The sequence below is a fragment of the Antechinus flavipes genome, chromosome 2 (genome assembly GCF_016432865.1).
Source record: "Antechinus flavipes isolate AdamAnt ecotype Samford, QLD, Australia chromosome 2, AdamAnt_v2, whole genome shotgun sequence".
NCBI classification, from domain to species: domain Eukaryota; kingdom Metazoa; phylum Chordata; class Mammalia; order Dasyuromorphia; family Dasyuridae; genus Antechinus; species Antechinus flavipes.
The window spans coordinates 86,670,117-86,742,205 of record NC_067399.1 but is presented as its reverse complement, the minus strand read 5'-3'; the positions used below and the strand labels follow the sequence as shown (position 1 = coordinate 86,742,205).

Below are 72,089 nucleotides of genomic sequence, written 5' to 3'. Positions count from 1 at the left end.
GAGAGAAAAGTGATTACCAAACTTTTTTGATTGTACACTCATATCTACAAAAAAATTTGAATATATCCCCTGAATATACATATGTATATTTATTTATTAAATAAATCATATATGTAATATTATATTTAAAATATATGATGTGTATTACAAACATAAAAACAAATTAAAATAAGATAATGATGAAATAAACAATATTTTAAAATAAATAATTTTTTAATAATAGAAAAAAATTTTCTCTTACTAAAAATAGTGACAGTAATGTGATTGAATATACTTCATCATCTTATAAAGCCTTGGCTTAATACTTTGTCAAAAAGATATTCAAACATTTGATTTTTATTGGAGAGTATTTCGTTCCTTGATTTTGATGGTTATGCTATCTGGAAAAGATATTTCACCAGGATGCATCAATTCAAATGAAGAAGTGCATTGTTCATGGTACTTATCTTAGTTAAGCTACTCCTTTTTTAAACCTGTGTGCCAATTATTAAAATATTTTTGTTGAAATTCTGCTAGTAAATTTTCATCTTCCCTGATGTTAATCAGTCTTGTAAGCTAATATTTTGATTTACTTTTTATAACAGTGGCTTTAAAGCCCTCTGAAACTGACTTTCATATGGAAGGTTTTAAACAGGCCAGAAATTTATAAAGTATGCAGATTATGAAAATTTATGTTAATGCCATAATTACAAAATTTTGGGAGGCAAAAACCAAATTTTTAAATGTTTTGATGATTATAATGACTTCATACCATAAGTAGACAACATAGAGCGTTCCCAAAGTTCTAGTAAAGTTTAAAGCTCAATAGTTTTAAAACTATTTAAATCAAACCTAGGATAAGACTAGAAGTGGTGGGAGGGGAAAAAAAAAAAACTTTATACCAAATTTCTCTGATAAAGATTCAGTATCCAAGATATAAACAATTGATAAACGTGTGTGTGTGTGTGTGTGTGTGTGTGTGTGTGTGTGTGTGTGTGTGTGTGTGTACTAGCCATTCCTTAAGAAAATGGTCAAAGATTTTGGGATGGGGATAGTCAATGTTGGAGTGATTATGAAATAATAGACACAATAATGTGTTGTTATTGTAACTGGGAAAACAATTTGGAATTATGCAATATGAGTGACTAAAATGTCTATATCTTTTCAATCAAAGACTCCATTACTGGGCTTATACTTCAAAAAGCAATTGATAAGTAGAAAATCTCTATACGGGGAACCGCTAGGTGGTGCAGTAGAGTGCTGGGCTTAGAATTAGGAAAATTTATCTTCCTGAGTTCAAATGTGGCCTCAGATACTTACTAGCCATATGTCCCTGGGCAAGTCACTTAACCATGATTGTCTTAGTTTTCATATTTATAAAATGATGTAGAGAAGGAAAGTTACTCCAGTAGTTTTGGCAAAAAAAATAAAAATTCAAATAGGGTTATAAAGTTGGACACAATTGAAAAACCACTGAACAACAATATGATAGCACTTTTTATGCTAGAAGAAAATTGGAAACAAAGTAGATGTCCGTCAATTGGGGAATGGTACATGAATACAATAGAATCTTGCTGTGATATAAGAAATGAGGTTTGTGATGAATATAGAGAAGCATGGAAAGAACTATATGAATTGATTTATAGTGAAGTGATCATAAGTGAAGAAAGACCTTTATAAATTGATGCATAGTGAAGCCAAGAAAATAGTTCTACACACTAACTACAACAAAGTAAATGGAAAGAACAACTATCTATCTATCTATCTATCTATCTATCTATCTATCTATCTATATATACATATATATACACTTCAAATTAATTAATATAAAAATAAAAATGAATATGACAAAATTAAGATCAAATAGAAATTCAATAAAGAAATGTGAAATGATACCCTCAATCTATTCCTTTGTGAAGGTTGAAGATCCTCCACACTGTGAATTGTTTTCAGATTTTTTTCAATGAATTAATTAGTTAAGCTGATTTTTTTCCTCTTTAAAAAAACATAACTACTTGTAATATGATACGGCTCTCTGTGAAGGGTAAGGGTAGTATATTTGAGAGAATTATGATGATGTAAGAAACAGAAGACAATCATTTCATTATTTATTTATTTAAATAATATTATTTATTTAACTTATTTAAATTTTTAATCATTACTTACTTAAAAACACAGGAAAAATAAAATAAATTTTCATTGCTACCTTTTGTTTACAAATCTTCTAAATTTCCTAATCTATCTCATATGTCCTTTCCCAGAGGTATCTAAAAATGTGACACACTTTTACCTTTAATCTGTATTACAATCCTATTATAATTTGCATTACAACATTTTCTCCAATCTAAATTCTGGACAATCAATAACAAAAATAAATCAACCGTTGATTTGTAGTCCATTTCTGAGGTGTAAATGTTCATGCTGAAAATTAACAGGCCTGTTAAGGAGCCTGTTAGAGATCACTCTAGCACACCCACTTGTCCCTTTCTATTCCAGGGACCCATTCCATATATATATATATATATATATATATATATATATATATATATATATATATACCTTTTGACAACATTAATCAATAATCAATCAACTAATCAATAAGCATTTATATATACCAGGCACTGTGCTAAGTGCTAGGGATATAAATAAAAAGAAAAACAAAACAAAACAAAACAAAACCCCAATCCTTGTCTTCAAGGAATACCCATTCTAATGGAGGAAGAAAACATAAACATATAGCAGTAAACGAGATAAATATGCAAGACAGCAGTAGAGGAAAGGGATTGGGAATAGTAGGAGTCTTCAAGTCTGACATTATACACAGTATTTCACACTCATAGTTTCTTACCTCTGCAAAGAAATGGAGGGGGAGTGAAAGGGGGAGAAAATGCCTTCTCATAACACTTCTTTGGGATAAAGATTAGTCATTATGACAAAGTTCAGTTTTGATTGTTTGCTTATTGTTCTTTCCAGTTGTATAGTTGTAGTCATTTGTGTGTACTTGGTTTTCCTTGATCACTTTTGCATCAATTCATATGCATCTGCTTCTCTGTCATCTCTATCATCATATTCATTGGTTTTGAAGCCTGGTAATATTCCATTATATCTGTGTTTTATAACTTGTTTGTCCATTTTCCAGTCAATGGGCATCTACCTTATTTCTGATTCTTTGGAACCACAAAAAAAGTTATAACATGTGTTTTTTGTGCATCCTTTCCTTTTGTCATTGGTTTCCTTGGGGTACATTTCTTAGAATTGGTTCTCTGGGTCAAGGGGTATACATATATATATATATATATATATATATATATATATTTGAGTTACTCTTTTTGTTGTCCAAATTCCTTTCTAGAACTGTTGCATTAATTCATAAAAGCAGAAACAGTTTTCAAATAGGGATGTGAAGACTGAACATTTAACTAACACAATGTATTCTGAGGCAGGAGAGAGAGAGAGAGAGAGAGAGAGAGAGAGAGAGAGAGAGAGAGAGAGAGAGAGAGAGAGAGAGAGAGAGAAGGGAAGGAGGAAGGAGGGAGAAAAGAAGGGAAGGAGGGAGAGAGAGTTTTTGTGTCTGTGTGTCTATAACTATCCTTTTGCTACCATAGTCAAGGATTTGGAGGGTTTGAAATTCAAATTACCATTTGAGAAAGGAGAATTAGATTCTAAAACCTAGGGCTGCAGATGGTGATTGATTACTGTTGCCTTGTTATTCATTTTTGTCTAAGTGAAATGTTTTACCCTTCCAATGCGTGTCTTATCTGGCTTTGTTACTCACTGAATGAATACTTATAACTTTGTTAATTGCACAGGTTCTCAGATTTTTAACTGAAAAGTAGTCCAGATAATTTACTAGTGAAATTTCCTCAAAATTTGACCTCAAGCTCTAGAGGTTCTAAAGTTGGCTAGGCTTTACTCTGCTAGTGAATGACTATATGACTTTAGCATTAAATGGAAGAATATGATTTGAATCCAGGCCTTCTAAGAGCAGCCCTTTTTCCACGATATTAATTGAAGGAGTCACCTCTTTCTCAAGCCAAGTATTCTATGTGAATATTTGGGGCCAGAAGGATGAAGGGTCCCCTGGGTGAGCTGAACAGTTCTGAAAAGAGGGGAGCATGTGCTTTTTCTCTGATTAGAATGGGGGAGAACATCTGGTGATCATCTGGTTCCCTGAGTGGCCTGGAAAAGAGAATGAGGAAGAAATGGGACCTAGAGCAGGGTCCCAGGGGGTTGGGCGGGGGATAAAGGGTAGGACATTTGTCCTTTTCTACTATTCTGCTCTGTGTCTGATTGTGGGGGAGGGTGACGTAGACTTGAATTGCTGCTTTTCACTGTGATAGCAATAATGATACCTGACATTTATACAACATTTTAAGATTTTTAAAGAACTTTACATATATTATTTCACTTGATCTTGACTTCATTCACATTTTTTCCTGTGTCTCTTGGAATTAGAAGAAAAGAAAAGAAAAATACCTAGGATCTTAGAAGCAGTAGATGAAATGAAATGGATTCATGGTTAGAAGGCTGATAGGCTGCTGTAGACCTTGTCCAGAGAGTTCCTGAAGGAGTCTATTCAAAATTGGCACTAAATGGGACCCAATTTCTTTTTCTTTTTTAATTTTATTATTATTTTTTATTTATATAGCTTTTTATTTACAAGATATATGCATGGGTAATTTTTTTCAGCATTGACAACTGCCAAACCTTTTGTTCCAAATTTTTCCCCTCCTTCCCCCCACTCTTTCCCCCAGAAGGCAAGTAGACAAATACATGTTAAATATGTTAAAGTATATGTTAAATACAATATATGTATACATATCCATATAGTTATTTTGCTGCACAAGAAGAATTGGACTTTGAAATAATGTACAATTAACCTGTGAAGGAAATAAAAAATGCAAGCAGATAAAAACAGAGGGATTGGAAATGCTATGTAGTGGTTCACACTCATTTCCCAGAGTTTTTTCTTTGGGTGTTGCTAGTTCTTTTAATTATTGAACAAATGGAACTGATTTGGTTCATCTCATTGTTGAAGATGGCCACAGCCATCAGAATTGATCATCATATTGTATTGTTGTTGAAGAATATAATGATCTCTTGGTCCTGCTCATTTCACTTATCATCAATTCATATAAGTCTCTCCAGGCCTTTCTGAAATTCTCTTGCTGGTCATTTCTTATAGAACAATAATATTCCATAACATTCATATACCACAATTTATTCAGCCATTCTCCAATTGATGGGCATCCATTCAGTTTCCAGTTTTGGGCCACTACAAAGAGTGCTGCCACAAATACTTTTGCACATACAGATGGGACCCAATTTCTTCTTCCTCCTTCTGACAAACTGTCCCAAATCCCATATGGGGGAACTAGAGGATAATGACATCAAATAGGACCATCTTCTCTGGTCTTTGTTCCAAAGAGAATCCTTAAGTCTCCATCCCTCTCACCTTCCTGGTCAGAGCCTGATATTTTGGAGTATATAGGACTTTCTCACTTGAAATATTAGTCCAATAATAGAGGATCTGACTGAAAGAATACAGACATCTAAGTAATTTAATTTGCATAATTCTAAATTGCTTTCCAAAATGGTTGTGCCACTTCACAATTCCACCAATAGTATATTCATATGTCTGTCCCACCTTCTATTCCCACCCCTGTGGGAGGAAATTAAGAACTCCTCACAATTCTCTTTTAGGTACAGTCCCTCATTTCTAATAGTGCTGGGCTCCTTCTGTGAGGAAGGATATGCCCTAGAAAATCTTAAAGTCTCTTGAACATTTCTTTTTTATTTTAAATAATTGTTATTCATATCATCTGTTTCTTACATCATATCGTTATACCAAGTGTTCTTCCCTTCTCTCCTGAAAAGATATCCCATATAACAAGTATTTTTAAGAGAGGGAGAAAAAATTAGCACAATTAATTGATCAATACATTGATAAAAATCTGAAAGCAATGGGCAATGTGTAACACTTATGGACCTCCAAGTTCTACAATGGACTGAGTTGAAGATATCCTCTTATATTTATTTATTGGAGCTCTATTTGATCTTTATAAGTTTGTTACACTGATTTTTTATTTTGGGGAGTATGTTGGTGCTTTCTATTTACCTTGTTGTAGTTATTGTGTAGCTTGTTTTCTTGGCTTTGATTATTTCACTCTACATCATATCTTTTCATACTTCTCTGTTTCATCCCACACATTGTTTCTTGGAACACAATAATATTATATTATATTAATGTATCACAATTTGTTTAGCCATTCCTCAGATGATGGGCATCTACTTTGTTTCTAATTCTTAGTTATCACAAAAAAATTCTGCTATAGATATTTTGGAGTAGGGGCTTTCTTGCTTGAGGTAGTAGTCCACTAATAGAGGATCTGATTGAAAGGATATGATCATCTTAGTCATTTAATTTTTTATAATTCTAAATTGTGTTCCAAAATGGTTGTGCCATTTCCCAGTTCCACCAGTAATATCTTAGTGTGCCTATCATTCCATAACCACTGCAGCACTGACTATTGACATTTTTGTTTCCTTTGACAATTTTCAGGCTGTGAGGTAAAACCTCAGGATTATTTTGATTTTCATTTCTCTTATTATTAGTGATTTGGAGCATTCTTTCATGTAGTTGTAGATACTTGGCGTTTCTCCTTTTTGGAAACTATTTGTTCATATCCTTTGACCCCTTATCTCAAATAGAATGGCTATTATTCTCTCTCTGTCTCTGTCTCTTTCCACACACACACACACATACACACACACACACACACGTATGTATATAGTTATACATAGTTTATATATCTTAGATACCACAAACCCTTATCAAAGAAATTTGATATATAGATTTTTCCAATTTGACTTACTTTTTACCTTAAGTGCATTTTTTTTTGCATAAGCTTTTTCAATTTGAAAAAGGTTCTAATATATTTCCTTTGCATAGAATCTATGCTTGCTTTTGTTTTGCAATAGAGGGTCTTTTTATGATATTAAAAAAGGTTCTTCTATGCTTATGTTTTGTAGAGATTTTAGTATAAAAGAGTGTTGTACTTTGTCAAAGGCTTTTTCTGTATCTATTGAGATGATCATGTGGTTTAGGATGTTTTGGATTTTAATATGATTGATTATGACTATTGATTATTTTCCTAATGTGGAAGTAAGTGTCCTTGCATCTTTGGTTATATATATTTCACTTTTTCATTACTTGCTAAATTTTTTAGCTATAGTTTGACAGGACTGTCGTCAATGTTCATTTACTCCATTGACCTTTAGGGGTTTTTTTCCCTCTGAGTTTTATCTTTCTCTGATTCTCTGGTATTAGGAGCACATTTGTCTCATAAAAAGATTCTGATAAGATGTTTTCTCTCTTAATTTATGAGAATAATTTATGAAGTGTGGCTATTCTTTAAAACTTTGATAGAATTTTATAAATTTATTAAGAACAGGAAATTTTTTCCTTTAATAATGCATCTACAGCTAGAGCTGTTTTCTTCTCTGAGACTGGGTTATTTAAGATCTTTATTTGGTCTTTTGATAGTTTTAGTATTTTATATTTTTGAAGGCATCCATTTCTCTTTTTTAAATTTAATTTTTATTTTGTTTTTTCAATTACATGCAAACAAAAATTTTAACATTTTTAAAAACTATTTTTAAGTTTTCAACATTTGCTTTTTTAAGATTTTGATTTCCAATCTCCATCCCTCCCTATTTCTCCTCCCCCTTCCCAATCTTATATAGATTATACACATATAATTATATTATATATATTTCCATATTAGTCATCTTATGAAAGAAGAATCAGAACAAAAGGGAATAGCCACAAAGAAAGAAAACATTTTTTTAAAGTGAAAATAGTATGCTAGGATCTATATTCAGACTCTATAGTTCTTTCTCTGGATATGGACAGCATTTCCATCATGAGCCTTTGGATCCTTGATAGTTTTTGTTGGGATGTGGGGGGTGGTGCTGAGTGAACTAAGAGTTAGGTTCATGGGATTTATCTTTTTCTTTTTAAACTTCTTTTGGATTCTGTGTCTCTTACATCATGAAGACAGCTGAAATTCCTTTATCCGTGGATGCATAATTTCTGTTCAGGAGAAGTTTGAGAGATTATGGGGATCAGAGAAGATGTCCAATCCTCTATTTTCTCTCCTGTACATTTCTATCCATGACTGACTTCTCTTGCATATTGTGTTACTTAATTAAAGTGTGAACTCCTTGAGAGCAGGGACTACCTTCTTTCTTGGTGTTTAGTATTGTATTTGACAAGGAATATTCACTTTCATGCTTTTTATTCATCATTCATTTGTTTATTCATTCATAGGAAGAGAGAAAGAGATAGAGATAGAGAGGTAAACAGATGGACTGATAGAATGACAGGAAGGTGAATGGAATGTTTCTCATTCTTTAGCAGCAGAAGTCAATATAGTTTAGGACAACATTGGGATCAGTAGGAACTCTCTTCAAAAGGAAACAGAAGGAACCTAAAACTCTGACCAACCATGGGAAAGATGGGCCACCAAGCTTGACCAACAGTAACAAAGTACTCGTTTCTTCAAATAGCAACAGGCTTTGCAAACAGAGATATCCTCTGCAAATAGTACCAGGCTCTACAAACAGAAAACATGATTACAAGCAGTAAGTCATTCTGTGTGAGGATCCTTGAGGGAGACCTATGACTATATACTTACTACATAGAGAATCTTAGCTCAGAATAAAATGCTAAGATTGTATTTTACTTTGCTTTGGAGGGAGTCGTCTGAAATATGAGAGCTGAAAAGGGCCTTTGAAATCTACTTCCCAGCCCCAACTCCTGCCATTTTACTGATGAGGAAATCAGAGAGTGACTTGTTCAGGATCATCCAGCTAAATGGCAGAACTAGGATATGACCCCTAAGCCTCAGTGACTTTAAGGTCAGTAATCTTTCTAACCCACCATGATGGGGGCATGACATGTTGTTATGAAATACTTTCCTCTAAAAGTTGGAAATCTCTCTATTGTTAGATCCAGAGCATGACAGTCAATGCCACATGCTGACATCTCAAATATGCCATGTGTGAAACCCAGACTCTGGTGATCCAGAGAAGCCTGAAGGTGCTGACCCAGCAAATCTGATCTCCATCAAGGAGGGGCCTGGGACAATCTGGATGGGAGCTTCCCTGTGTCTAGGATATGAGTAGCTCTCTTTATGTCACTCAGGGTCCCCCACAGCCCCGTGCCTGCTACCCCCTGTACACTGTAATTTTCTTGATGTCAAATAGTAAACATCTGGCAACATCTGCATTGCCTAAAATAAACCAAGAGATAATTGGAGCCGTTTGTTACTATGACTAGCCTTGGATACCAATGAGGGTATAAGTGGGGAAGTGGGCTCTGGGCAGCGCCCAAACTGGATCCTGGGGGAATTATGACTCATTCTTTTATTAATCTCCTTACAATTGATTGATAACAAGAAAGTCTAATCAGCTCTTGCCGATGTCATTAGCTCAACTTAGAGACAGGAAAGAGGATAGAAAGAATAGAGTTCCTTTTAACTTAAAACACAGGGTCAGTTGGTGAGGCCTGAGGATGGGGAAGCCCAAGTGCTGTAGAGCTGGGAAATGAAAAAGTAAGATCAAAAGATCATTAATCACTTCCATGGAAACTCGGAATAAATATATTGGGGAACCTCTTGGAGTAGGAAACTTCATATAGTTAAGGAGCCACCTTGAGGGAAAAAGGATTGACAAAATTGCCACCTTTCAGATTTGACAAGAATCTCAGAGAGCTGATAGTCCAACTCTTATCTAAAGCACAAACGTCTCTGGCAAATGGTCATTAACTGAGATTAAGCCACTACTTGAATACCTGCAGTGATTAAGAATTTACTATCTTCTAAGGCAGTCCACTGGATTGTTAGATAGCTCTATTGGAAATTTCCTCTTATATTGAGCCAAAATCTTTCTTCTACCTCCCAGCCATCAGTCCTAATGCTCCCCCATGATGTTATGCAGGGAGAAAAAGTCTAATTCTTTTTTGCACATAATATAACAACCTTTCAAACATCTGAAGACAATAGCATCTCCTACCTTAGTCTTTTCTAAGTTTATTTCGCCCAATTCTTTGAACAGATTCTCATATGAGAATGACTTTCATATGACATGGCTTTAATTTAATGTCACCATTCTGGTCGCCCTCTGTGGTAGGTCAGGATATTGGTGGAATTAGGGATTCAGTTAACCCTCCATACTCCCACAACACCATTTGGGACTGTAAAGAAAAGTAAAAGAAGTTATGGAGCAGACATGAGCAGTTTGAGTTAATTTTGTCTCCAGGTGGGCCATTTGGCAAGGAGGATATAAAGACAGCTTTAAGACTCTGTCAGGGAATTCTCTGGAGATCCCAGAGAACTTCCCTGCTCGTTGCTTTTAACCTCTTTAGTAGCAGCTTTTATCTTCCTGTAAATTGCTTTTTAATTGCCTCGGGAACTGCTTTTACCTGGGGGTATTGAAACATGTTTTTAGTAAAAGGACTGTTTATTTGAACTCTCATGCTCTGAGTGATCCAGACAATGAACCACAATCTGGACAACTGGTGATGAGAATGGGATCTGGTGCAAAGGCCTCTCTTTTTGGAAGAGCTATAGAGCAGAGTGAGAGGCTGTCCCTGGGCAGCACAGGAAGCCATAACATTTGGCTAGCAGGTAGGCTCACAATCATTGATTTGTGGCTATAATCTTAGAGATGATCTCATCTGATCTAATTATATAGGTAAGAAAACCAAGACAGGAGTCAAGTGAATGAGCCAAGTATATGGAAGATCCAGGATTTTAATCCAGGTCCTCTTATTCCAAATTCAATGCTCTTTCCAACTGCTTCCCTGATGCTGTTCTCCATATCTAATGTTCCAAACACCTACTTTGGTGCCTTCTCACAGGCTGGGATATTCCTTCACCCCCTCAACTGCACTGTCTAGAATCCAGTTAAAGGGATAACTTTTGCAAGAAGCCTTTCCAGTTTCTACCTTCCCCTTCCCCTCAATTCCTCTGCATCTAATTTGCATGCATTTTGTATATACCATTCATCTTTCCTGCCCCCAAGTGGAAGTTTTCTGAGATCAGGCCCTCTTTTGGACACATAGAGAATGTTCAATAATTGTCTGTTAAATTGAATTGGAAGCATTTATTTAAGTAAATAAGGGGAAGGAGAAAAGAAAGGAGGACATTGGTTATAGTTCCAAGGGAGTACCAAGAGATGAGAAAGAGACTGTTGGCCTAGAAAAAAATTATAGGCTCCCTTTAAGTATGACAGCGAGATTTTCAAACTATCCTCTAAAGTTGGAAGACAAATCAGGGCTGTAAACGGATGGTATGTTTCTGGACCTTGTTGATAAATGAAATATAAATAAACCTTGGGATAGTTTTTTAGATCTGATGATCAGAGTGCTATGAAAGAATTCCAGAATGGAATTGTGAATATTTGCATAGCCATACACCCAGGTGGCAGCTGAGGAGTAGAGAAAAGAACATTGGACCGGATCTCAGGAAGCCTGGATGCAAGTCCTGGTCTGTCTTTGTGACCTTAAGCAAGAGATCCAATCTCTCTGGGCCTCAGTATTTTCACCTATAAAATGAGGGTCTGGATTGAGCAATCTCTGGGGTCCTTCCCAGCTCTAACATCCTGTGAGTCTGATCTACACTAAATGTATGGGACAGATGGAGAAACATATTCACATAAAAAAGGTCACTAGCTTTGACATTCTTGGAACAGAAATGCTTCCAACCAGATGTAAATCCCCAAGCCTTCAAAATTTGGAAGAAAAATTCATTTCATTGCTCTCATCAAAGAGTTTAAAATAGTACAAGGCTCACCAGGAAAGAACTATGGGGGAGGAATGTTTCAGGTAATATGGTTTGCAGGATTATAAATTAAGCAGTTTGTTGTAAACATTACTTTTAAAAATCCACTAGAAGTTATTTCCAAACTCAAAGTTGGAAAGAACTAAAATGGCCAACTAATTCAATTTCTCCCTGATTAAGAATCCCTTCTAAAGTAAACCTGGAAAGTTGTCTTCCAGGTCTACCTAAAGGCTTTTGCTGTATCCTAAGCTAACCCTTTCCAATTTTGAACATCTCTAATGGTTATAAAACTATATTATATGTTATAGGGATTTAAGAACAGATTAGCATTTGGGTAGTTCAAAAGGACAAGCATTCCCCTTCTTAGTTTTGGGAGACATGTGGAACTGCCTCCATCTTTAATTTTTTTTTTTTTTTTGGAACTGAGTCTCCCTTTCTTGAATGAAATGTAGTGATGAAATATAGGATGAAAGTAGCAGTCACTCATGGTCTGAATTTCCTATTGATTGACATACTCTACTTCTTACCTATGCCAAGTCACAGGTTAAGATAGCCTAGTGGTCTCCTGCTCCCAGTTGCTCACCATATTGATGCCAGACTTTATAAATGCCCAGTTAGCTTTAGCCCTACTTAAGCTCAGAACTCCTGAGCTACAGCAATCTGCCAACTTCAGCTTCCCCAGCAACAGGGATGTTAGGGGTTTGCCACTGTGACCAGTGACTATCGCCATCTGGATGGATATCTTCCAGCAGAGGGAGGAACTGTGTGAACCTGAGGAGCCATTATATGACCACAGCCTAAAACACAGAGTTAATTATTGTAATAGGGTCTGATTAAAACTCCAGAGGAAACTTTTAAGGAGGAGAAGGAAATGATGAATATTAGCCACCAAATGCACATACCATAGGACACCCACAACCACCAATGTTAAAGTTATTTCCAGGTGATAGTTGTCTTTCTCAACTTAATAATAAAAAAGGCTATTATTTATATAATGCCTTGAAGTTTGAGAAGTATTTATAAATATTCTCTCATTTGATTCTCATACAATACCCTTGAGAGAAGGATGCTATTATTATTTTCATTTTACAGATAAGGAAACTGAGGCAAAGCTTAAGCGACTCATTCACATCACAATGTTAAGCAGTGTCTGAGACAGAATTTGAATGTAGGTCTGCCTGAATCTAGGCCTAGAACTCTTATCTCTTACACTATCTAACTAAGTTCCATCCATCTAAGTTTCAACTTCTGATTTTGTCTAACCTTAATGGTGAAGCGGAATTAATAGTATTGTTTTTCCATATGACTGCCCTCTAAGTACTTGTGATGATAATATGCTGACGTTCTCTTTAAACATAAGAACAAGAACAGCAAAAAGCATCAGACAGCCTGGTGGTCTCTGACTCTCAGTGGTTCTCCATATTGTCTCACCATATTGGTTTATTTATAGGCTTACTGTCAGTAGACATTGCTAAGAAAGGCAAAGGACAGACCTTGCTCTGTCCTTTTCATCTACAGACATTTAGACAACCATGCAGGGACAAGATAGAGACATGATACATTGGAGGGATTCGTGGAGAGAGTACTTTTATGGCATATATGTATGGGAAGTTGGCATTTAATATACCAGAAGATCAGAGATTAAGAACTGGAAAGTCTTAAAGTCATGTGGTTCAGCCCTTTAACTTGAGAGATGAAGAATCTGAGAGAAAGCTTCATCAATTTGCCCAAAGATGTCATACCAGGACAAAGAACAGAATAGGGATTCTAACCCAGCTCCTCAGACTCTGATACTCTTGCTCTTTTCACTTCATTAAATATGACATCTTTCTAGTTCCCTCATCATCCTACTTCCCTTTCTCTTGTTGCTTCCCAGCTTCCAAATGTCCTAAAATGTGGTACCCAGCACTGAACACTTCAGGTGCTCCAAGTGTGGTCCTACTAAGGCAGAGGATGGTGATTCTATTCCCTCTTGGGGTCTAGACACTCCCTCTCTTTCTTACTGAATCCTAGGATGGCATTAGATTTTTGGCTTTGGGGACTTTTTGGCAGCCAGGAGAAAATTATAATGGATGGAGCTAACTGTTCATTGTGTTTACCTTATACATACAAGTATAGACAGTGACAATAGATAGTGTTATTTAGAAAGAGATCCTATTTGATGATCAGACTTTTATTCATTTAGTCTGTGGCTCTATAATCAAACTTGTTCTTGAATATTTACAAAATTAGTCTGTCAGTAGTGAATGCAATGGAACACAAACCAGCAGGTCTATTTCACAGAAGGAGCTCCATCTCAGCAGACTCCTGGAGAATCTGTGGTTAAGGGAAAATCATTGTGATGCTTATATTCTGTAAGGAAAAGGATTTCTTTCTTTTAAAAATATATTTTATTTCCCCCCATTTCACATTAAAACAGTTTTAAACTTTTTTTTTTAATATTTTGTGCTCAAAATGTTCCCTTTCCTTAACTTCCTTCCATGTTCCCTGAGATGGTGAACAATGAGATATAGATACAAGCACAATCATGTAAAACATTGAGGAAAAGGATTTCTAAGACTTTGTTGATAGACTACATTCTGTTTCTAATGTCTTCTTGCTCTGAGCATTCAGCTCCACAGATATGAAGTAGGAGGGAAAACCAGTAACTTCCTTTAGATTGTAAGCTTCTTGAGGGCTGGAACTATTGTTTTTTTCTATCTCACCAACACCTTGCATGTTCTGGACCTTGTTGATAAATGATATATAAACCTTGGGATAGTTTTTTAGATCTGATGATCAGAGTGCATTTTATACTGTTTTTCAGTTGTGTCCAGATCTTTGTGACTTCCTTTGAGGTTTTTTTTTTTTTTTTTTGATCCTGGAATGATTTACTATTTCCTTCTCCAGATCATTTTTACAGATAAGGAAACTGAGGCAGAGTTAAGTGAGTTGCTGAGAGTTCCACAACTGGTATCTGAGGCTGTATTTGAATTCAAGATGACTCCAGATTCAGAACTTTATGCACTATGTTTCCACCAGCAAGTTTTTAAAAAATGTTCACTGCATTGGATTGGAGGCATTGATACAGGAGAAAGAGGTCTAGATCTGGAGCCATATATTTAAGGCTGAAAGGAACTGTTTGTCCCTTTGTTACTTAGTAACTATGTAACCTTAGTCACATTTTGAGGCTCAGTTTCCTCATCAATGAAACAAGAGGGTTGCAATAATTGACTTCCAAAGTTCTTACAGCTTTAAATATATGAACCTACAAACTGAATTCCATAACTTTAGAGTTAGAATCAAAGGGCTTATCAATGTCAGCTTCATAAGTCATATATGATAATACATATGGCTAAAAGTTAAAGGCAGATCAATATAAATCAAATAAATATTTATTTGCATCTACTTTATGTAAAATAGTTAGACACTGGGGAAAGAAGGCAATCATCATTTATTTAGGACCTACTATATCCAGTGTGCTAAGTACTTTACAAATATTATCTTGTTTTATATTAATCTTGGGAGGTAGGTACTATTGTTATTCCCATTTTATAATTGAGGAAACTGAGGTAGACAGAAATTAAATGACTAATTACTAATTAAATGAGCTTTTAGCATCAGTGGCTGGAAGAGGAGTGTGGTGAAATATATAGAAGAGAGCCTTGGAATATTACTAACATCACCAGACCTGTCCTAGAACTCTGAACATTTTGTTTTATTGAGAGTTTATTTTCTTTCTGTTTCCTGCTTCCTATGGGCCTAACATGAGATTAGTGAAGTTACTTTGAATCTATCTTGTTTCCAAATGATATGAAAAGGGTATGCTGAGGGATTTCTCACTTCTCTTAGGAGAGACAAGTCAATCAGTGAATTAAACATCTATTGTGTCTATTTATATGTCCTTAGTGATGAAATATTAAATATTAAGGATGTTAATGTCAAGGATCTAGGATTTCCTTGGTGGTATTATTCCTTTGAACAATGCTAACTATAATCCATCTCTTAATAGCAGATTTGAATTCCAGACTTTCTGTTCCATTGCTGGATGCCTTTAAGCAGATTCTCCTGCCATGTGAATTTTTGGGAAAGCTCCTGACAGGTCACTCTGGATCTCATACAATCATCAATAGTCAGTGGTCAGGGACCTTCTTTCTTCTTCATTGTATAGAATAGACCCTCTGCTCCTTGGGGTACCTGCTTCATTGAGTCTCTTCCCCCAATCCTAAACTATCAAGATTGATCCCTCACATGGAAGGGTCAGTGTAAGCCTGTGGGCCTGTAACTACTACTTATCACCCATTATCTTTCTTTCACAGATGAAGAACCCACTGGCACAAAGATGGAGTGATTGTCCAACATCACATATCAATATCAGAAACAGAATATAAACCAAAAGCTCATGACTCCAAGTCTTTATCATTAGGTTGGGGGTAAGGACATGGAGTAAATTCCTCAGAAATGCCATGTTGTCACTGGAAACCCTTCATCTTGACTGTGGGGACTATAAATGGTTGGCTAAAAGAATAACTGTTCATCCCTCCAATTCTTCTTCCCCTACTTTTCCCTCCCTTAGTCAAGTTTTCCATAGTGATGTTCCCATTTCTGTGTATCATGGACCCCTACCCTGGGAGACAGGAAAGAAATTTAGAAAATTCCAGACTTTTTAGGGGAAAAAAATTAAACTTTTTTCAGTCTCTGAAAGAAGGTTTGAGGTCTACTGGAGAGAACAGTGAATAATTAACCTTGTCTGTCCTAAGCATTTAAAAAAGTACCAGAGTGACTAATAGTGACTCCATGAGCATTTGTTTAAACAAAAGTTTTCCCCCAGCTAAAATCCCACCTTTTACAAGAAACCTTTCCGGATACTTCTTAATTGTAGTACTTTTTCTTTGCTGATTATCCTAAGGCTTGTTTGTATATGATAGTTTGCATGTTGTTCTTTGAAAGCAGAGAAAAGTTTTTGCACAATGCCCAGCATAGTGCCAGGTACATAGTAGGTGTCTAATGTTTGTTGATTACCTAGTTGACTTTCTTGGAATCCTATAACAATGTCTGAGGTAGGATTTGAACGAATGTCATCCTGATTCTTGAACATTCTATCCACACTGTTTGGTTTTTAAAGCCATTTCCAGCCTCACTGTACACTGGCTATATAGAAGAGTACAGGAGGGAGACCAATCTGTTTTCTTTTCCTCACACAGGATAATCTCCTAGTCTTTTGAACTGCTTGTCTCTTTTGTGCCTTGAATATACTCCCTTTTGACCTTCCGGTTATAGAATCTCCTTTATCCTTCAAGATGCAGCTCGCTTTCTATATTAAGACTTTGATTCTCCACAACTGTTAGCACCCTCTCAAAATGACTTGTATTTAATTACTCTGTATTTCATCTGAAATACATACTTATGCAAGTATATGTTGTCTCTCCCAATGGAATACTGCTTCCCTGCAGTAAAATATTGTTTCTTTCCTTTTAAAAAAAATCTTTGCATCCCCAGTGCTTAACAGTATAGCCAGTGCCAGGCACTGAAGGAGAGAGTTGATGTTGAAATGTATATGGGTTCAATTCTGCCTTGGGTGCAGGTCTGAGCAGGAAAGTCTCACCCCTTCCTCCCTGCCTTAAAAACAGGATGGAGAAAAGTAGATGGGAGAAGATTCAAGCTATAACACAAACACCTGCATCATCTTGTTTTATTTTTATTTTTTTCTTACAAAAATAAACAATTTAATTAACAAGAAGTACAAAAGCTTCTGGATGTACAAACTCCAAGACAGGGAAAGTTTGGGAATTGCTGCTCTGCTGCTTTCACTGAAAGCAAAATGAGGCAAGGTCTAGTCCCATGTCCCGGCTTGTGGCTCATGCTGCAACCCCGTTCCCCAATCCCCCCACATTTCGGCTCATACTGGTATATTTCCCCCATCCCTAACCTCATGAGGTCATAGAGGGCTCCCACAGCATCCCCTTAGGAAATAGCTCACATACATATTTACTTATGGCCCACCTCTCAAGGCCAAATCTCAATTCACAGAGAGCAAGTGAGGTGGCTGATTGTCCACACACAATCCCCACATGGGACAGGCAACCAGTCAGAAGGGGGGAAGCAGCATGGCCTCCACCTACATTCTTGGGTTATAAAGGCAGTGACTGTGACATCATGGCTGTGACACTGGGAGAACAGAGCCACCCACAGGATTGTCTCAGCAAAGGGAGAAAACATTCTCCCAAGGTCCTAGCAGGCCAGCCCAACCCTGATGTCGGGCCCTGAAGGGTCATTCCAGGATTGCCTGTTTCTCTCCCCACCCCCAAGTCTGTGCACAGGGTTCCTGGCAGGGAATGCCGCCATCGCCACCACCAGTCTGCTAAACTCACATTTTTACATTTTGATTTATTGCACGTGTGTCCTGGTAGTTCAGGTCTGCTCCAAGATGTCCTCCCGCCCACTGTCAGCTCTGGGGCTGATGGCCAAGGTCAGTTAAGCCCTCAGGCTGGTCAAGCAGACGCCCTTACATAGGTGATCTTGTTAGGATCCGAGACTATTTGGCTCCAACCTGTCTTGAAGAAGACAAGCTGTCGACCTGAAGGGCAAGGATAGAAATGGTGATGAGACAGGCTGAGGAGAGGGAAGAAAGCTCTATATTCCCATCAGACTGGGGGAGGGGAGGCTAAAGGGAAGGAAATATTTTTCTCTTAATCTCTTTCATTATCCAGTCTTTAAAACTTGTTGGTCCATAGTTGTTTGCATATTGTCTCCTTCATTATAGTGTGAGCTCCTTGAGAACTCAGACTGTTTTTTGCTATCCCAATTCTTAACACAGTACTTTGTACCCAGCAGGTATTTAATAAATACTCCACTGGAAAAGAAACCTTGTCTTGATATGACTCCAAACTCAATAGGATTTTCCTCTATGCATCTGCAGAGGGATAGTGTACAGTCTCTCTTCATCTCTACCTTCCAGAATTTTCACCTTCTTTCAAGGGTCCCCTCAGGTTTAAGTATGTCCTCCTTGAGAAAAACCTTCCACTTGTTAATATTCTCTTCCTCCTCAGTTTACTGCATATTTACTTTAGGGATCATAGATGTATAGGTCATCAGGGACCTCAGTCATTGTACAGAATAGGGAAACTGAGGCCAAGAGGAATTAAGCAAATTACTCAGTCACAATAGTGTCAGAAGCAGGATGTGAGTTCCCATATTCCAGGACTAGTCTTTTCTCCCACTGTATTACATTGCCTTTTTTGTATCTTTGTTAGATTTCTTTTCTACAACCCCAGCAAAATATAAACTCAAAGCAACAGCCTATCATTTTTGCCATCTTCTTAGTGCCTCACACAGTGCCTTGAATGTGGTAAGTGCTTAATAAAGATTTGTGGAATTGAACCGGACTTGTTGCAGCCTTACCTGTCCAGGTAGTCTGATTGGTGACCACAAAGGCCCGGCACTGGGAATGACTTTCACAGATGTCCATTGCTTCAGCCAGGCTGAACACAGACAGGAGACAACCTCCATGGTGATAAGAAGGCCAGCAATGGTAATTCTCTTGTGGGATTGTAGTGTCTGGGACCCGTCGATACTCTAGGATAAACATTTATAATCATTTTCCATCATCAGATTCCTTGCCTTCAACTCCACAGAACACCATGCTCCATCCCCCTTATCACCTTCCTCCTACAGGACAGACTGATCACCTGAGATGTCACTCCTGTGGGACTGACTCAAGTTTTGATACCCAACACCTGCTCAACTCATCTTCAGTTGCCTCTCTCCTTTGACTAGGAGACTGGAGGACTGGAGCATTAAATCTCCATTCAAAGCCTTCTTTTATAGGAAGCTCACAACTTTCCTGGTAACCACATTATCTAACACCATCGAAACCCAGCTTCTGATCCACCTCCCATTTCAACTTTTGTGTGTATGTGTGTGATGTTTCCCTTTATTAGATTGTAAGCTCTAAAAGGGTAGGGAATATCTCTTTCTTATCAGCATATCCAGCACTCAGAATAGTGCCTGGCACATAGTAGACACATAACATTTATTGAATTGAATTAGGATGACAGGATTTAGAACTGGCAGCACCTTTCTAATATGTAGTTCAACCTCCCTGTTTTTATAGATGCACAAAGTATAGAAGGACAAATTTGGTCAAAATCATACACATAGAAGTAAGAAGCAAGGTTAGAGTTCCAAATCTCATGCTTTTCCCACTAGAATTCCTTGTTCTAAAGAAGAATAAGAAAGACAGAAGGAAAGAGGAGCTACAAAGGAGGAGGAGGAAGGACTTGTCACTCTGGAGGGGAGGTCCACCTGTTCTCATCCAGCTAGTGCCGTGTTACATGATCCTTGGGCATGAATAAGTCCAAAAACCAAGGGCACAATTTGTTTACCCAGGCTGAGAATGAAGAGAGAGAAGGGAAAAAAGCTTGTCCCAAGCAGGAAAACTGGGGCCAAATTATAGCCTTCTCCCCAGGGCAGGGATGACAGCATCTGACGCTCTGCTGAAGCTGAACTGTGGGGTTAGCCATAAAGTCAAGTCACAGAAAGGTCAAAACTCCTTCAATGTCCAGACTGGGGATGCTGGGAACCAATAACAAAGCAATCAATGGACGCAGTCCCTCATGCCCTCGGGGTTGACAACATAGTCACAGGAACACAAGATGGCTCACATAGGTGAAGAGTTTTATATATACACATGCTGAGTCAGCTGGATACAGGTTCTACTCCATCCTGAAATGTGATGGATTTGTGGCTGAGGTTAAATTATTTAGGACATTTGGGGCCTGCCCTTTCTTCTCCCACCCCACAGCTTTCCGGGGCAGCTTGAACTTTGGGCTCCAGGCCTGATTATCAGAAAATAATCAGGAAGGGTGGTTCTAGGATCGTCCAAAAGATCAGGAGGGTAGGCAAGAATTTTGAAATAAGGAAACATATAAACTATAGGCAAAACATGCTACTCAATATTTACTTTGGAAGCAATAGCATGGGCATTTAACAATGTATTAGAGTCTGTCCTGTTTTCTTGGTGCAATGAAAAATTGAGGAGATACTCATCACAGCTGCCTCCTGGTTCAGCTTCAGAGCTCAACATTATAATAATTCATAGAATTTTTTCCCCTTTCTTTCTCTTTTCTTTTTCTTTCTTAGAGCTAGAAGGGATCTTGGCTAGAAGGATCCCATTTCTGGAATCTATGAATTAGAAACTTCTTGAAATTCACTCCTTTCTTCTCTTTCTTAGCCTAACCCTCCTTCCTCCAGAGAGGGGACCGGACCAAAGTCCAGGGTTTGCTGTGATTTACAACCCCATAAACTGAGTCCCTGGGGACAGAGCCGGCTATTGTTCACCTCGTTAAACTTTATTTACAGGGCTAATGAGCCCCTCCCCCTCTGCCATCCTTAAGACAAGCCAGAGATCCCAGAATTTTGCTCCCTGTTCCACGTAGCCCTGGCCAACCGTTCTGAGAATTTGGGGAACCAGTATCTGGTCCTGCAGCTGAGGCCCATGATCCAATCTGTCCTTCCAAATAGACTCCAGTCTGATTTCTTGGAGGGAGTGGGGGAAGACAGGTCTAGCTGAGCCTTAGACCAGGTGTGATTACAGGGCAAAGGTTACCAGTACTTAGTTTTTGTTTTTTCTTTTCACCTGTTGAGGCAGTTTGGAGTTTTACTGATTTCTCATCTAAGAGGGTTCAGTGAGACCAGTGTTTTGGGTCCAGAGTCTGAGGCTGGGGGAGGGGATTTACCCTACTTATGAATCCATCCTGGTTTCTTCCAGAGAAGTCTCATTCCCTGTTTGGACGGTGGCAGATCTATGAATATCAAAGGTCAACTAATAATAGCCATTGGATCAGTCAGTGCTCATTATGTCACTCCAACAGTCTTGCATGTGAGAGTTTCTCTTCTCAGGCATATTTTATACTTTCCTCCAATTTAGTCCCCAGTCCTGCCTACTGATGTCATGCTTTCTGTATAAGACTCTGAAAACTACTTCTTCCACAAACCCTTCAGCCTTGGGACCAATTACAATTGGGACTCCCAATGAGCATTACTCACCAGCCCGAGGAGATGTAGTTAAATTCTGTAAGTACTGCCCGCTCCGGTAGAGATGCAAAACCTTCTCTAGCTGGACCAATGTTTCATCAACTCCCCAGGTGAGCTCTCCTGTGGGGCAGAATGTGGCTTTGAGATAAGGCTAATGGAAGCTGTTAATGGCTTTATCTGCGATGGGAAGGATGGCTAACCTTTCCTCAGAAGGTTTCTGAGTTCCCTTCTGAGGTCATGCTCTTAGTGAAGACATGATTGGTGGGAGAACAAGGAATTCTACAATGGATACAGTGCTTTGGAATCATCTATTTATTTGGAATTATTTGTGCTATTGATCCACTGCCCTGACGCAGGTAAGTGAATAGTTAGAGGTCACAAGGGAGGGGACAGATCTCATAGAGGAGCTAGGGTGCAGATATTTCCAAGGCATCACCTGTAGCATTGACGATGCTGTCCAGCAGTGGCCGAAGGGAAGGAGGGGCACTGTGGGGTAGGAGGTATGTGAAGAAAAACCTGCCAAAGAGAAACCAGCGTGATGGTCAGTATTCCAGCTTTCAAGGACTGGTCTCCTTCAGAGTCTTGTTCCTCAAAGATTCAAGGATGTAGTCACCTCTGCAGGGGAAGTCAGTCCTTTAGGACTATGGTCAAAGTAAATCATGAAATACATTCAGATACATGCTAAAATAATGTGCCTTATGTCAAATAGAATTCTCCCCACTATGCCTCCTCTATTTTACCCTCCTCTCTAAGAGATTTTTGGCTCCTTTTTGCCTCAGAATAATCATCAGAATCAGCTCTACCAGCTGGGCCAAACTTGTAGCGTCCAAAGGGCAAATATCTGAGGCCAAAATCCACAGAGACCAGGGGAATGGTGGCCCTCGTGGTGAGGAGTGTTGATGCTGGCAGTGCTCCCCAATCCTGCTTTATTCCCCTTCCTTCACCCTCCCCAAATCTGGAGACTATTTTAAGAAGTCTCCAGTCTGGCTTCTCCTCCGATCAGATGATCTTTCTTGGAACTCAAGGATCTATTTTTAGTTTCACTGTCCAGGGCTGGAACAGCTCCCTGATATGAAAGGAGGCATGACCCCAGCCCCATCCAAGACCAGCCCTGCCCAGAGATATATCCCCCTTCCCTTCCCAGATTTTCCATCCCTGACATCCACAGTGTTTTTTACTTTCTGCTCTCCAAACCCTCATTATTCTTTTCTTCTCTCACATAAATTCATGGGAACTCTACCTGGGCCTCTCTGCTCCTCACCCTAGGGTACCAGGTCATATCTGTATGGATTCATGGACCCCAAAAGACTGGAATTTCTAATCCTTAAAAGTAGCAAAACTTCTAAACTTTTAGAAAGTATTTGTCATAAGTTCTAACAAAAGAGAAAAAAAGTTATAAGGGAATAAGAGAGGGGATAAAGAAGTCAACTACAGCCATTGAGTAGTTTCCCTTGTTTCAAGTTTTAGTCTAAATAACTGACAAACAGCCATAGCAGATAATGGAGGCAAATTGTGAAGGAGAAGCAGACTGGATGTGAGGAGGAGTGAGGGTGACAGGGGAAGGGTCTCTCTCACCTGTAGGCATTGTATAGGTTCCGCTTCTCATTCATACCCTGGCACCAGCCCTGGGCTGAGCAGGGCAGGGTGAAGTTCCTGGCTGGAAATTCGAGAATACAATCCCCAGAACTTTCACATGGCGTCTCATCTACACGAGCATCATCCAGGTCGGTCACCTTCAACTCCCCATCCACAAGTACAAACTGCCTAGGCCGAAAGTCCAGAAGGGTCACTGAGCCCAGAGGCGAATGAGCAAGATGGTGGAGCAGGCGGCCAAGGCTCAGGCAGATCTGAGGAGACACAGGGGAGGGTCTAGCCAATCTACTCAACTTTGTCCAGGAGGAGTGGGGACTTTGCATTCACTTTTTGCTTATTCTTCTATCTCTGCTCTAGCAGTACCAAAAGTAGACATGGGGATTGGTTGGGATTAGGGAGAGGTAGTATTGGGAAGGAAATTGAGACACAAGAGGTAAAAGACTTTTTGAAGTCCTTTCTAACAGGAATGGCTTCAGTATTGTGTCAAAGAAGTGAAAAGAAAGGTTTTGAAATCTCTTCTGAATCTAGAATGCTAGCCCTTGTTAGCCCAGAATAAGTTTACTTAGCAGAAAGAACAGGTTTCTTTGTTGCCTTTAAGAAACAAAACAAAACAAAACAAATCTTTTTGGCCACCAGCAATATAGAACGTTTTTCTTCTCTATTCTGGCTGGAAGTACCAAGACTATCCCTAGAGAGCTGTCTTCTAAGGGAAAAACATCTGGGAGAGTAGAGGAGGTGCCCCCTTTTTCATGCCCACTCACTCGGAATCGATCCTCCCAGGAGGTCTGTAGTAACTGGATCATCTCTACAGGGGAGCCAAGTTCTGTGATGGTGGTCAGTGTGTCTGGGATGTCCTCACTGTCCTGGTAACAATATCCATAGAGCTGGAGGAGAAAGTGACAGGGGTCATGAGGAGCAAGCACCGGTTGTCCAGATCTTTCCAGCTGTCATCCCAAAGCCCCAACTCCGAGCTAGGTTTCTTCCGCTTACCATGGAATGAGAAAGACATGGGTGACCAAAGGCGTAGAGAGTATCAGGTGGCTTTAGTTTCCTGAGCAGTTTGAGTAGTTGCTTTCCTTTTTTTTAGGCCAGGTGTTAAAGTAGGTCCAACTCCTTCTTCCCCATGGAGTCTGGACCTTGAGGTTCAAATCCTCAACCCTAGGACACTAAGGACTAACTTCAACTCACCTGGCAGGATGATTGGCTTTTCATTTATACACATTTCTGTAAAGTGAACCCTCCTCTCAAAGCCCTGTTTTCCCCATTCGATTCTCTACCCCATGTCAGGATTCTTTATTCCTCATAACCTATACAGATAGATAACTATTGTGAGTTCCATTCCTCCCCTTCACCTCCAGTTTATGAATTTTACATACATACATACATACATACATATATATATATATACACATTTACATATATAAGATAGATAACTATTTCAATAATAACCAGTTTGCTTTGTAATCCAACATACTAGGTTTTATGCCTTTTAAAATATTACTCTGATTATTCGGACTAGTTCCAATGATCTTGTAATGAAGAGAGACATCTATACCCGGAGAGAGGACTGTGGAAACTGAGGGTGGATCACAACACAGTATTTTCACTCTTTTTGTTGTTTGCTTACATTTTATTTTTTTCTCATTTTTCCCAGTTTCATTTGATTTTTCTTGTGCAGCAGTATAATTGTATAAATATGTATGCATATATTAGATTTAACATATATTTCTCTCATGTTTAACATATTACTTGCCATCTAGAGGAAGGAAGAGGGGATAAAATTGGAACATAAGATTTTGCAAGAATTTATGTTGAAAAATTATCCATGCATATGCTTTGGGAAAAAAAAAAACTTTAATTAAAAAATAGTACTCTGAGAAGAGGCATATAGCTTTTAACCAGATAGCTAAATGAACCTATGACCAAAAAAGTGAGGAACTAACACTGAATAGGTAACTAATAAATGGTTTTTTAATTAAATGGAAATGGAATAAGTAACATGTGAGCAAGACAAAACAATATTTCAGAGTGATGATCATTATAAATGTAGGAGTAGGGAAAAAGGAAGATGATGACTTAAGCAAATCTTCACTTGGATCCCTAGGGACTTCAACTTTGGGGTTGATAGTCCTTTCCTGTTAAGTTTAAGATTCTGCATCCCTGAAATATTGTGGATATTAAGAAAGAAGAATCTCTAGTCTCTGGGCTTCAGTTTCCTCCTCTGTGAAAACTGGAGGTGGTATTTCTCTAAGTTCTCTTACAACTCTAAATTCTACATTGCTATGACGAAATCGGCAAGTCCCAGGAAGCAACAATCCTTTCCTAAGGCTCCTTCCTTGGCAATTAGGCCCTGTTCAGATAGGTGAAGTAGGCTAATGTTGATGGTTATTTGCTTTTGAATCCATGGAGCATAAATACAAAGGCAGAACATTTAGGTTGCTTAGCAAAGCAATCATACATCTGAGAGATGAAGAGACTTTTGGGACATCTGCTTTAGCCTCCTCAACTTTGTAGATTAAGAAACTGAGGCCAATAAGTGTTCTGCCCAATGTTCTTTCCATCAGAGAATAAATACCTGAGCTAAGGTTCAAATCTAGCATGTGAGAATAAGGAGCTAGCTCAGTATCCTTTTTGTGTGGCTCTAAGGGTAAAACTGGGAGTGATACGTATAGAAGTAACAGAGGCAGATTTGGAGTTGGTATAAGGGAAAATGTCCTAGTAATTAAAACGATCCCCAAGTAGAATGGACTGCTTTGGAGATCCTTGGTTCCTGATTGCTGGAAAGCCTCAAACGATGGCTATAGAGAGAACCCTTTTATGGGTCCTGGTTGGACTAGAAGGTCTCTGCCTCTGAGGACCATTTCCAGCTGAGATTTTGTGATTCTGTGACTCCAAATCTGATGTTCTTTCCATTTTTCTGTGGGATAACCATTGCCCAAGTCACAGACTTGCCTCGTTGAACAGTTAAGGGCATTATCTCACACAGACACACACAGCTGAATTTCACAATCCCGTACATGGTTCTCCTCAACAATCCCACAACCACAGTCACAAGTACTCCAAGTTATACAGTCACACAGAGCTGCTGCCTCACATATCGAGTCCCTCACATACCTCACGGTGCTATTCTAGCTGGGATCACTCAAGTCTCCGTCGGAGCTAATATGTTTCCTTATTTCTAGTTCAGAGTTTTCCTGTCCAACTCAAGGACAACCAAGGGTCCCCCTTCTCTCTCTCTCTCTCACCACTGTCTCCCTCTTTCCCTCAGTTCTAGACAGCTGAGTCCAGCTAGCCTGCCTTCATGTTGGGCCTGAATGAGAAGCTAAGCCTACTTCACTGAGTAGCTCGGGCCAGCTACCAGTCACCCCTCCCCCTTTCTCCCCCCAATCAGCCAGGGAAGACACAGCACTGGGAAGGGGGGATTTGAGTTGGGTGAACAGCCTGGGCCTGGTTCTCATTTTCTTGCCCAGCATCTGAGTCTTTGTGGGGAAACTTCTGAAGGTTATTAAACACCCGGAGGTCGTTAAATGTGCTGTTAACGAGGTATTAATCAACACCCCTCAGGAAAAAAATAAAAAGATGCTATTAACCCTCCCCCCTCACCCCCAAACTCCCCCCCAGGAAGCATGAAGATGGCCAGTTAAGTTACATCTTTTGTTCCTTTCGAAAAAGGAAGAGACCCAGAACCAGCAGGCAGGCATACAGACAAGGGGCAAGAGTAGATGAAGAGCACAGGCAGACTTAGAATGGGAGGGGGGGAAGAGGGGGAGAGGCCCCAGGGATACCAAGGGGGAGAAAGGGAGGGGGGAAGAGAGGAGGCGAAAGGGGGAAAAAGAGGGGCAGAGATGGGAGAGAAACAGAGAGAGAAAAAGAAAGAGAGAGAAAAAGAGAGAAAAGGAAAGAGTGCCTTTTGCCCTCTGACCCTGGGCTGAAGCAGCAGCTGTCACGTGGTAGGAGCCCCTCCCCCCTTCTAGCTTCCTTCAGCAAGTATGGTCAGGGAGAAAAAGGGCTGACCAGAGCTAAGCTAGTGGGGAGGGAGGGGAGAAGGAGAGGTGGGGAGGAGGAAAGGTGCAGGACCATTGGACCTTCCCTTCCCAATTTTTCTAGGTTTTAAGGGGTCAGTCTTGGGGGCCTAGGGAAATCTGAGTCCTGTTCTAACAGTTACCTGCAGTGTGACCCTAGATAAGTCATTTCACCTACATTTTGGTGGCTTTATTCACATAATGGGGAATCATAATGTTTACTATGTTTTTACTTTTCCTTGTAGGTTCAGCGCTTAGCAGCGTGTCTAGTATATAGTAAGCATTCAAGAAATAATGATTAACTGCCTCATTGGTTTGTAAAAGTTTAGTTTTGTAAATCTTATTATGCTATATGAGGTTTAGTTTTGATTATTTCAGGAGTCAGCAAACAATCAAAGCTTGTTTTTAGTTTTAAATGATAAAATTAAATAATTTAAAGATTTAATTTAAAGTTGTTTTTTTTTTAATCTCCAGAGCCTACCCAGGTAGATTTCCTTTTAGGATGAGTTAATCCCGCTCCATCACTATATTTAATAAACAAAGTGCCAAAAATCCTGACCCTATAATAAACTTGGTGTGAGCCCCAAATGGACAGAGTAAAGGTCAACTCAGAGGATAGAAAAAGTTCCTGGTTGAACTTTCACGACCTCTTGACCTCTCAGAGTAGGCTTCTTAATCTTTTTTCTCTCTTGGACAGCCCATGAACCTCTTCTCAGAAGGATACTTTTAAATGCATAAAATACATAAAACTACAAGGAAAACCAAAAATGAGTAAAAATAAAAATGGGATTTCTTCTTCTACCCAATCCAAGTTCATATATTTCCTCTGAAATCTACAGAAGGATGTCCTCAAAGTCGTAGTTTAGAACCTCTTCCTAAGAGATGGATTGGGAATATGTCCCAGAGTTAACACCAAAGACTAAAGAAGAACCGTGGAAAAATTAAGGGAGTAGAGAGTTAACTCGGCTTGTCATCATGCCTGAGGTGGAAGTGGGGGTAGGGAGAGAGAAGTTCCTCCAAATAAAAAATTAAAAAAAAGTCCTGATCTTTCCCCTTCTCCCCAATCCATCTTTGTAACAGGAAAATAGATCAAAGCTCACAACAAGAGTTCCTTCCATTAAACTAGAAGGGGAAAAACAATAGCAACAACAAGAAAAAAGCTCTGCTCTGATAGTGTCCAGTCTGTTGTACCTGAAGGTTTACAAAAAGATTCCCTGGAAGTTAAGGGAGTGGGACACACCCAAATGAAACAGGCCATACAGCGCATTGAGTGCCAGCGACAACCCAGCCACCCGCTCCATGGATGATCAATTGGGCCACACCTCAAGGTGGACAAAGGAAGATTTTGGATGAGCTTTCTAGGGCCAGCTCTAACCCATCAAGTGTTAAACTATTGCCATCAATATCTCCCTTTCCCCCCATTCTCCTAGTTGGGCTCTATTCCCCTTTCCTCCCTTTGCAGTTTATTGCACTGTATGAGAGGAAACTTCTGTGCCTCAGTAGAAAATTGGGTTGGTTAGACCCAGGGGGCCCAAGCTCCCCCTTCTCAGACTCCAACTAGAAGAGACAAGGGATAACAGGTCCATTTAGAAGGGCATTCACTTGTGTCCCTGGGAGCTTGGGCAATCACCAAGGGTGGGGATTTTCTCAGCTGGAGTATCTGTTCCAATCCTATACACCCCAGGAGCCAGAGATAAATAGTTCCCCTCGATTAATTTAACAAGCACTTATTAAGCACATCTCTGTCCATGCTTTGGGTTGGTAAGAGGAACTTTTAGGGGGAGGCATGCCCTAGGGGAGGGATAGATGGCATAGGGAGGCCTGAGATTATGGGAGACTGGATACAGTCTCTATTTGGAGGAAACAAGGCAGTTCTGTCTTTCCCCTGTTCATTTCTACTCAATTCCCTGTCTTTCTCCCCATTCCCTGCCCCTAGTAGGGTGTAGCAGACAAAAGATAGGCTTGGAACTCAGACTTGGTCTTCTCTTTCTTCTGGTCACTTGGACACAGTTAGCTATCCTTGCAGTCCCCAGGCTGTTCTTCCCTCCTCTTCCCCCACCAGGACCCCAATTCAGGCCCTGCTAGGAGACCTGAGCTGGGGGTGTTTGTTTGTACTCTTGGAGTTCTCAAAGCTTAGCTCTCAGAGCACCCTGAGCTCTGGACACAAGACCCTCAGTGTTGCTGCTCTGTCATAGTCAGACATGGGGCAGGCTTCTAAAGTCTCTAAATAAACTCTCCACAATTCCCTTAAGTTTCAGAGCTACATGATTTCCTCCTCCTTTAACCCTCCCAAATACCCTTAAATCTTAGGGGCTCCACAGATGCACATAAGGGCTGGAAATCAGGGGGGAATCTGGCTCCTCAGGCAGAAACTGAAAGTGATGTGAGGTCACTTCTCGAACTTGCCTTGGCACTGGGGCCCCCTTCTAGCTCATCCAGATTCAATCACTGCTCCTGACACCTGACTACTTTATAGCTTTAACAAGGTCACTGGCAGAGGGATGAGGACTCAGGTCCCAAAGAAGGACATGCTCTTCCCCCACTGTCACCCTTTTTAATTCAGCTGACAATCCATCAAGATTGAGCTTTCCTTAGATATGTACTGTTTACAGGTCATTCCCAAAGCTCAAGGCTCTTTGACTCTGCCTGGGAGTGGGGCACACAGCCTTAAATCCTTAAGTCCCTGGAAACCTGGTGTAGCCTGGTACTTAACTTCTCTATCAAGAATCCCAGGGCTGGCAAGGACTTGCTAGATCAGGACCTAAGAATCTAATGGCTCCAGCCAGAGGAGGCATATAGCAACCAGGGAACAGCCCCAGAGAAGATTCACAGCAGAGCAATCCCATAGCCCTCCTCCAGATTCAAACTATGCCAGGCCCACGCCTAGCTACCTGCTGGGTTATGTCCCTAGTTAGGAAACACGTTGTCTCTTGTCAGCCGTCTATCGGGCATGTGTCCCATCCAGTACTCACAGCCCACTAGAGGTGTCCTGTCTGCAGCACGCTGAGGTGTCCCCAGCCCGCAGTCCAATAAGTGGGTGCTCTTGGACTGCGGTGGTGCTCTTGCAAGATCCACTGCCTACTAGGGTGCCCCGTCCCTTGAAGCCCAATACCTGTAGCACGTTGGGGTGTCGCAGTCTCTCCAGCAGCACCATCTCCTTGAGCAGCTTGTGCGCTGCCAGTCGGTAACAGCCCCGCCGAGCCCCGAATTCTCGGACACAGCTGCCCAGGTCGTGGCCGCTGAAGTCCACGGCCTTGAGCGCTACGGCGACGCCGCCAGGCAGGCGGACCCGATACACTGCCTTGGTGTAGCCCGAGCCCACGTACTGAGCCCCGGACACGTTGCGGAGCGCGGCGCAGCCCAGCCGCGGGGGGTCAGGGGCTGGGGGCCAGCCCAGGGTGCCGTCGGGCGGCGTTCGGGCCCGGGGAACTCGAGGGGGACGGGGACGCTGCAGGCCCGGGCCGCTTCGGGCCAGGTCCATGAGGCGCCGCCGTTCTGGCCGGCCCGCGCCGGGCCCGGGTCCCCCGCGAGTGTAGCGCTGCACCTCTTCGTAGCGCGCCCGGATTTGGCGCGCCAGCTCCCCGCGACCCCCGCGACGGCCCGGGGCCGGGGCTGGGGAGGGGCCGGGGGGCTGGCCTGGCCGAGGCGGCTCCGATCCCGGCACGAAGAGCACATTGAGGACCGAGCCAAGCAGGAAGGAGGCGCAGAAGCCCGCGGCCACGGCGGCCCGCCGGCGCCGCATCACCGCTCCCGTCCCCCTCTCCTCCCGGCTCTGCTCTGCTCTGCTCAGCCCCGTTCTCCCCCCGGCCCCGTTCGCGGATCGCTCAGGCTCCGAGGCGACTGCGGTCGGCGCCCCGCCGGACCCCCGCCCAGCCCGCGCGCATGGCCCCGCCGGTCCCGGTCCAGCTCCCGGCCCCTCGCAGGCGGCGCATCAGCCTGACACTTGCCTCCCTCTTGCTCCCCCCCGCTCCCCCAGCTGCTTATAAGGCCCGGAGCTGCCCCCGCCTCTACCCCGCCCCCGCCCCCGCCTCTCTCCTCCCGGGGCCCGAGTCCGCTTCCCGGCACCGCCCCCTCCGGCCGCCCAGCCCGTCCTTCTCCCGTTGACTGACAGCGGGACCTCCGCCCCCCCTCCCCTTCCTCGGCCTGGGAAGCGGAGCTGAGGCAGCTCTGGCCCTTCCCAGCTCTGTGGCCCCAGGATGCGGGGAACCGGCCGGAGAGCTCGGGGGAGAGGGACAGAAAGGGCAGCGTATGACTCTCTGACCCGGCAGCGAGCAGGGTCTGTGGAATAGAGCTAGAGGGTGGATAACGGAGCTAAAGCAGGCGGATAACGGGACCTGGGCGGGAGGCGGGTAACGGGGCTGGGAGTGGGGGAGGGGGCGAGCTGCGGATAACAGGGGAGGGTCACATAAAGGTGTAGAGAACAGGCAGCAAATTAGAATGGTGTTGAAGATAGGAGACTTGAAAGCTATTGGGCCCGGGAGCTGGAGTTCCCCTTCTGGGAGGGGAAGGCCCCAGACAATACTCAACGCTGTTAACTCAGCATTCCATCCATCCTCCCGCTTGTGGCGAGGGTGAGAGTACTGGGGCCCTCGTCAACTACACGAGCGACTTCAAGCTAGGGGCTTAAGCACCTGCGTGTAAGGTTGGGGAGAAGAGGGGGTGAAAGTTGTTCAGGTGTTTGAGGCTGGGGTATCACGATACCATCGGGATTTGAATCTTTCCACCCATCCCCACTACCATAAGGTCCTTTCAAGGCCTCTCTAAAGCCACCCGGACTAAAGGAGGAGTCTCCTTCTAGGCACCCCTTCTATGATCGCTTCTATGTAAAGGGACCTATCTTTTAGCTATCTGGAGGATTCTGGAACTAGAACAGGAGCTGTTTGTGCATATCATCCTGTGTGTGTGCATGAATAGAACTTGGTTGAGTTGCTTAATGTATGTACAACTGCTACAGGTGTGTATGCGCATATTGAAGTGCATTTTTAAGAGTCTCTTTTCTATGATAGTCCACTTTTCTGGATGTCAGTGTATATGAGTTTGTGTGTTTAACACTGTGTATGTGTATATGTGTGTGTCTGCCTGAGAACTAACTCTACTGAGATGCCCAGTCCCTCCCCCTCCCTCCCTGATTGCATCATTAGTGCTAATTGAGGGGCTTTCACACCCCAGTGCATTAGCTGTTTGGAGTGAGCTTCCCCCCTCCTGAGAGAGATAAGCCGTTGCTCCTCCCCCTCCTCCGCTCCTGCACTCCACTTCCCGACCACCCTGGGTCTGTTCACCCAGCCCCCATCATCTTTCTGGTCACCTTCCTGCCTCCCTCCTGAGCCAAGTCTGGCTAACCTCCTTCCTTAGCTGCACCCCTCCCCACTCCAACCCCCAAGGTGACAGGTACTGGGCCTTCACCGCTGAGAGGGTGGGGTAAAAGAGTTTAAAGAAGAAGGATATGAGGAGAGAATGAGGAGCCTTTTTGGGTGACTTCGTTGGGGCCGGTTTTTTTTAACCCCCAAAGGTCTTTTTGTTGGAATGCCCAGGAGTTGGGTATAGATTTAAGTTTATCTGCAAACTCATTTAGGGGTATGAGGACCTGGTATAATTGCATAATCATTGCTTCTATCCATGGGAATATGGAACAAGATTTCCTCCGTTTTTTGCTTTAGGGTGGGGGTGGGTGGGAGAAGAAAGGCAAAAGCTGTATCAGATTCTTTCTCATTGCTCTCCCAGCATGTGATCCTCAGAATGCCATTCCCAGCATTGATTCCCCGAGATTTCCTAGATCCAGAGAAACCCCAAGAATCCAGCCTCCCCTGATCCAAAGAACTCTAGCTTAGCCCTTTGGATTCCCAGTTTTGGAGGATAGGAAGTGACAGAATTGGAGAGGCAGGCTTCCAGTAGAGGCCTACGGTCTGGCTGGGATTGGGGTCTGGTCCTGATTAGGACTGTTCTGTCCAGTCCGAGCCCCTTGGCTGCAGTGGGGGGAGGGGAATGGGGGTGGGGTGAGTAGTGAAGAGAAAGAGGGGAAGGAGCAGATGCCCTCCCTGGTCCTCACACCAGATGTCTTTGGTCTGTCTAATTAACTGCGCTGGGAAAACCAACCTGGGTTTGTAAACAGAGCTACTGGCTAAAGTCAACAACGAGCAGTGGCAAACAGCAAATACACTCCTCACACTCAAGCCTCAGTCCAATTCAGTGTGAATTGGCTTGGGGAGGGCGGGTAATGGGAAACTGTTTGATACCAGGACTCCCAAAATCTATGGATCATATACAGTGGATTGTATAGGGTCAGCAAAATCTGGATATTTCCTTCTCCCTCAATGAATCAGGATCACAGAATGTTAAAGTTAGAAGAATGATTTTTCTTAGTGATTTGGTTCACCTCTTCCCCACTTCCCACTCTTTGATAGATGACCTAAATGATTTGCCCAGAATTTATTAGCTCATTGGTGGAGGAAAAGGAATTAGAACTCAGATCCTTTTTTTTTTTTTCCTTTTTCTTTTTATCTTCCACTGCCAAACCTATTCTGGGTCGGGGGAAGGGAAATCATTACCTTTACCTTTAAGTATTCCACTGCCTGGTTCCTAGTCATGCCCACAAATTTGCATAAAACTCTCACTCCTGGGAGAAGCTTTTCTGAGTAATGGGTCAGAATTGTCCTAAGGATCAGATCAATCAAGAGGTTTGAGGGCCCACTTTGAAATAAAGGCTCTAACTTTTTTTTCCCTGGCTTTGCGGGTCTCCAGCTCCAAAACTATGAGCACAACTTGAACATTGTTATATTCCTTACACATCATGTAGGTATTATAATAACATGTTCCAAAATTAGATAATTATTCCTATGATATCTTTGCCAAGATACAATGTTTCTGTTATGGTTATGAAACTTCAGTGCATATTGAGGCACAGATACATGTACATGCATACGCATAGAGACCAAGACACACATTATATCCCTCCTCCCTACATCTAGATTTTGTCTTGGAAGACACAAAAGCACTTAGGCGTGAAGATGCACACAGACATGTGCATGTGCACACATAAAATGGCAAATGGGTCTTTGGGCTCAGAAAGCAGAGAGTTGAACTTTGAACCACTTTAGAAGCTCTGAATTGGTAACTGAGCTCTTAACTGAATTTAGCTTGCTTGCTTTTGCTACCCAGGGAGACAGACATTTCAAAGAATTGAAGGAATCGAAACATTGCAGGCACACATCTCTTCAACAGGGAATCCTTAGACTAAAATGCTCCAACCGAAAGTCCTTAGGATTTTTCCTCCCCATCCCCACAGCTGAACAATTTTCTCTATAAATGTATCTAGTTCCAAAAGAATATTGTGCCTGGGATTGTGCAGTGTGAATTTTGAAATGGTATATTTTGTTATCAGAGCTAGCATAATACTCTGCATACAGTAGGTGCTTAATACCTATTTGTTCAATTGAATGGAATAGATTGGAATTAGAATTCTCCGACCTGAAGCCTTCTTAATCAGAGCCTCCTTAAATTAATAGGAAGGCAGAGTGGGCCAATAATTCTATGAGCTGCAGACTGCTGGAGGAAAGGGTTAATGAAATCCTGTGCTTTGCTCAGAGACTGGTCCAGGGCTATGACCATGACCTGTCTCTGAGAATGCCTCAACGGGAAGGGGCTTAAGAGAGTCCCAGTGGAAAGGGGGAGAAGAAGAGTTATAGACCATAATCCTCTTTCCCTTAAAATGTCTCAGAATTTGTAATTCTGGTGCTGTCACTGTTAATTATTTCTTATTTATCCTGTGTACAATTCACTTTGAGTATATTTACTTTCATGTTGTCTCCTCTATCAGATTGTGAGCTCCTTGAAGACAGTTTGTTGATTCATTTTTTAGTATCTTTTTTTCTGATTCTACCACTGCAGTCCTAATTCAGCTCCCCCCATGACTGATCACTGATTACAGTAGCCTCCTAACTGGTTTCTTGTTTTCTAAGCTCTTTGAGATCTCTGATTTGACATATAAATTCCAGAGAATCACCTACAAGGAAGAAGGTAATTGACTTCTCCAAGGCCTCACTGATAATAAGTACTAGAAGTGGAATTTGAACTACACTTTACCCACTAGATCAGGCTACTTTGCATGGTATTCTAATTTGTATCTTATATGTTTTCTATCTCTTCTTTCAGAATCTGAAGACGGGGAACTAGTTTGTCATTTTTTTCTCTCTCTCCTAACCAGCAGAGTATAATACATTAAATAGATGTTTAATACATATTTATTGAATTAATGCTGATGGAATAGTAGACACAATCCTTTATTAAGCTTGCTGCAATTATGCCAATTTAAGCATTGATAAGCCAGCATGGGACATTTGCTACATGCTATTTCAACAAGAAGTAACTGTCAACTTTAGATCTGAGCAGAGTTATTCTCATGTTGGAAGGGCAGAAAGATCCAATAGTAATTTCAAGATTGCAGATTAACAGCATTTGATTTGAATTAAATTGAAGATCAGTCTCATTTATGAAGCTTTCTCTACAGACTAGATACCTTCCTTATTGTTATCTACTAAAGCATTTAACATAATTTTCCTGTTGGTGTTGGTTGTGCATGAATTGCCCAGGAAGACAGCCTCAGTCTTCTGTTTCTCCTGTGGCATCCTCAGCTTTATCAATCAACAAGATTTTATTAAAATACCCATTACATACCTTTGAGGTTACAAAGACAAAGTTAGCATGGTTACTGCCCTCACAGAGCTTAAATTCCCTTAGGAGAGACTATATGTATATATATATTGTGTAACTATATGCAAAGTAATTGGGGGCTGGGTGACAGACAATAAATCAATTCAGAAAGTTTACCTCAAGTTCCCTTATGTGCTCACTTCTGTGTTCAGTTTTATGAAAGGCATTAGAGGAATTCTCTGAGAGGAAGGACTGTTTTTTATTTTCCTTCATATCATTTAGCATAATAGGTACTTACAAAAGTTATTATTTGATTTCCTAAAGGAGGAAGAAAGACTAAATTCTCTTTCCTCCTCCCAAACCAAGCTATATTGGTCAGCTTTTTTCATCTATCTCTTTTCTCTTCCTCTCCACTTTCCAAACTTTAGTCTGGAGGCTGTTCACTGAGAGCCAGTTTTTCATTCTTGACCTTTGACTGAAAGAGAAGTTGTCCAGTCTACTTTGGATGAGTTCTGATTCGTTATCTATCTTCATTCCACCACCCCCTTCTTCCCAGGCCAAAGGTCTCTTTGTGATATCAGGAGCCTCCTTGGCTCTGCTGAATCCCCTGAACTCCATCCTGGTGAATATATCCAACCATCTGTCCATCTTTCTTTTCAGTCGTAGGGATCCCCAGCCCTCAGTCTTATCAGGAAAGATATATCCTTGGGAGTTTTAAATTGTGTGTTGGAGCATCCAGGGGATAGATCTCTTTGGAACACTGAAGACTGGGGGTGGGGTGGAGGTCAAATTACTAATCTAGAAACCCTAGGATCTTAATTTGCACCTTAGTAGGGGTGAGGGGCTCTCCTCTCTCCTCCCAAGATAAACCAGCAAGGCTGGCTCCTCCCCTAACTATGTGGCTAGGGGCTCAGGCCCCTTTTACTGTCCCTTTTGCAAAGAGACTGTTGGAGCAGGCTCCCCCATGAAGGCTTCTATCTCCTTTTCTGGGGAACCTGAGCCCACCCTCTCAACTCTCTTAAACAGATGCTTCCCCCTCTGTGGGCCATTAGACCTGGCTTTACCAGCTCCAAAGTCCTCCTTCCTCAAAGGATACAGTTAAGGGGGAGAAAGGGAAAGGGGGAGAAAGGGAAAGGGGGAGAGGGGCACATCTCAGGGAGCCAGGAAATGGGCTGAGAAAGAGAAACAATGTAACAGAATGTATGTGTATTGGTATGTGAACATTGATGAAAGGAGGACGGAGAATAGGGAGTATGTGTGTGTATTTGTGTGTAGGGGTGGAATGTGAAAGACTGAGATGGGAACACAGAGTGAGAGACAAAGTGACAAAACCAGAATGAGCTCTGCGATTTGGTGAATCCCCAAGTTCCTAGGCTCTGGAAAGGCTTCGCCCTCTGATAGCCCATTTGGGAAAGAAATATCTCATGTTCCCATCCTGAGACCCCACGGAGAGGAGCTAAGCTTTTTTCCAGTAACCGGTGGAATTCCTCTCCCCCCCCCCCCCAGTCTCTGTGTCTCTCAATCTCTGTCATTAGGTCTGTCTCTGTTGAATTCTCTTTTATGTTAGTATGGGGAACTATTCTTCGAGCTGTTTATGACCCTCCAACTATGTCTCTGCGCCTGTATCTCTGAGTCTCTCTCATTTTCTTGGTCTTCATCTCTTTCTATGTCGGATTTCCTAGGGAGTCTGGGGCTCTTGCTCTCACTAAGGAAACCCGACCTTCATCATCTGTTTTTTATATTTGGGACGTCAGCTTTACTTCCTACCTGGGGGTAGTAGAGAATGGGGTAGTGGGGTAAGCTGTTTTGTTTCCTGATCCCCCATTCCAAGGAGCCCATTGCCTCCTTCTCTCTTGTTCTTCCTTTCCACCCCCTAATTCTAACCCCAGATCCTTTTTTTTTCTTTTTCAGGGACTCAGAGTAGTCTCCTCCCCCATTCTGTCTATATGCAATTAAGAGAAGGTAGAGGACCAGGCTTGTCCAAGTTTATTGCAAGGGAGTGGTTCTCCACACTATTGGAGAAGCTGGTTTGGGAAAAAAAAAAAAAAAAAAAAAAAAACCGAAAGTCATAGTGACAGAGAAAAAAAAAAAGATTTTTTTTTTTTTTAGCTGTATTAAACAGGGTAGGTCGTTATCTCCATTTCTCTGTTTTCAAGAAGAAATCTGAACAAATGAGACTTTGAAAGATCTGTTGCATTATTCTCTTTCTGAGGTGTGATGGGATGAAGTAGAGGGCAATTCCAGAGGTCTTCAGTATGATAGGGGAGACTTACTCTCTGAAGATTTCACAGCCGTGGCAGTCCTGAAATCATTGCTCTTTCCCCTCTACTCAGTCCAGGTTATAGGCTATGAGGCTAATGATTACCGAGAAACGAAGTGATCCACTAATCTAGACCCATGATGAGAGATGGGTTCTTCTCACTAAGGAGAAAATCAAACTATAACTAGCCATTTCCTTATTAATGGTCAAGTGGTTCAAAATATAGCCCTCCAATCATCTTTGGAATTCATGATATAAAAAATAATAGAATTAATTAAGACAAATTTAGTCAAATGGGAGGGGGAATGAATTATTATAATGAGTAAGGGCATGGAATCTCAGGTATAATCTTGGGGACCTCTGGTAATCTAAAAGAGAGGCCTTCAATGGTACTTTCCCACAGAATAGGGAAAGTATTCACCCTTTCTAGGTAGAAGTTTCATTGTCTTTGGGTATAGGAGAGAGCAATATATATAAGAGAACAAAACCTGTTGAAGTAATGGGATTGAGTGAATCCAATTTTTTGGAATGGAGGGAACAAACAGGCCTATTATCCCCAAAGCAATGCAGAATTAGAGCTGTGTCTTGACTCTTTCTTGGAAAGTATCTGACCTCTCACACCCTTTACTTCCTTCTACTCTGCTGAAGAAGGGCAGGGGTTGGATTTTTGTGCCTGCTTCATTTCTTACCTTGGGGCAAAACTCTGGTTACCCAATCCTGGCTCTGGGAAGGAGGATCAGAGGGAGAGAGGAAAAGTGGGGGGAGGGGAAGTTAGATTGGGCATGTATGTGTATTTAGGTCCAGTGGAAAGGGAGACAACCCTTGCCCTGAGGGCAGCCAACACAATCCATCCAATCCCAGTGACTCTCAAAATTCAAATGGTTAGTATCATTCTGAGTTTCTTTGTCTATATGAGTGAGCTTAAAGAACATTAAAAGGATCACATGTCCAAAATAGCAGCATTTCTGCATATAGATTTTTTTTTTGGTACAACTCACATTTTCATGGCTCTTTAAGGTCTCCTAAGAACTTTCCTTACCAAACTTTGTGAAGAAGGTAATGCAAGTATTATTAGTTCTATTAAACAAGTGGAGAAATGGAGTAGACTCATGGAAGTTAAATAATTTGCTCCAGGTTACATAGCTAGGAAAACCTGGGATTCAGACCTAGGCAATTGGACTCCAAGACCAAATCCAATCTTTTTCCTACTATGCCACCATTTTTGTATTTTCTTAATACAAAATATTTGGCTTTTCTGACTCTTTAATTCCCAACATATAATCTGTCACTAAATCCTATTGTATCTTCTTTTGAACTAACTCTTCCATTTGCCCTTCCTTTGCATTCTCATTTCTATAATTGTAGTACATGTCCTCATCACTTCACTCCTAGACTGTCACCCTTCCCACCCATCTGGCACAGTACTTAGCCTTGCATTCTACTTTTACCATTGAATAGGATGTAGAGATGTCCATTAGATGCCAAAGTGGATTCAGAACTGGTTAAATAAATTCAAAAAGTAGCAATTAATGGTTATTTTGCCAACCTGAAGGAATTTCCATGGAGTATCACAAAACTTTGCCATACACTCTACTATTCTTGTCAACACTTTTATCACTGATTTGGATGGAGTCATAAGTAATTTATTAAACTTGTAGGTGTCACAAAATTGGGAGGGATAACTAAAATATTGGATGACAGAATTAAAATCTAATTTTGGAATTTGCCTGAATTTGCCTACAGTTTGTTTTAATCTAAGAAGATTAGTTTTCATGGGAATGAATTTAAATTATTATACTTGTGCTTTAGAATATTCATAGATTTTATCATCTCTTCAATGTGATTGCCCTAATATGTAGAGAACCAAATCCATCCATATCTCCACATTCTTTGTGATTTTTCTACATACCATCCCATAAACCTTCCCAAGGAGTTGGAGGGCACTTAGTAGACCGAAGATTTTCATCTAGATGGCTTGATTTAAGTAAATACTAGTGGAGCATGTAGATGTTCTTCATCCTTCCTCTTAAAGAGAACCAATGACATTACAGGTGATGTTTTAACTTGCACATGAATTGGATTTAAATGAGGCAAAGTTGCACAAAGTCATCAGCCTCACTTTCTCCTCCAAAATCACTGAAGACCAATGGCAAGACAAAAGTCACGATGACTGGCAGTCTCTTCAAATTGGAGTCTTTTAGATATCCTCTATAAGAGTGCAAATATCTTTGGCAAACATACTATTTGGTGCTTCACCAAAAGACCATTTAACAAGTTATCTCAGTTGTCACATCTTTCAAGGAATATAATCCTGAATATTTTTGTATACTGTATGCTTTTTTCCACATATGGGAGATACTTCATTAAGGAAAGAGAAGAGGACAAGCATTTATTAAATGCTTGTTAGATGCAGGTATCATACTAAGTATCTTACTAATATTTCATTTGATCCTTACAACAACCCTATGAGGTAAATGCTATTATTTTTCGATTTTACAGTTGAGGAAACCAGATCAAATACAATAGAGGATCCATAATGCTAATATGTGGTTTTCAAAGTCACAATGTGGCCTTCATTTATGATGAAGGCTTCTTTAGAAAGCTTCTGTTTCTATTTAAATTTGGCATCACTGATCTAGAATCTAGCCAAATCCACCTTTTTGCCATTTCTCACACATGATGTTCTAGAGCACATCTCTGTGCTCTGTGCAGGTTTTACACATGTCAAGAATGAACCCTCATCTGGAGGTTTACTAGAAAATTTTTTTAACAATTAGCTATCTGGAAGAAAAAAAAAGAATGATCTGCAAACTCATAAGTTTAATTTTTGCTATTAACATGTTCTCCATTATTTCCTGAAATCTAGACAGTCAGTAAAAGAGTAAATCAAACCTTGATTTGTAGCTTTTGCTGATTTCTGAGATGTACATGCTCACATTGAAAACTTAAGAATCAGCTCTCAAGGTCTATTGATCCCAGCATTCCCCTGCCCTGTCCATAGAAACTTTAGTTTTCTTCTCACTAAGCACAAACTCTATCTCTGACAATTCTCTTATCTGCCCAGCTGCTATGTCCTCTGTCTCTGTTTATATTTATTTTGTATATAGTTATCCACGTTAATTTTGTCCCATTTGATAGAATATAAGTTCCCTAATGATAGACTCTCATTTTTATCTTTGAGTCTTTTGTACCTAGCAGAAAGAAGCCATGCATGTATATATACACACATTATATGTATGTATATATATGCAGAGAAAGAGTTTTATATATATATATATGTATATATATAGAGAGAGAAAGAGAGCTATGTAGTTATTTATAATTATGTGTTTGCATATATACACATGCACATCATATGTATTATAATATGTATGTGTATGTAAATATATATTATATGTATAGTAGGTGCTTATTAAATGCTTGCTGATTAATAGATAAAGAACATCTTTTGTCAAAGATTGCCTATTTGTTCTTCAACCATCAACAAGAATGACCTTGATACATGTGTAGATTATACCACTATCACTGTAAAATCAGAAGAGGACCACACAGGATTAAGGATCTTTAATTCATGAGTAAGTAATTAGCCTACTGGGGATGAACCTCCCTGTATCAGGGAAGGCTGGTTCTTTAATAGAATGGGAAAAAATCTTGTACTTGAGTTGAAAACATCAGCTATACAAGGACTGAAGTGGAAAACAGGTTAGAAAATTCATGTGTAAAAGATGTGGGGATGCTAACAGACCATAAACTCAATGGGAGTCAATACTATAATGTGGGTATAGGGACAAATTATTAATTTATTTAATAATTTATTATTTAGAACAAGGGAAGTGGTAGTTCTGCTGCATAAAAGTATAGAGACAGTTAGGTAGCATAGTAGAGAAAGCACTTTGCTTGGAATCAGGAGGACCTGATTTTGATTCTAGTCTCAGAAACTTATTAACTGTGTGATACTGGCCGAGTCTCTTATTCTCTGTCAGCCTCAGTTTTCTCATCTGAAAAATGGGAATAATAATAATAGCACCTATCTCCAAGTATTCTTTGTGAACATGAATATGAGACAATTATGCATTTTGCAAACCTTTTTGTTGTCTATTGTTATTGTTGTTATTATATAATGTACTGGTTAGATTACTTTTGGAACACTGTATTTAATTCCAATCACCACATTGTAGGAAGGACATCATTTCATTTTCAAAAGAAGGAGAGTAGGAAGGTCAGGGGACTTCAAATCACTTCTATGAAGTATTATTGACAAAGAACTAGGCAGGGGTGACAAAATAACTGAATCACAGAATCTTGGAATTGGAAGGGGCCTCAGAGGCTATCTTATATGACTTTTACCTGAAGAACTATGCCTTTGACACATACCTGACAAGTAGTCACCTACCTTCTGCTTGAAGATCTCTACTGAATGGGAGGGCGGGACAATCCATTCCATTTAAAAATTAATAATATCTTCCTTTATATCAAATCTAATTTTACCTCTTTTCAACTTCTACTTGCTATTTCTAGTTCTGGCCTCTGGGGACAATGAAAATATGTCTAAATCATTTTCCACATGATAGCCCTTCAAATACTTGAAGGCAATTATTGCATCTCCCTTTTCCCTAATCCTTTCTTCTTTAGGATAAACATCCCATGGTTACTTCAGTCTGTTATATAGCCTTATCTTGAGATCTGTCCCCATTCTAGCTTACCTTCTTGGGACATGCTTCAGCTTTAGGCGGCTCTAGATCTTTCAGAAATGTGGTACCTAGAACTAAGCACATTCTTCAGCTTTAGGTAGCTCTAGACCTTTCAGAAATGTGATGTCTGGAATTAAGCACATTTTCCAACTTTAGACAGTTCTAGAGCTTTCAGAAATGTGGTGCCTAGAACTGAGCACAAGCTACGGTCTAATGTTATGATATTATGAAGTTGTTACCTCCCTTGTACTGGATACTATTTACTGGATACAATATTGTAATGTTGTATTTATTTCTTTTGTTGTCATATCACATTGAGCTTGCTTTCCACTAACTCCTCTTTACCCAGTAAATCTTATTGACCCAGCCAATAAATGATTTATTAAGTACCTTCTGTGAGCCAAGTATTGTGCTAAGAAATAGGGATATAAAAAGAGGCAAAAGATATTCCTTAGTCTCAAGGAATTCACTGCCTACTGGGGAAGACAACATGTAAAAATCATGTACAAGAAAGCTATATGTAGAATAAATAGAATATAATTAAAAGAGAGAAGGCACTAGAATTAAGAGGGATGGGGAAAGGCTTCTCATAGAAGAAGGGATTGTAGTTGGGACTCGAAAAATGTTAGGAAAGTCAGGAGGTGAAGATGAGGAGGAAGAGCTTTCTAGGCATGGGAGACAGAGAAAATGTCCAGGACTGAGAGATGGATTGTTATATTCCTAGAAAAGTTAAGAAGTCAGTATCACTGGATCAAAGTATACATTTCAGGGAGTAAGGTGTAAGAAGACTAGAAGGGCAGGAGGGGGGGAAGAATTATGAAAGGCTTTGAATACAAAACAGAGGCTTTTGTGTTTGATCTTGGAGGTGATGGGAATCCACTAATGTTTATTTAGCAAGAGTGTATATGACATGTTTGGACCTCCACTTTAGGAAAATCACTTTGGTGATCGAATGGAGGATGTATTGGAGTGGGGAAAGATCTGATTCAGGCAGACCTATCTGCCTTACGACTTTCAATAGTCCCACAAGAGGTAATGAGGGTCTATCTCATCAGTTTCAGAGGAGAAAAAGGGTTGTATAGGAGAAGTGTCACAAAGGGAAATTGATAGGCTTTAGCAATAGATTGGATATAGGGGTGGGTGAGAGAAAGTGAAGAGTTGAGGATAACACCCAGGTTGTCACCTCAGTGAACACTGAGGACTAGGAGGATGGTTGTATCCTTTATTGCAATAGAGAAGTTAGGAAAGGGAGAGGGTTTAGGGGGGAAACATAATAAGTGCAGTTTTGGATATGTTGAGTTTAATATGTCTACTGGACATCCAGTTCACTCATGAACTGTCTAGTAATGTCTCCCTCATCATGTACTCATGAAATTGATTTTTGAATCCAATTATGAATTTGTATTTATACTAATTTTATTTTATTTTATTATTGGTATTCTTTTTCTCCTCAAACCTCATACATGCTGACCTATATCTCTTGTCTTTTTCTGAGAAAAAGAACCCTCTTCTCTTATTCTTTTTATCTCAAAATCCTTTGAAATAATCTCCTTTTTATTTTTTCCAGTCTCTGACAAAGAGGGGTCTTTTTCTTTGCAAAGGCCAACTCCTTTGCATGTATGCTTGATCCAATTATCTTCTTCTTTTGCAGATTGCCTCATAATTCATATTTTTCTCAAAATTTTCTACCTCTTCCTATCTCTTGACTCCTTACCTAAGTTTTCCCTATCCTTAAAAAGCACTATATCCCCTTATCCTTTTAGAACTACCATCATATGTCTCTTCTTCCTTTCTCAGCCAAACTTCTCAAAAAAAAAGCCATCTATCATTGTCTCTACTTCCTCTTCTCTCACTAACTCCTCAGTTCCTTGCAGTATGTTTTCTGATGACGGATTCAACCCAAACAGCTCTCTCCTAAGTTACCAATGATCTCTTAAATGATCTGCATTTGACATTGTTGACTATTCTTTCTTCCCAGATGCTCTCTGCTCTCTCAGCTTTTGTGACACTCGATTCTCTTGAGTCTCCTATTTGTCTAACTCTTTTTTACTCTCCTTTTCCACCATGAATGAGATTGTAATCATAGGCTTTCTCTTCATCCTCTATACTCTCTGAGTAACTTCTTCAGCTCCCATGGATTTACTTACCACCTCCAAGAAGTTGCAATATACATGTATAAGGACTATGTATAGGTTTGAACACACACACACACACACACACACACACACACACACACACATCCTCAGCCTTTCTCTTGAGTTTCATTCCTGGCATTAGCAATTGCCCATTGGACCTTTCATACTTTATATCCCAAAGATATTTCCAACGTAAGATTTCTAAAACTTAATTCAATAGCTTTTACCCTCAAGCCCTTATTCTTTCCTGATTTCATTATTTTCCTTGAAGGCACTGCAAGCTTTCCAATCTCACATGTTTGTAATCTTGGTGTTATCCTAACTCTTCTCTCTCCCTCCCCCTCTACATAGCCAATCAGTTGCCACATTTTGCTGTTTCTTCTGCCACATTTCTCATCTGACTTCTTCCACACACAGCTACCACCCTAGTTCAGGTCCTCCCTCATCACCTCTCACCTAGATTACTGTAACAGCCTCCCATTAGGTCTCCTTGCCTCGAGTCTCTCAGTGTGCACTGCTGCCAAAGTAATTTCCCTTATAAGCACAGATTTGACCACGTGATTCCCCTACTCAGTAAATTCCAATGACTTCGTGTTGCCTCTAGGATATAATATAAACTCCTCTGTTTAATTTTTAAAGCTGTATACCACCTGGCTTCAAGCTATCTTTCCAGCCTCATTGGACATGATTCTCCTTCCCAAACTCCATGATCCCATTAGACTAGCTTCTTTTTACTTCCCATGTGACACTCCGTGCCCCATCAGCATGCCTTTGCAATGGCTTTCCAAATGCACATCTTTCTTACCTCATAGAGCACCTGTTGAAGCCCTTCTTATTTTCCCTAATTACTAGTGCCTTTTCTCTTGAAGTACCATATATTTAATTATTTTTTACTTATTTCTACTTATTTGTTATATATTTATGCTTTTTACAATTACATATGCATTTGTTTCTCTCATTAGGATGTAACTTTTTGAGGAGAATAGATTTTTTATTTTCTGTATTTATATTCCCAGTACATAATGCAGTGCCTGGAATATGTTGTTGTTGAGTCATTTTTCAGTTGAGTCATACTCTTCATGAGCCTATTAGGAATTTTCTTGGCAAAAATACTGGAGTGATTTGCCATTTTCTTCTCCAGATCATTTGACAGATGAGGAAACTGAGGCAAACATGATTAAGGGTCTTGCCCAGAGTCACATAACTAGTGAATGTCTAAGGCTGAATTTGAACTCAGATTTTTATTCCAACTCTCTGTTCACTGTACTTTATTGATTGATTCAGTTTCATCCAACATTCTAGCCTAAGATCTTTTGGAATTTTCATTCTGTAGTCTATCATGTATGATATCATCTATAAATGTGATAAGACTTAATCCAAGTGAAGGAGAAAAATGTTTAACAACCATATACCCTTTACAAGAGACTTCCTTTCAAACTGACAAAGAAATACTTAAAATCCTGGTCATTTCACTGGTACCAAATCATTGAATTGTGCTGTCATCTAGCCTCCATTTCCATCTTTTCCAAAAGAAGAGGATTATAAGTTTTGTCAAATATTTTGCTAACTACATGTATAACATGACACTGACTTACCAGTCTATTCATTCTGTCAAAAAAGAATTTGAGGTCCATCTGACAAGACCTGAAGAGTTGAAATCATGCTGACTTTACTTTCAGTGATCTTAATTTCCAATTCTGAATGTCCACCAATCATTCCTTTAACAATATTTTCTAATCATGCAATTTCTTTCAGAGCTCATTTTTGGTAGGTGATCTGAATTCATCAAAGGCAGTTAGGTATTCTACTGCTATCTCCTTCCTTATTGTGGTTATCAAATCATATATGAGCCATTTTTATATGTCCTTTTTAATCCAAAGAACATTCTCTTTGGCAGAAAACAAACAAATAAACCTGCATCAAAATGAGAGTTAGACAATCATGCCTTCTATTTCCTTTTATTCCATCCTTTGTGAACAGAGATCCCTCTCTTCTTTTTTCCATTATAGCTTAGCCACCCCTCCCCTTACTTTCCTTGCCAGTCCCAGTTCATTCCAGGTTTTTGCATTGTATACACTATTCTTACAGTACCAGTTGTGATTTTGCATTCATGTTTTGTTCTATGTCATTGCTTCCCATCTCAGGTCTGTTGTTTTATAATCTAAAATGGCTGGTGAGTTCCCTATGTATCCACATTGGTCTCTTTAGCTCAAAGGAGATAATATTTATAAAGCTGTTAGGACAGTGCCTGGCACAAATTAAATTATATGCAAATGCTGTTTTTCTCTTTTCTGCATTAAAGCTGTTTCTTATTGTGTTTTTTTGTTTGAGTACCTATTTTAATCTTGCCTGCTTTCTATTTCTCTTGACAGGATGTCCCCCAAAGAATTTAAGTCCGCAAGATACTTCTTATGCTTTTTCTGAATGCTTTGAAATTTGTTCTTCCAAAATCTAGGATAGATGATACACTATTCCCAGTTTTCTTTTCTTTTATCATACATTTGAAGATAGAGTGCTCACTACTACTTAGAGTTTTCCAAATTTCCATTCTAGCAATCAGGACTGTATTATTCATGATCAGGTCCAGAATAGTATTTCTCTTTCTTTGTTCCTTTATCTTTTGAAGGATTAAATTATTAAAGTGAATCAGTAAGTCATTTATGTTTCTACTTTTGGCTGAAAGCATTCTATCTTTAATAGACTTCTGGATAATTGAAGTCTTCAATCACTATTAGGAAAGACCTCTCTGTGCCAGGACTGTGATTTTTTTTTATATTGCCTATTTCTTTCTTTGGTCCAAATGGTTGTAATATATTCCCGTGATAATATTATTTCTATTTTTTGCATCCACTGATCTTCACCTATGTGATTTTTACCTTACTTTCCTTCTCTGATTCCTTGATTTTTCTCATTTAATTATCTTCTTTATATGCAATTCTACTATGATCCTTCCCCATATCCCCATCTTGTTTCTTTTGAATAAACTATGACCTTTGAAAGGACAACTAGGTAAGTAATATAATAAAGTACTGAATCTGGAGTCAGGAAGATCTGAGTTCAAATTCATATTCAAATACTTCACTAGCTGTGTGATCCTGGTCAAGTTACTTGACCCTGTTTGCCATAGTTTCCTCCTCTATAAAATGGACTAAAGAAAGAAATGTATAACTGCTCCAATATCTTTGCCAAGAAAACTTCAATGGGGTCGTGAAGAGTCAGTGAAAAATAACAACATCAACAGCAAGAGCATATCCTTCTAGATTAGGAGTTCTTACCCTTTTGTGTGTCATGGATCCTTTTGGCATTCTGGTAAAGCCCATGGATCCCTTCTCAGAATTATATATATATATATATATATTAAATGACATAAAACAAATAGAAGGAAATACTAAATTTCATTTATGGGATATTGAAATTAAAGATATAATTTTTGAAATCTATCTATAGATCCTTTAAGGAAGGGTCTATGGATCCTCAGATTAAGAATTCCTATTTTAGAGCTATATTATAGTATTAATTACATTTATGGATTCACATTTCCTTTCTTGCTAGAATCTTCAGTTTATCTTGCTTATTGCAAATTCAAATATAGGAGAAAGATTAGGCCTTTTGTATTTGCCTGGGTATGGAAGAGCTAGGACAGATGATTAGAAGTTTCAACTTGATGTAACTATAGGAGGGATGCAATTAAATCACTCCCTCCTTACTTATTGGGTCCCTTTTGGATCGAGTGCCCTAGACATCAGCTTGCAGATATGAGTGAAAGTAGGGTCTGTGAAAAGAGGAGACATGGATGTTGAGCTGCATGGGAGAGAGAACTGCACATTCATGTAACCCCTAGAGGGAACCATGAGCACTGAGGAGCCTACGCCAAATGATATTGCTGAAATGGTGACAGAGTCACAATGGGGAAGAATTAACCTGTGGACCTGGCCCTTGTATCAACGAGAAAATTAGGTCCAGCAGGGAAACCACATACTCTAAGGAGCCATTCCTTCATAGTTTACTTTAAGTCATGTCAACTGGGTAAATCTCGGGAGAAAGGTTGAATCTCCATTGACCTCGGGCTACTCAGTGCAATTCTCTAAATCAGATGGCTGTTTTAGTTCTTCTGGAAAGGGGAGGGAGTTTTCCTGATGATCGAGGGGCTGGGGTTCAAGCTTATTCTGCAGTTTTTTTGGTGAGTGTGTGTGTGGGTAAATAAAATCTGTCTTTTAGTCAATCTCATCTATCTGATTGCTTCAAGGGATGCTGAGGAGTCTTTTATTGAGAAAGAAAAATGGACTAGTTGATATTATTTCTTTGGGTAGAAGGATGAATCAATGATTTTAAAAAAAATCAGTCAATCAAACAATGGAAAAAAATTATTAAATGACTACTATGAGCCAGGCTCCGAAGTAGATACTGGTAATATAAAGACAAAAATGAAACAACCTCTGTCCTCAAGAAAATTACAAAGGAAGGATGTTAACAGGCATCAAGGTGGCATAATGAATATAACACTGGGCCTAGAATTGGGAAGAGCTGTGTTCAAATGTAACCATAGACACAAGCTGTGTGATCCTGGGCAAGTCACTTTATGTCTGCCTCAGTTTTCTTAACTGTAAAACGAGAGTAATTATAGTACCTACCTTCCAAAGTTGTTATGATGATGATAAAAATGAGATGATATTTGTAAAGTACTATGCAAATTTATGACAAGGTATATGCTGGAACCAGCTTGAACAAGTCCTTGGGAACTTATTGTTAAGTTTTCATTGTGTGCATTTATATCACAGAAATCAACAAAGAAATCAGGGCTTAAATCATTGTTTCATTAGTTATCTAGACTTAAGGTTAATAATGAAGATTGTACTTAAAAGTATATCATGTGTACACTTCTATCATCAGTAAATGTTAAACATTTAACAGTACATGCTTTTAATTTTTAAAAATTTTCAATAGAATGTTATTTTTTCAAATACATGTAAAGATAGTTTTCAACATTCATTTTTATAATACTTTGTGTTCCAAATATTTCTCCCTTCTTTCCTTACCTCTCCCTCCTCAAGACAGTAAGCAATCTGATATAGGTTAATTATATGCAATTCTTTTCAATGTATTTCCATATTTGTCATGTACTGCAAGAAAATTCAGAACAAAAAGGAAAAAAAATGAGCAAAAAAGGTGAAATTACTATGCTTTGATACACATTCCATTCTTTCTTTGGAAGTGAAAGCATTTTGCATCACAGTTCTATTGGAATTGCTTTGAACTATCGAATTGTTGAAAAGAACCAACTCTATTTCAGTTAATCATCACATAATCATGTTACTATGTACAATGTTCTCTCAGCTCTGCTCATTTCACTCAGCTTCAGTTTATGTGGGTCTTTTCAGGCTTTTCTGTAATCTGTCTGCTTATCATTTCTTATAGAAAGATAATATTCCATTATATTCATATACCAAAACTTATTCGGCCATTCCCCAATTATGAATTGGGGAATTCAATTTCCATTTCCTTATCATTTCAAAAAGAGTTGCTACAATCATTTTAGCACATGTGCATCCTGTTCCCTTTTTAATGATTTCTTTGGGATATAGTCTCAACCAATAGTGACATTAACAAGCATATACCTTTTTAAAGTGCTAAAGTGCTAAAGTTAATATTTCATTTCATCAACAGACAACATGTATAAATATAAGTATATATCAAATATGTATACATCTAACTTGGCTTAACTTCTGACTCCCACTCTCCCACTTCCACCTTAAGACCCTTTTCATACTACAGATGCTTCCACTCTTTTACCCCCCCCCCCCCTTCTGACTGGGTCATGCTGTGAGGCATTTGTATAAATAGGAGGAACTATCTTAGAACTATATTGAGATGCAGAAAGGAAAGATTAGGATCATACAGAGATGAAACTGATAGAATCAGCAGCTCTAGAGAAACCAGTAAAGCAGAAATACAGAACATCTTATTTGAAATGTCTGATGGTACTTCATGATGAAGGATTGAAGCTCAGGAAATACAGTAGGACTAGAAATAAAATAGCGGCGGGGGGTGGAGGGGTGGGGGGGTGTTATTTGCATAGAGCTGATAATTAAACCCATGGGAGCTGATGAGATCATCAAGTGGTAGAGTATAGAGATTAAGGAGAAGAGAGCCCAGAATAGAATCTTGGGAGATACTCACAGCTAGGGGACATAACATGCATGATGTAAAGTACTATATAAAATACAAGGAATACTGGGAAGGAATGGTCAGAGAGAAAGTTGAGTAGTTTGTCAAAGGAGTTTTCCATCGCTGGTGATCATGATGCATATGCTAGATCAAAGCTTCTTAAACTGTAGGTCAAGACCCCTTACAGGGTCATGTAACTGAATATGGAGGTGGTTAAGTTATGATTTATTATCAATAAATGTTTGATTTGTATACCTATTTTATGTATTTCTAAACCCAAGGTTGTGTAAAAAGTTCTTGAGTGAAAAGAGGTCACGAGTTAGTTTTATGATCATGTCATTTTCCTACCTAAGAAACATTCAGGGGCTCCCTAAAGCTTGGATGATAAATTTAACCCAATATTCAGAATTTTTCATAATTTGGTCTCAAACTTCTAACATCCAACTTTGTGTCCTATTTGTTATTTATCAACGTGGATACTCAAGTCTAGTCAGTCTGTTCTCCAATTATTGTCTTGTGCCATGCTTTTCCACTCCTTCATCTATCTTGGGTTATGCTCTTCCTATCTCTAGAAATAAGTCTCCTCTTTCTGTGTAAGCCTAGCCTCCTCCAAGAACTCTTTCCTAACTAATAATAACCTTATACAAATCTACTCCCCTAAAAATAAACTCACAGAACACCGATTCTCTGTGCCTTACAATATAGTATTTGATTTACATGTATCAGTTTTATTGCTTCAGTTAGGCAATGATGAAGGAGATGAAAGAGAAAATGTAGACTCTAATGACAACATAGTAGACTTCTTGGACCAGACTATGATTCTGGCTAAGTTTATCCATCCCTGCCTCAGACCAGTATCCATTCCCTTTCAACTTCAACACTGTGCCCTATGTATCTCACTAGAGAATAACCTTCTGTCCCAAAATCAATTGCCTTGTTTCAGCTTTCTCAGGACCCTGTTTCCTGTGCCTTCCAAGATGACAATCGATTAACCTTATAAGACAATTTTGCTAATGTGCTAATGGGAAATATGGGAATTTTAGTTCTTTCTCTCCTCAGGTAATTTTCACGAATTTTTCTCAGGAGTCTTCTGTAGACAAGAAACAAACAATATATGTTGCTTATCAAAAACAAAAATAAAGTTTTTAAAGCCTAATTAAAAAGTCAAAGCTTTTTTTGTTTTGTTTTGTTTAAGATACAAATCAAACTTTTCTGTGAATATGAGTAGATCCTACACACACACAAATTTACATAGTGTATGGTCTCTTCAGATTGCAGCTTTTTCCCTAAATTTCATCTTTATAGATGAGATAGTCATCAAAATAGGTCTCTGAAAAGTAATCTAGTTGTAACTTGTGGATTCAGTTCTATGTTTCTCTGTAATTAAAGGAGTGTCTTTTTAATGACTTCTGGTAAGGGCTTGGCAACTGCCATATTTCTTTAGATCAATAGGATTTTTTTTTTCTGATGGGAATATTCCTTATTGTTGTAACCCAGAAAACTGATGTCTAATTGTTGCATGTATGTTACTCTCAGTGCCTCAGCTAGACAGTGAGTTTCTAGATGAAGGAGGGCACATCTTTGCCTTTTTAAACTCTGAGACCCAATGACAGGATAGCAGTATGCCCAGGATAGAACTTTGGAGACACTGACAGGGACTGGATATAACATGTCTGATGATTCTCCAAGGAACACTGCAGAATGGGCAGAGAGGTAGTAGAATAGGTTACCCATGGAGTTTTTCTATGCCACATAGGGTTTTTAAACTCCCTAGCATTACTTGAGCCATTTTCCTAAAGTAAAGACTTTTCCAGTATTGTGAAGAGACTACCATGTTTGGAAACTCTTTCTCCAAAGTTGTCCTCAGGAAATCTGCTTTATCCTTTTCCCACCTCATTGGCTCAATTCCAGCTTCTCTCCATCCCTTCCATTAGTCATCAAGGACTAGGTTTTTCTACTTTAGGGAAGGTACCAAAGGTCACAGATGACTGAATCAGAAAATCAAAGGGGAGTTTTAGAAGCTCTTAATCCATCCTCTATCCCCTTTCCTCTCCCCTTGGGGTCATGTGTGCAGAGATGGGAGACCTCAGACTCCTTGACAAAGGGCTTGTGGGAAATCTAGAGATGAGACACTGGCCAGAGAAGAAATGAGCTTGGAAAAAATAGACAGTTCCCTATTCAGATGGAGGCAGCTAAGACTGTCTTCAGGATGGCTCATTATTCCTATCAAGGTAGCATTTTTATTCAAACCATCTGTGGGCTTGTGAGGCCTGATTGGACTTGGCATTTCAGCCTTGTGCTCCTGCATTACGCCTGACACGCATGGGAGGGGGTGTGGTAGGGGTGCTGGATGTGTGTCGGGGGGGTTGGCTCCTTTTCTCTGAGCCCCAGGTCTCCTGTCTGCTCCCAACAACTGGAAACCAAGGCAACCCCCTCTTCCTCTTCCTGGGCTCTGCCAGCAAGCAGTGTGGTCTGTGGGAGACAACCTTTTTGTGCTCAAAGTCTGGAGACTTATCTCTAGTCCACCCCCTTTTCACTATTTTTAAGTTTTATTAATGTCTTTTATTTTTACAGCAAATATTTCTAGATTACCTCTACCCTATTAAAGATCTCTTGTAACAAAGTAAAACATTTAGGCAAAACTAACCTATATTCCTGAAAGGGAACACATAATTCCATATCTGTAGCCCTTCCTCCCATATCTCCATTTTAAATATTTTTAATTAACAAAAATCTTTTTTCTTCTTCCTCCCATCCCCAACCCCATTGAAAAATAAATTAATTGTAATATTCATATATATTCAAAGTTAAATACAATAAAATTTCGCATTGGTTATGTTAAACTATGTATAAAATATATTTTTATATTTATAACATCTTTTACATATGAAGTATACAATTTACATATGACATTTTATATATTATATACATATATATCTCATATGTTATAACTGTATATGTGTACATATACATATTTTTATATTTATTACAAATATTTTTAAAATAACCAATGAGGAAATTTGTTGTGATTGACTCTGTTGCAAGGAATTTATTTTTCAGTGAGGTGGAGAATAGGACACATACACATATTATATGCATGTATGCATATACACATGTATGTGTGTATGTGTCTGTATCCTAAATCTATGGGGATGTGGTTTTCTGGAATTATGAATCTTCACTGTTCACTCTAAGAATTCTACAGCTTTCAAAGTTTGTTTTCTTAATATTATTACTGTTATATTGGTTGTTCTCTTGACTTTGCTCATTTTCATTCTTCAAACCCTTAATAGTTATTCTAAAGTATGAATTATTCTTCTGGACTTGCTCACTATCCTATCTGTTTCTATGTCTTCCCATATGTTTTTGAAATCATTTACTTCTTTCTTTCTTATAGTACAATAGCACACTATCCATTGATAAACCATAATTTCTTCAATCTTCCTCAATTGTGGACATCTCTTTAGTTTCTGTTTTTTTCTTGCTATCACAAAAATTGCTACTTTGAACACAAAGAACCTTTTCCACAAGATTTGCTCAATGGGACTGTGGGCTAGTCAGTTGACTTCCTTTCCTTTTGTGTAATAAGGATAATATCCATAACTTCCATCCTCTCTTACAAATTTGTTATAAGAGTCAAATAAAACCCTATCTGTGTAAACACTTGACAGAGTATAAAGCAAGCACATGGAAAGATTGTTAATTTTGCTTTTCTTCTACTAAGGGTTTTTTCCAGTGTAGGGGGAAAGAGCTGTTGCATAGATGCAGCCCACTCCAGAGTTCGGGGCTGAACTTCTGCCCAGGGTGATAATAAAGAGGGGTAGGATAAGACAGAGGAGTATGTTTTAATCAGAGAAGATGAAGAGAAAAGGGGTGATTTCTGATTGGGATCCCGATGGGAAACAACTTTTATTGGAGGATCTTTCTTGGAGGAAGAGATGCTGGTCCTATAGTCATTTCCCTTCTGTCTAGAGTCACTGAGAACATCTCTCCTTCTCTTCATTTAGCCAAAGGTATACATTCTTCTAGCCCATATTCAGCGTTCTTCCTTCTTCTTAAAGTCTTTCCTGGATACTATTGCCTAGTTCATTTTCCTCTTCTCTGAATTCCTGAGGCATTTTTATTTGAACCACACAATTTGTCACTTAATTATCTGCTACATTATATTGTTACTTACTTAACTGTTTCATGGGCTTAGATACCCAGTTAGACTATGCTCTAACTTTACTCAAGAGGATAGGAGCAATTTTTTCTTTCTTTTTGTCCCCCCAACATTGGCTAGTATCCATCTGGATACAAAATCAAATCCTACTCCAATGGAAAGATTCTTCCTCCAGTATTGCGAGGCTTAGATAATCAGGGAACAGATATGTGATGAACACAGCTAAATAGATAATAAAGAATAATCATCTTTTCTTTTAAAATTTACTTTTATGTTTGATTAATTAAAATTTACCTTCTACTCCTCCCTTCAATTGACAAAAAACAAGTAAAACAAAATCCTTGTAACCAATATGCATAGAAAAATATAACAAACCAGCAACCTATAACCATTTTTTTTATTCATCTAGGATCTTAATTTCCCTTCCTCTGCATCTTTTTAATTTATCCCTCTTTATCTCCTTTTCCCCTTTGTCCATAAAGATGCACAGATCTCAACTATCTTGAAAAGTTCCTGCATTAACACTAGTTTTCCAATCAATCACCATTCATTTTGCTGACATCAACTTTTATGAATTTCTATATTCACTTCCTAGGGTCAGAGTTGCCAAGTTAGAAGAGACTTCAGAGACCAGCTGGTTTAATTTTTATGCAAGGAAATTGTGGTTCAGGAAGATTAAGTACTTTTTCCAGGATCATATAGATAGTTATAGGTTTTGAACTCAGAGTGTTCTATATCACACTATCTTTAGTTCCTTCCCCTAATCCCAATTCTTTAACACCATAAAATTTCTACTAATCTGCTGAAGCTTCTCTGCTCACCAATGAATACTAAATTACCAAATTTGATTGGTTCTTTTCAGAACTAATTGTTCTTGACTTTTTTTGTAGCATGTGACATTGTTGATGGTCCCCAAAACTTTCTCCTTCCCTGACTTCTGTGATCCCATATTATTTTTCAAAGTTCAGTCCTTGGCCCTGTTTTAGATTCTCTCACTTGGTGATGTCATTACACTTTCAAGGTTACACCTCTACTCATATGACTCACAGATCTTTATCTCTGGCCTTGAGCAGTTCCCATTTCTAACTTCCAGGAGACTCCTGTGTGGATGTTCCATCTTCCTTTCCAAGTAGATATGTCTAAAACAAAATATGACTTTCAGAAAAGGATCCACATGTGCAAAAATGTTTGTGGCAGCTCTTTTTGTAGTGGCAAGAAACTGGAAACTGAGTGGATGATTATCAATTGGAGAATGGCTGAATAAGTTATGGTATAATAATGTAATGGAATATTACTGTTCTATAAGAAACAATCAGCAGGAGATTTTAGAGAAGCCTGGAGAGATTTACATGAACTGATGTTGAGTGAAATGATAGAACCAAGAGAACATTGTACACGGCAACAAGAAGATTATGTGATGATCAACTCTAATGAATGTGTCTCTTTTCAACAACAAGGTGATTCAGGTCAATTCCAATAGATCTAGGATGGAGAGAATCATCTGCATCCAGAAAGAGGACTGTGGGGACTGAATGTGGATTACAAAATAGTATTTTCACCTTTTTTTTGTTGTTGTTTGCTTTTTTCTTTCTTATTTTTTCCTTTTTCATTTGATTTTTTTTTTTTTTTGTTCAGCATGATAAATGTGAAAATATGTGTAGAAGAGATGCACATGTTTAACATATATCAGATTGCTTGCTGTCTTGGGGAGGGGGTAGGAGGAAGGGAGGGTGATTTACAAGGATGATGAAAACTATCTTTACATATATTTTTAAAATAAAAAGCTATTATTAAAAATTAAATATCAGAATGATTCATCAAAAAACCCCATACCCACAAATATAACTTTGCTAATTATCCATTTATTAAAAATCAACATTCTCCTGCTTGCTCAGGATAGATATCTTGGTATTATCTTTGATTGGTCTCTCTCTTTTATGTCCTCTATGTATCAACACTCTCTGTTGTTCTTTCCTTTGAAATATCTGTCATTTATTTTCTTTCTATTTCCATGGCTATTGTTATAAAGTCAAAGGCAGATTAATTAAAACTAGAGATGAGATAGTTCAGTCCTCTCTTTTGACCAATGAAGACAAATGAGGCACTATTGTATAGTAGATAGAGTCAGGACGTGAAGTCATGGAGATACAAATTCAAATTCCACTTTTCATTTTAGCTGTGTGGTGATGGACAAATTAGCTAATTTATTTGGCTTTTTTTTTGCTTCTTCTATAAAGTGGAGATTATAATAACTGTTGTACTTCTGTTATGATGTTGTTGACTCAAATAAAACAATGTATTACTATAAAATATTATATAAATATTAATTATTATTAAACTGAGATTGAATGAGATTTGATTTTGACTTGGTCAGAGATTCCTAGGTTGTTGGTGGCCGTGCCCATTCTCAAACCTAGACTTTATTTTCTTCACAATATGGTGCTAGGCCGTGAATGTACCACACAGTTCAACACTTAATTATCCTCCATTTTGTGAGTGTTAATATTTTCATTGTAAGCAAGCTGTAAGCTCTCTGAAGGCAGAGACTGGATTTCCTCCTTATCACCCAGCAACCTTACTCCCCATCCAGCTTGGCACAGCACTGGGCAGGGCTCAATACAAATTTTGATTATTTGATTGATGGATGAGGCCTGATAGAGGAGTAAGTAGCCAGGGGAGGGAAGGGGGACTGAATAGAAATTGTCTCTTGGATAGAGAGACTCTTGGGGCCCCAATCCCTTCAGTCCCTTCCCATCCCCCCTGATGTCTTTAGCTATAAGTAATAAAGCAGGAACAATAGGGGGTTTCTTTCTAATTAAAGGGAACAGTTAGTGTTTCCACTTCAAAGCTCGGAGAGAGGGAACTTTTGTTCCCCCTGTCCTGGGAGCCTGGGAGCCAGGGAGCCCTGGGCTGGGGAAGCAGAGCTCTAGGACCAGCCAAGCATTAAGTCCGTGAACCTGAGAGCCTCCTGTTTTCTGGGAGAGAAGCTCAAATTTAAAACAACAACGTAATTTGGTAACTTCAGCTCTGATAAAACAGTCAAGGGAATTTCTTTTCTTCCAGTGACTGAAGCCAATGTTATTACAGGTGTGTGCTCATACACCCACACAAGACACCCACATCATATACACTGTGCACTACATATTGGGCATATGCTTGCCTATCACCTATGTCACATATTTCATATACATAATGCACTGCCATGCGTTTTACACACAATATACATTTCACACAACCTGCTACACACATATGTATACAATCTTCATCCATGCACTTTGCACATAATACATATCTCTGCATTATACGGCACAGGCAACAAAGACCTTGTGTAGTCCTTTCTGCTCCTTTACCTACAATACTCATGGCCATACTATTTCCCCTTCCTCTCCTCCTTCCCATTGCCCTGTAAAGCTCAGATTCCCCGGGGGATTCTGGATCAAGTCTCCCTGACACCACCCTTTCTTTTTCCTTCATCCAGCAGGGAATGTTCATCCTTTGTTCTGCCTTCTGTTGGCTCAGCTAAGCTGTGTGGGTCAGTTAGCTTTCCCATGTTCTCCAGTCACATACAGGGCCCTTAGCTGTAGCTCACCCCCTCAATTTAGCCACCGATTGACCTCATAATCCTGCCATTGACTAAGCCCCTAATTCTGGCCACAAGCCAATTTGCTGATCACATAACTATTTGCAAATGGAGATGTTGTTAGAGTGGATGCTTCTGCTGGAGTCCATCTTCACTACTGTTGACAGCTTGAGAATCCGTGTCCCACTGATGGGTCATTGTTGAAAGACTTTTACATAAAACTCCCATCTTGCTGTCCATCAGAGCATCCACACTGGAGAGGAGCCTTATGAATGTAATGAATGTGGGAGCCACCTGCCAGTGGCTGCTGGAGAGCTTACTCAAACCTGTAGAATGGATCTTCTTCATGAGAGAGGATGATGATGACACATATGGGTGATACGGGTATGTGATATGGGTATCCCAGCAAGTCACATTGCTGTGCAAATAATGGCACAATCTGGTAGGAACTCTCACAAAAGGATTCACCGCAAAGTCTCACATTTGGTTACCAGATGATCATAGAATCAGAATCTGGAAGGCTCCTTAGATGAGATCTAGTCAAGGATCATGGAGTTCTGGATCTGGAACTGGGAAGATCATCTTGTCCAGATCACTCTTGCAGATGGGGAAAAGGAGGCTCAGATGAGTGGAGTGACTCACCTAAGATCACACATGTAGGACACAGACATGTGATTTAAATCCAGGTCCTCCTACTCCAACTCCTACTCTGTTCCTACTATATCACTACCATCACCATCCCATCATCGCCACTACCATTATCATTACTCCTACTATCACTATTATTACTGCTGTTGCTACTGCTACTACTATAACTACACATAAGTACCTCACTTAAATACAATTCATTTGCAAATCACCCCATGGTGTCAACTATTATTATTACCACTACTATCACCATTACTACCACTGTTACTACTACCATAGCCATTACCATAACTGCTGCTGCTACTACTACTATATTTACTGACGACTACCTCACTTAAATCCAATTAATTTGAAAATTACCCATGATGTCAACTATTACTTCTACTACTGCCATCTCTATTCCCACCACTATCACTACTGTACTGCTGCTGCTGCTACCACCACCACCACTATACTGTTGCTGCTACTGTTACTACTACTATTGTTGCTGTTGCTATTGCTACTATTGCTCCTAATTATTTGTACTAGTACTAATAACTAACTTGTATATATAGCTTAAAGGGCTTTTACAAATATTATCTCGTTTTATCCTCACAAGTATCCTGGGATATAGATGCTATTATTATCCCTATTTTACAGTTGAGGAAATCAGGGTAAATACATGGTAAGTAACTTGCCATGGGTTACATAGCAAAGGAAGTAGATAGGATTTGAACCCAACTTTTCTTGACTCCAGTTCTACCATTCTATCCACCTAGCTGGCTCACTATTAGCATTCTTTCAAATAAAATGTAATGTCTTATATGTATGTATATATATATATATATATTATATATATATATATATATATATATATATATATATATATATATATATATATATATATGCCATTCACTTCATTGTCCTCTTCTATCCTTCAGACTAGAGTATGCTGCTCCAGTAGACAAGGATAGAATCTCTTATGAGAGGTCACCTGCTACTCTTCTTATCTTACTCTAGCTTCCCATTCTGCTTGGTACTGGTCCTGATCCATAGTCTGGGTGGAGAAGCTACAAAGACCGAAATTTGGACTAGGTATCGGATGACATGAGAAGGTACCAGTAAGACCTGTTATCTGGTTTGAGGATTGTTTTGGCCCACCCTTGCTCTTCTAGTTCTTTCTTTCTTTCTTTCTTTCTTTCTTTCTTTCTTTCTTTCTTTCTTTCTTTCTTTCTTTCTTTCTTTCTCTCTCTCTCTTCCTTCCTTCCTTCCTTCCTTCCTTCCTTCCTTCCTTCCGTCCTTCCTTCCTTCCTTCCTCCCTTCCTCCCTCCTTCCCTCTCTTTCTTTCTCTCTTTTTCTCTTTCTCTTTCTTTCTTTCTTTCTTTCTTTTTTTCTTTTCCTTCCTTCCTTCCTTTCCTTCTTTCTTTCTTTCTCTCTCTCTTTTTTCTTTCTTTTTCTCTTTCTTTCTCTCTCTCTCCCTTCCTTCTTTCCTTCCTTCCTTCCTTCCTTCCTTCCTTCCTTCCTTCCTTCCTTCCTTCCTTCCTTTCTTCCTTCCTTCCTTCCTTCCTTCCTTCCTTCCTCTCTCTCTCTCTCTCTCTCTCTCTCTCTCTCTCTCTCTCTCTCTCTTTTTTCTTTCTCTCTCTCTCTCTCTTTAGAAGATTTAGGTCTTCTTGATTCTATGTCTAGGGTTCTATCCACTGATATTGAGCATTCCCCTTCTTGTTTGAATTAATTATTATTTGAATTAATACTGATTCAGCCGAGCAGAACAATCTTGGACAGTGGAGGGATAGAGAAAGAAGATCTTCCTCCTTAGTTCTCTGAGGTTTGGTTTTGCATCAGAGATGAGGAAGCCCTAGCCTTTATCTTGCACACAATGTAGTGGGGACTAAGCAAATTTGATGATGATGAATACAGACACAGGCACACACATGCACACACACACACACACACACACACACACACCCCTTTCCCTCTGACCTGACTGTATGTAATGCAGTCTCTCCTGCTCTGTCCTAATGTGTCAATGCTGTTTCTTTGCATTTTCTGTTATAATAGAGAGGAGCCCCAATGTTTTGTCCCTATAGTTTGGTCCCCCCTACCTCCTGAAGTCTCTGGCCTGGTGTATTTTGACCAAGGCAGTTTCCTTAGCACATGATCCCAGTTACACGGGTCATGGCAGCCCCACTGCACTCTGCCTAGTCCCCCTGATTATTTCTCCTTAATTGAGCGTAAAGAATGTGTGGAATGTGGAGCTGAGTCTGGGAGCAGGGACTGCATCGGCTCCCCCTGGGCATCAGGGATCCTGGATTCTGGTTTTGGGGGCCCATGGATAGGCTAGTGATTCCTCACATATCATGTGTCTATAGTAATATGTGAATGTCACATTCTAAAATGAATGCTTCATTCTTGTGCTTTCCCTAATGCACTAGGATTTGGTTCTTTTGGGACTTTTGGGCTTTTTGATCACCACCACCTTTGTATTTTTCCCTCATCTAAAACCTGGCTCAGGACTCATCTCCTTCAGGAAAGATTGTCTATTTAACTTCATTCAATCTTGATTCCCAATCACCACTCCTCTCCCCAGACCCCATACTTCCTTTATGAGAAGACAGTCACAGGAATTAATTCTTCAGGCAGGGCTAAACTCTTTCCTAAAAAAGGGGGACTATTTTAGGAATTGGTTGAATAATGGAGAACAGTAGCGAAGAAGATGGAAAGACAGCTTGGAAGAAAGTCTTGAGAGGTAGTTCTGCGTGGAGTCAGAGGTCAGAGATCATTAGTCTCCTTCCTTGGCATTTACAAAAATTTAGTGGCCTTGATTGTCCAGTTGGAATCTTGTTTTCCCTTGTCTGGTACCCGCATGTGCATCCAATGGCATAATTCCCCTAAGTATCTCTTTCCAGGATTGGATGATGAAGTATTTGTCTTGCTGAACAGATGTGCAGCAGTTGGAACACGAACATAGACTCAGTGGAGATGGGGAAGATGTGTGGTGTGATGGGGGATGAAGTTACATGCTGTATTTGTCTACAAGCTCCATTCAACCAGGGAAGAGAACTTGAGGGTTCCCTGGCTCAGGGGACAGTCCAGGTTTCTCCATGGCAGTGGAGGGTGGGGAAGATAATAGAGAGTGGAAGACAGAACATGGATTCTTTTTTTCTCTTTCCAGGAATGCAATATGTCTTAACTCAAAGATTCCCTTTTGAGGGCCTAAATGATCCCCAAAGATTTCAATGCAAAAGTTTAGATGAGTCTGAAATCTTTCTCCCAGGGCCTGCTGATTCCACTATCCCTGCCCCAGTAAAACACACACACACACACACACACACACACACACACACACACACACACACATCCACACACATCCACACACACACATTTCCCCCCCCCCCCCCAATATTTAGCCTAGCAGGGAAGATGAGGTGTTTGGAGACTTGACAGTCACATTCAAACCTGTCCTCAGTTCCTGCACAGAAAACTCTGACAGAGGAGGCTAACAGCTGTTCTCCATCTCTCTTGAGACCTAAATAGGAGGAAATGGTTAAGGCTCCAGTGGGAGGGATTTCGGTTATATTTAAGGAAGAGCTTCCTGAATTCTTGTCTTTAAAAATATATTGTGAACAGAGACTAGGTGACAAAAAAGGCCGGCTTGGAGGCAGGGGGATGGATGAGATTGTCTTCCATGTTTCCCACCCACCCCAGGAGCCTCAGAGTGCTCTCTGTCTGCCTCTTCAGCCCACTGGTATGTGGGTCCCTGGGGAATCCTCCCTGAGCATGGCAAGGCTGAGAATGTGCCGATTATATCCTGCAACTCTGGAAAGTTCCTGCTGTTAGTGATTTGCAAACTTCTCCCAAGTTGAAAATTCAAAACAAAGTTAAAAGTAAGTGGGACTTGCTATGGCACTCGGTGTTTTATCATTGGGGGTGTTTATGCGCTGGGTTCCCCTGAGCCTGGCCACGAACCCATTCATCTTTACGGCATCCCTGAGTACCAGGTATTATCGGGGCTTAGGGTAGAGCCCGAGTCTCGGCTGTGAATTACATTTTCATCTGTTTTCCTGAAGTAAAAGTATAGCCTCACAACCCCATCTCCATTTCCATGGTGCCCCCAGTGGAGGTGATCCCAGGTTGGAAATTGTTCAGGCCACCAACAAGGAAAAATCTCACTGAATGTAGGCCCTTTCTTCATCCCCTGGTCTGAGGTGGGATGAGGGGTGAGGGGCTGAAGGAGGGTGGATTCTAGGAAACCATTACCCAGAAACCCTTTATCCCCATCTGTGTCCACATTCCTAATCACAGCAGCAGCAGTGGGGCTCAGCCACATCTGGGGGCCTGACGGCCACATCTGCATCCTCCCCCACCCAAAGCCAGCTATTTTTGTTCCTACTTTTATCTGCATCTGTGGAGTGTGGGGGGAATCTATGGATGGCAGATTCCCAGCCACTGGAGCCATTGATTCTCTTGAAGGCGTTGCCTCTGGGGGTTACTCAACAATGTGGGAGTGGGTATGTGTGTTATTGGGGGCTGCAGAGAAGAGGAGCTGCCTCTTGTATTATGAAGACAGTATTTGAGTCCTGAGAATAATAGCTCATATGACCTAAAGGAACTAAGAGGATGTCCAAACCGTGAGAGGCTACAAACTTTTCTCTTTCTTTTATTTCCATCCTTTTACCTCTTGGTGTTCTACAGTTTTGGGTTCTAGCTTCTGACCTGAATGTAGGCAACCTGCAACTTGTTCTAGGAACACCCAAAGGTCCCTTACCTCCTTTTTCCCACACAAATTTTAGTCATTTGTGAGCTTCTAACTAGGAGTCTTAAATAGTTAATAAAAGTCAATTAGCTATTTTGGGCTGTGGTGGTGAGAGTGATGTTGTTGAGGTACAGTTGAGGTAATCTGGGAGAATCTTTCAGGATCATCCACAATTTGACTAGAATATCCACTGGATAGTACTGGGAACTGGGCCTGCAAGATTAATGCAAGATTCCTTGGAACCTGCTGGTTCAGGTTGTACCAGCTAGGGGAGGTCCTTAGCCCAAGGGCTTTGGCTATTTCTAAAGCTGAAAGCTCAGGCTTACTTTCTTAATTTTGTCTTATCTGGCCTGGCCCTCTGAATTTAAAGAGCCCTTCCTAATCTCCGACCAGTTTGTGTCCATCAGCATATTGTGGCAGAGACTGTTTCTCCAATTATTGTGGGAAGCTCAGAGATCTGCAAGGTCGTGGCTTCTGGTCTCCTGCTTTCTGCTATTGTTCACTAAAAATTGGGCAGAAGTACTGAACACAGAGCTTCTGTTTCAGGCTATAACCCAAAATGGAGTGGAAAGGGGAAGCCAGCAGCTGTTCTATATGATCTCTTCTTTTTGGGAGAAAAGATTGATGCTGGGAGAGAATGTGGGGGTCAGCTATATGGCATACTATAGAGCTATGATTCCTGTAGCTAAACTTAAGTGGAGTCCATTAACATGGGCTTGAGAAGCTGTCTGAGATGAGTCAGGACAGGGATTCTTAATCTGTTTTGATGTTAAAAACCTTTTCAGCAGTCAAGTGAAACCTATAGATGCTTTCTCAGAATATTGTTCTTAAATAATGGAGAGAAAGGCAAAATTTCAGCTAGAGGCTAATGAAAAGAAAAATGTAAAAAATGTAAATCCCCCCCCCCCCAATCCAAGATCATGCATCCCTTGGAGGTTTAAGAATCTCTCTTTTTAGGAGGATAGTAAAGAATAAAATTGGCTGATGGTTAACTGCTGCCTCTGCATGTTAATCTGTATTATTACAAAAGTAGTTGAACTTCTTCATGATAAAAGCCATTGCTAGACCTGGCTCATCTCCTTGCCTACTGCTGCTCTGGGGCTTTTGGAGGGTAACTTGGAGGGTGTGTGTGTGTGTGTGTGTGTGTGTGTGTGTGTGAATGAGTGATGGGGAGTTCTAACTGACCCATCAACCTTTGGAAGGCTGTTTTCTGATAGAAGGTTTTCCATTAACATACTTGTTTTCCTGCCATTCTCATGTTGCCAGATTACATAATCACAATTTTAGTTTGTCTTTTAATTTAAAAAAATACCTCTCAATCATTTCTCCTGAAGTTTGTGCTCTGCAGCAAGGAGTTCTAGATCTGGAACAGTGGCTATATTAGTTCATATGGGCATGACCTTTTGGTATGGAGGTCTTGGATGGATGGAGGGATAGGTCCATGGGTAGTCTGGTACCTTTCTTCTAAAACTATGGGTTGCAATCCCATGTGGGGTCTTGTAACTGAATGTGGGAAGTCATGAAATTATGATTTAATAAATATTTGATTTGTAAACCTATTTTATAAACCTATATACCTGGGATCATATAAAAATTTCTTGGATAAAAAGGATGTGGAAAAAGTTTAAGGGGCCCTGGTCTAGGGGACTTGGAGTTAATAAACCTTGGGTTTATATTTATGGAATTAGCACATCCTCTCCAACCAGTGACACTAGTCATTGACAACAGAACTATTCAAGAAGTTTGAGCCCATTTTTGAGCTCTTCATAGAAGATCTGCACAGAAATCCATATGGATCTCATCTGAAAGGGTTTGGTTTGGATTCTCTAACAGCTATGACGTCCCAGTGCAGACAGAAAACATCGGAGCTCAAGCCCTAACCTCACTCTCAGTGATGCTGTTGATGGGAGCTGTCACTGCAATAGAAACCTATCCTGGGTTTCAGCCCACTTCAGATCTTGACCTTGCAGAAGGAAAGTAGTTGTCTATTATGACCCTGTGTTAAACTGAATCATTTTGGGTTTTGAGGTAACTGGAACATAGGCCTGTCCTAGTTTTATTTCCTTGTTTTCCTTTGAGGGGGGAAAGGGAATTATTTAATTGGCTAAGTGATTCTGTAAGTAGTTAGCCCACCATTTAATCAGGCTTCCTGATTGGTTGAAAGAGTGCCTGATTATAGAGGGAGCTAGTAAGCTCTATAGCAAGGGTGGGGAACTTTTTTCCTGCCAAGTGCCATTTGGGTATTTATAACATTCATGAGCCATACAAAATTATCAATTTATAGAACTTAAGCAGTGGGAGGTTGTTGGACCTGGTTTTTAGCTCATCATAGCCTGTGGTTGATTATAGAAATAATTTTTTGGGCCGAGGGACACTGATTCCTCAACCTGCTCCATTCTATGGGAGCAGATCTTCAGAATTAGCTGGAAGTTTTTTTAGGATAAAAACCTCTACTCTTGGACTTCCGGTTAAGATGGCGGAGAGGAGGCTCACAGTTGCATAAGCTCCGCGCTTTCTCTCACTATCCACTTCATTACAAGCCTCTGAATCAATGCTTGACTGAAAAAAACCCACAAATAGTCACCAAGAGAAGCCATCCTTGAGATCCGCCAAGAAAGGTCTGTCTTTACTGGAGGGCTGGGGCGGTTTTAGATCGGGCGCAGGCTGAGGGCAGCGGCAGTGAGAGCACGGGAGCAGAGCTGAGAGGGGGTGGGGAGTGATCGTAGCCGTCTCTGCGGGGAGAGCTTCGCTACAGGTTTGGAACCTGCAGCAAGTCAACAGCCCAGCAGAGAAGCTAAAAACACCGGGGCTGAAGAATACAACCGCAAACAGCTGGAGTCTCTCAGGACCTGGCCGCCCCCCCCTTCCCCCCCTCAGTGACTCAGCACGCTTTGGGATCTCAGAGCGCAGGCGCAGCACAGTCCTGCTAGTGCCTCACTGCTGCCACCTGCAGTCTGTAGAGGAAGCTCGATAACACACCCAGCCCCCCCCCCCAAAGAAAGACTCCAGTTTTTTCTGTTTTTCTTTGGTAGTTTGTCTCTGATTAATAGACAGAATGAGCAAGAAGCTGAAGAGGACTTTAACCCTTGACAGCTTCTATACAGATAGAGAGCAGACTCTAAATCCTGAGGAGACTAAAAACAGGCAGTCCCCAGGTGATTCCCCAAAGGAGGAGATTGTCTGTTCCTCAGCACAGATGAACCTCATAGAAGTGATTAAAAAGGCTCTCACAAGGGAGCTAGAAGAAAAATGGGAAAAGAGCCTGGAGAAGTCAGTTAAAGAGAGAGTGGATAAAGAAGTAAAATCCTTGAAAAATAGGATTAGTGAACTGGAAACAGAAAACAGCTCTCTAAAAAACAAAATTGGCGAAATGGAAAAAAATTCCACAGAACAAAAGAACTCAATTGGACAATTAGAAAAAGATTTTAAAAAAGTGAGTGAAGAGAATACTTCACTGAAAATCAGAATTGAACAAGTGGAATTGAATGACTCGAGGAGACAAGAAGAATCAGTCAAGCAAATCCAAAAAAATCAAACAATGGAGAAAAATGTGAAATACCTTCTGGGGAAGACAACAGACCTGGAAAACAGATCCAGGAGAGACAATCTGAGAATCATTGGACTCCCAGAAAAACATGATGAAAAAAAGAGCCTGGACACCGTCTTCCAGGAAATTATCAAAGAGAACTGCCCAGAAGTCATAGGAACAGAGGAAAAAATAAACATTGAAAGGATTCATCGATCACCCACTGAAAGGGATCCTAAAATCAAAACACCAAGGAATATAGTGGCCAAATGCCAGAACCCTCAGATGAAAGAAAAAATATTGCAAGCGGCTAGAAAAACCCAATTCAAGTATCAAGGAGCCACAATAAGGATCACCCAGGATCTGGCAGCATCCACATTAAAGGATCGAAGGGCCTGGAATATGATATTCCGAAAGGCTAAGGAACTTGGTATGCAACCAAAAATAACTTACCCAGCGAGAATGAGCATCTTTTTCCAGGGAAGAAGATGGACATTCAACGAAGTAAGTGAATTTCATCTATTTCTGATGAAAAAACCAGAACTTAACAAAAAGTTTGATCTACAAATATAGAACTCAAGAGAAATCTAAAAAGGTAAAGATTAATCTTGGGAACTATATTCTGACTATATAGATGTATAAAGAATACATGTATACCTTGTTCTAGAAATTGATGTGGAAAGGACATTGTACCAGAAAAAGGGTAAAGTGGGGGTAGTACATCTCATGAAGAGGCATAGGAAACCTATTATATCTGAGAGAAAGAATGGAGGGGGATGAATATAGTGGGTATCTTACTGCCTTCAGAATTGGCTTTAAGTGAAAAATCTTAAGACATATTCAATCTATGGTGAAACTTCTCCCATCTCATTGAAAAGTGAGAAGGGAAAAGTGGAAAGGGAAGGAATAAGCTAAGCGGAAGGGAATACGGGAACTGGGAGGGAAAGGGGTAAGATAGGGGGAGGAACTCTAAGGCGGGGGGAGGGACACTAAAAAGGGAGGGCTGTGAGAAGCAAGGGTGCTCACAAGCTTAATACTTGGAAGGGGGGGAAAGGGGAAAGAAGGGAGGAAAGCATAAACCGGGGTTAACAAGATGGCAAGTAATACAGAATTGGTCATTCTAACCATAAACGTGAACGGGGTAAACTCCCCCATAAAGAGGAAGCGGTTAGCAGAATGGATTAAAAGCCAGAATCCTACAATATGTTGTTTACAGGAAACACACCTGAAGCGGGGAGATACATGCAGGTTAAAGGTAAAGGGTTGGAGCAAAATCTACTATGCTTCAGGTGAAGTCAAAAAAGCAGGGGTAGCCATCCTGATCTCAGATCAAGCTAAAGCAAAAATTGACCTAATTAAAAGAGATAAGGAAGGACACTATATCTTGCTAAAGGGTAGCATGGATAATGAAGCACTATCTATATTAAACATATATGCACCAAGTGGGGTAGCATCTAAATTCTTAAAAGAGAAACTAAGAGAGCTGCAAGAAGAAATAGACAGTAAAACTATAATAGTGGGAGATCTTAACCTTGCACTCTCAGAATTAGATAAATCAAACCAGAAAATAAATAAGAAAGAAGTCAAAGAGGTAAACAGAATACTAGAAAAGCTAGATATGATAGATCTCTGGAGAAAATGTAATGGAGACAGAAAGGAATACACTTTCTTTTCAGCAGTTCATGGAACCTATACAAAAATTGACCATATATTAGGACATAAAAACCTCAAACTCAAATGTAGTAAGGCAGAAATAGTAAATGCATCCTTTTCAGACCACGATGCAATGAAAATTACATTCAACAAAAAAGCAGGGGAAGTAGACCAAAAAATAATTGGAAACTAAATAATCTCATACTAAAGAATGATTGGGTGAAACAGCAAATCATAGACATAATTAATAACTTCACCCAAGAAAACGATAATAATGAGACATCATACCAAAATGTGTGGGATGCAGCCAAAGCGGTAATAAGGGGAAATTTCATATCTCTAGAGGCCTATTTGTATAAAATAGAGAAAGAGAAGGTCAATGAATTGGGTTTGCAATTAAAAATGCTAGAAAAGGAACAAATTAAAAACCCCCAGTCAAACACTAAACTTGAAATTCTAAAAGTAAAAGGTGAGATCAATAAAATTGAAAGTAAAAAAACTATTGAATTGATTAATAAAACTAAGAGTTGGTTCTATGAAAAAACCAACAAAATAGACAAACCCTTAGTAAATCTGATTAAAAAAAGGAAAGAGGAAAATCAAATTGTTAGTCTTAAAAATGAAAAGGGAGAACTCACCACTAACGAAGAGGAAATTAGAGCAATAATTAGGAGTTACTTTGCCCAACTTTATGCCAATAAATTCGACAACTTAAATGAAATAGAAAAATACCTCCAAAAATACAGCTTGCCCAAACTAACAGAGGAAGAAGTAAATATCCTAAACAGTCCCATCTCAGAAAAAGAAATAGAACAAACTATCAATCAACTCCCTAAGAAAAAATCCCCAGGACCAGATGGATTTACATGTGAATTCTACCAAACATTTAAAGAACAATTAACTCCAATGTTATATAAACTATTTGAAAAAATAGGGATTGAAGGAGTCCTACCAAACTCCTTTTATGACACAGATATGGTACTGATACCTAAACCAGGTAGGCTGAAAACAGAGAAAGAAAATTATAGACCAATCTCCCTAATGAATATTGATGCTAAAATCTTAAATAAAATATTAGCAAAAAGATTACAGAAAATTGTCACCAGGATAATACACTATGACCAAGTAGGATTTATACCAGGAATGCAGGGCTGGTTCAATATTAGGAAAACTATTAGCATAATTGACTATATCAATAACCAAACAAACAAAAACCACATGATCATCTCAATAGATGCAGAAAAAGCATTTGATAAAATCCAACATCCATTCCTAATAAAAACACTTGAGAGCATAGGAATAAATGGACTTTTCCTTAAAATAGTCAGGAGCATATATTTAAAACCATCAGTAAGCATCATATGCAATGGGGAAAAACTGGAACCTTTCCCAGTAAGATCTGGAGTGAAGCAAGGTTGCCCACTATCACCATTATTATTTAATATCGTATTAGAAACACTAGCCTCGGCAATAAGAGTCGAGAAAGATATAAAAGGAATTAGAGTAGGCAATGAGGAAACCAAACTATCACTCTTTGCAGATGATATGATGGTATACCTAGAGAACCCCAGAGATTCTACCAAAAAGCTATTGGAAATAATTCATAATTTTAGCAAAGTAGCTGGCTACAAAATAAATCCCCATAAATCCTCAGCATTTTTATACATCACCAACAAAACCCAACAGCAAGAGATACAAAGAGAAATTCCATTCAGAATAACTGTTGATACCATAAAATATTTGGGAATCTATCTACCAAAGGAAAGTCAGGAATTATATGAGCAAAATTATAAAAAAGTCTCCACACAAATAAAGTCAGACTTAAATAATTGGAAAAATATTAAGTGCTCTTGGATCGGCCGAGCGAACATAATAAAGATGACAATACTCCCTAAACTAATCTATTTATTTAGTGCTATACCAATCAGACTTCCAAGAAAATATTTTATTGATCTAGAAAAAATAACAACAAAATTCATATGGAACAATAAAAAGTCGAGAATCTCAAGGGAACTAATGAAAAAAAAATCAAATGAAGGTGGCCTAGCTGTACCTGATCTAAAATTATATTATAAAGCAGCAGTCACCAAAACCATTTGGTATTGGCTAAGAAATAGATTAGTGGATCAGTGGAAAAGGCTAGGCTCACAAGACAGAATAGTCAATTATAGCAATCTAGTGTTTGACAAACCCAAAGCCCCTAACTTCTGGGAAAAGAATTCATTATTTGATAAAAACTGCTGGGATAATTGGAAATTAGTATGGCAGAAATTAGGCATGGACCCACACTTAACACCATATACCAAGATAAGATCAAAATGGGTCTATGACCTAGGCATAAAGAACGAGATTATAAATAAATTAGAGGAACATAGAATAGTTTATCTCTCAGACTTGTGGAGGAGAAAGAAATTTGTGACCAAAGATGAACTAGAGA

General features: G+C 39.8%; 1 protein-coding gene across 1 annotated transcript; it reads right to left on the bottom strand.

Moving 5' to 3' along the window:
- Positions 1-17,478: 17,478 nt before the first annotated feature.
- Positions 17,479-31,253, bottom strand: PKDCC (protein kinase domain containing, cytoplasmic). The gene is made up of 7 exons (XM_051975172.1): positions 30,567-31,253; positions 24,194-24,316; positions 23,415-23,686; positions 22,276-22,355; positions 21,852-21,959; positions 19,206-19,379; positions 17,479-18,381 (listed from the first exon to the last, which is right to left on the bottom strand). The coding sequence occupies exons 1-7, from the start codon at positions 31,194-31,196 to the stop codon at positions 18,296-18,298; spliced, it is 1,473 nt and encodes a 490-aa protein (XP_051831132.1). The 5' UTR covers positions 31,197-31,253; the 3' UTR covers positions 17,479-18,295.
- Between the last annotated feature and the right edge of the window lie 40,836 nt (positions 31,254-72,089).

What these genes read in the sequence shown, in the direction of transcription:
- PKDCC (XM_051975172.1), bottom strand. Translation starts at nt 31,196, where the DNA reads ATGCGGCGCCGGCGGGCCGCCGTGGCCGCGGGCTTCTGCGCCTCCTTC. An exon ending in CCTGGGAGGATCGATTCCGA is followed by an intron (nt 23,687 to 24,193) that starts GTGAGTGGGCAT and finishes GTGTCTCCTCAG; the next exon opens with ATCTGCCTGAGCCTTGGCCG. An exon ending in CAGCATCGTCAATGCTACAG is followed by an intron (nt 21,960 to 22,275) that starts GTGATGCCTTGG and finishes TCTGCCCCACAG; the next exon opens with GAGAGCTCACCTGGGGAGTT.